Genomic DNA, 72089 nt, shown 5'->3' on the forward strand with positions numbered 1-72089 from the left:
CGTCGTACAATTTCTGCAGCGCGCACTGAATTTCAAATGGCCGCCATTTATTCGTTACTTGGGCAAATCGGGCGTTTTTGGTGGCGTTGGAAAGTTAAGAGGATAAGATTTCACCTGCAGTTGAAATCTATTGATTATCAGTAGTAGAACTCAAGCTATAGATATTTAAAGTACTCACTAGTAATGTGAAGCTCTCATTTTGCTCTAGAAGCTTCCTTACTTCACTACGGACTCAAAGAGAATGATTTCCAAGCTCCATTTACATCAAGACTAGGAACGAGAACTCATCTCACCTTTGTTGATGTATAGGATTTGGCTTACATTTGCACATTTAAGCGAATAACCTGTAAAACCCATAACATGTACCCAACGTAGCAAACAAGGGGAATATAACAATAAATGGGATATAAATTTCACATAAATGCGTGCCCAAATAGAAGATTAATCGCATATAATGAACATGCATCACCCCATTTTATAGTATACGTATCCATTTTATTTCTATTTGTACTAAGGGCCATCAATTTGTAATTGGTCTTTTAATAAATTTAGTGAGAGACCGTCTCTTAGGAGACCTACTAACCAGAGTGTCGATAAATTAAAGGCCAAATGTAGATAATGCAGTACCATATATAACGCCGCCAGTAGAAGTGGTAGCGGTCACCTACTTTGACACATACCTAAATACCCTGCACATCAATTTCAAGGCAAACAATAATGGACAAATTCATTTCGTGACTCATTGTTGAATCGTACACTTATAATTATGATGAATATGCTGATGAATTGTCTAGAATTATTATTCAAATGGAGAAACCATTTGCACTTGCTAAATGCCCTACTTTTAATAAATAAGTTGGAAAAAAACACATCCCCATCATAAAGAAACGAGTAGGAGGATCGTTAGAAATAAGGGCAACGAACAATATGTTACGAAAAAACACAAGCTTATTTCTGAGTTTGTTCGTACTACATGTAAATTTAGTATAACTGCTGATGGATGAGATTCTGGTACTGATTTTTTATATTTATGAATTACGGCTTATTGCTTAGATCAGGATTGGAATTTACAAAAATGAATCATTGAGTTCGCAAAATTAGAATTCTCCATAAAAGTGAAAATGTGCATAACATTCTCATATGATTGACAAGATTGTTTTCAGTAACGTAACTCATGTTTCTTTCCGTCCAAGTGCAACTAGTAGTAGTGATGCTTTTCGAGGAGTGACAAGAAGTCTAGCTTGTTCCTTGGAAAAAGGGATTTACATACAAGCTCGACTTTCCAGGACCCTCAGACGGATGATGATGTGATGCCTGAAAAAACGCGAGCCTCTTCCGCTCCTGCAACTGAGACTTATACGACAACTTCTAACATATTGGCTATAGACCTTCCACTCGTTCCAGCTGTCGTTTCTCTTAACGCTCTTAAAAAGTTTAGTAAGCTCATTACAACCGGTTCGGCAACAATCTACCCCATCATCCGACTTGGCCGAGTATAACAAGTATACTAACTACGTTATATGTAGGCATATAATGTGAGAAGGCCGCCAACCTAAATCTTTTGAATTGGTGGCGACATCAAAGTAGGTCTCTTTCGATGATGTTCGCTATGGCGCAGGACTTCTTAAGCATTCAAGCGTTCTCGGTTACATTTGAAAGTGTTTTTAGTGGCGCAAAAAGGGTATTGAATGAGAAACAAATAAGTCTAAGATATAATACCTTCCAAATGTGTGGGTGCTATTAGGATTGGATGATGTCGCGGATTGAAAATAAAATGAGGTAGTTTATGAAACCGACAATGACTCCGATGAAACAAGCATGGAGAATATTGAGATTGTCGTACTCCTCAATATGCAAACAAATTTGTATAACTCAACTACTATGTAGCTAGTGGTCGAGGTCGATCGCAAAGATGGGGTGGATATGTGCTTAATTCGTTCAAGTATCAATTTAGTCAAGTAAATAAAAGTGAATGTTCTCTAAACTAAGATGTAATGAAGCCTAATATGATGCAAGATTAAGCTAAAACTAGGATGTTGTTGACAATAGAAGGAAAACTAGGGTCTTTGAGTTCACTTGGGTAGGTGGAGGAAGGTTAGAGGGTCAACTAGATATGGGTAGTGAAATTGGTCATGGATTAACACTAATCTCTTAAATTTACCTTAATTAAACCACAAGGCTCTCATCTTGTGTTTAACTCATCATAACATGCCATCAAAGTCCTCCCAAACACTCTCATGCAAGGAAATAACTAAACATTTTGGTGAAAGATTCGAACGTTCATACAAACATTTCCTCAAACACCTTATATTCATGTATATGAAGACACATCAACTACCCAAAATTGAATTGTCAACAACCCAAAACCATTCCTCAAGTCTCCCCCAAAATCCCCCTAAACCCTAGGGGAAACTACTCACACATCATCATGTGAGAAGCACAAGGAAATGAAAGAACAAATATCGATATAGCAACAAACATGTTTACTAACAGATATAACAACTAAACAAGCTATAAATGTAAATAAACAACAAGGAATTGTAATTAGGAAATGAATTATTGATTGGCTATCGCACACCTATGCAAAAATAAATACCCTAGACATAAATGAATGTAGTACGTAGAGGTCGAATCCACAGAGAGATGATAGTTTTTAATTAGTTGTAATAGAGTGAATTTTATCTTGAGTTGATGCGGTTGATTGATTGATTTGATTTACGTTGATGTAAAAACAATAATAAAGAAAGAGTCTAGGGAAGTCGGATCACACATGCAAATATATGTAAATGCCTTATGTCAAATTCGGATTAGATAGTAATGATAATTGTTTAGGCTTAAAGACACCCACCTATCGATATTAACGTCAACCATAGACTACACATGCTTAGTCTAATTCTTTTTTGTGCCTCTCGACTTATAAAAATAGATTAACAAATTTAATCAAAGATTGTGATCAATAATCAAAGATTAACAATAAGCTACAAGCATGTTATAGAAACTATCATGTGATCACTAAGCATCCTAATTTATCATGTTACAAATACTTTTTATGCATGACTCCCTTTATCCCACAGACAAGATATACTACTCTTGCATTATGTAAATTATACTAATGATGAACAAAATGATAAACATATTGATAAAGAAATAATAGTAGAAATAAATTATCTCAACAATGGAAATGGAATTGGAATTGAAGAACAATGCAAAAGGAAATGAAATTGTAATTTGTAATACTTAAAAGAAATGATAACAAACTAATGTAAACTAAACTACACTAAGATAATCTAACTACTGAAGTTTAGAGGAAATTTTATGTGGAAAAATGTGTGTGAGAGAGATGTGTGTGTGAGAGAGATGTATGTGAAGTGTTGAAGTCTACACCCTTTATATAGGAAATGAGGGGTGAAACTTAGAGTAAATACAAGAGGTCAACCCCAAGTATTTTATCTTAATTTCTTGATTAATTACCAAAGGAATCCTAAGTGAGATATTAACTTAACTTTAATCCTCCGGTTAAATGCTTAGTGAGCATCTTAAGAGCATCCAATGAACATCCCAAAGCTTGCTTCAAATCTCTTCACTTCTTGATTAAATGCCAAGGGGATCCAATGTGAGCCACTAATCCCATCTTAATTCACCCGGTTACATATGATATTAGCATCCAAATATTCACTAAGCATCCAAAGTTTCCACCTTAGTTGCACTTCAAATCTTGGGCTTGACTTTGCATAAGACCGTATTTTGCATTTCTCATTTTAATCCATATCTTTATGCATGCAAATCCATGTACTTTAAGCTTGGTCCAATGTTTGCTTCTTTACTTAGCCTTGCTTCTAGTTACTTGCACAAGTGATGGAATAAGCTTCTAAAAGCTCAACTTCCTACAAACTGTGACAAAACATGCAAAAACAACTAGAATACAATATTAGCTCATAAAATCACTAAGGTTAATGCAATAATCATATATATTAGAGCTAAAATAAGGAGATAAAATCTACATAAAATGGACTTATCAATTATACTAAAAGCTTTAAATTTTGGATTATTAAAGAAGAGAATTTCTTCAAGTCTTCAATTACAACCCAAAAACTAAATGTAAACAACCCAACTAAGGTAGAAATAAACTAATTTATAGAGTAATTAATGCTTAATTAGGAAAGGAGTAGTACTTGATTAATGAAAGCTTAACATTCAAAAGAAAATAATTCTATGTAATATCGGATATTTTGGGACTCGTAAAGGAACCTTGGGATACGTGAGAGGACCCTTTGGCTTGACAAGAAGTCACTCAAAATTAGGGGATGACCGTACACTAGACCAAGTAGAACTTGGACTAGACCTAGTGAGCATACAGTGGACCGAGTGGAAGTCATAGTGGACCGAGCAGTGCTACTCGGACGAGTACAAACGGTACTCGATCGAGTGGGCAACACTTGGCCGAGTGGACTCAGCACTCGACCGAGTGCAGCTTCTCAGCGAGCGATAAAACCTATGTCGGGATCTTTTCCGCCTAATCCTTATTTATTACCCCTTCTCTCTCTTCCACTCCAAATCCCCTCCCTTCTCTCTAAGACCCTCCTAAACACCTCCTAGTGGGATTCAAACTTGGATTTGAAGATGTTCTACCCTTCTCCCTCTTGCCTTCACCTTATGAGTAAGTTTACCTTTCCTCTTTCTTTTATTTTTCTAACACTAGAATTTGGGGGTTTTATGGGAATAGTTAATTGATATATGATTTATTTACACCGAATTTCCCTTTTTCTTTTACGCATTCCGACCCATATCGAGTCGGTTTTGTATGCCTTTCCTGGTATTTTGTGCCCAATTCCCGTATCTGTGATTGGGTGTACCCTCTTCCAGGAATCAAGTCGAGTATAGAGGAAGTGGGGGCAAGGAAGGCATTTCAATGCCTTTACATGAAGAAAAGGGAGATAAGGAGCTGAGTGTAGTCCTCTGCCGGCAGGCCGGCAACCGGCTAACCGGCAGGAGGCACTGCTGTGAGGAGAAAAGGAGGAAAAGAAGCCAAAAGATGTTCTCTGCCGGCAGCCGGCCCACCGGCAGGGAACACAAGCCCATACTTAGAAGTTTTTGAAGAAGTCTTTTTGAGCTAAAAAATGAGAGACTCGCTGCCGACATGGCTAGCCGGCAGCCGACCAGCCGACACAGAGCAGCAAGAATGTAGAAGTGAAGAAAAAAAAGTCGAAGTAGAGGTATCCTCTGCCGGCAGGCCGGCAGCCGGCCCACCGGCAGAGAATAACAACAGATCTATTTTGCAATGATAATCCAAGTGACGCTGCCGGTTGGGGTAGCCGGCAGCCGGCGCAGGGTGGCGCTACATGCATATTGGGCTTTTTCTCATTTCCTCCTTTAATCCAATGAAACACTATATATACCCCTTCCCTAATCAATTGTAAACACAACCCTAGATCTGAAAAATTTTCCTAATTATTGTAATCTTTCCTTAATCAAAACATTAATCTTTCCATAATTATTATTAATCACTTAATAAAATTAGTTAGTATTGGTAATTATCAATTATTTACATTTGTTTTTGGGGATTGTATTGGGAGATTTTGGAGGATTTCCTTCATTTATTCAATCAAAGCAATCATCTTTACTCCTGTTGATACATCTCTTCTCTTATTTACTTGGTTAATTAATTGTTTACATTTTATCTTGTCTCTTATAATTGTTGGAACCTTTACTATGTCATCTCTTTTTGTTATTTGTTCTTTTCTATTTATTTGCTTGAACAATTTGAACATGAGTGAGTAGTAACCCTTCTAGAGTTTAGGGGGAGTCTAATTGGGATTATTGGGCATGATAGTTTGATTATTTTGAGTCTTTGGTGAAGTGTTTGTCTTTCTTAGTAATGCACACAAGGTGTTTGATGATTTGTGTGAGTGAGAACTTGTGCTTTTTTGTCATAGTTGCTTAATTCCTCCATTAAATGAGAGTTTGTGGTGCTCTTGTTGCATGCTTTAGAATGGTGTGTTGCTTAATGAGAGTTGGTAATCACCTTTAGGATAATCAAGAGATTGATTTCAATCCTAGGATAAACCCTCATCATAGACTCCTTGAATTGACTTGTTTGCCCATAAACAATTTAGATAAACCCGAAAACCCTAGCCTTTAATCAATCGAATACATCTTTCCTCAATCGTTTGTTTAGTTGCATCAAGCAGTTTAAATCAAACTCCTTTTCTTTCAATTTTGACTAGACTAGACTCCTATTTAGACTAAGTAGAAACCCCTCCATCCTTGTGGTTCGACCCCAATTTACGCACTAAATTGGGTTATATATTGTTGGTGATAAGAGACTTGACCCTATCATTAAATCTTACTCATCATTAATGAGTGATTATTGTTCATATTATGGATAATTGGTGAGTAATAATAAGGGGTTTTACATAATAAAAGTACGTAGAGCGTAGTGTGATGATTATTATGTAATTAATGTAGGATAAGACAGTTTTATGAGACGAAATCTTGCTTGTCTTGAATGGCTTATGGAGTATGCTAAAAGGTAGGGTTTTCCCTACTCGGTTTTCATTATACATGCAATTGTTGTGTCGTGTGTCATGGTAATTGTGTTGTTACATGGTTTGGTATGAGTTGTCATGGTAGTCAATTGGTGATGTGAGTATGGTTGGTTGTATCCTAGTATTCTTGAGATATGGTGTGTGGTGAACTAGTTAGGAGATATGGGAACCGACCTCACGCGTGAGATCGTTCCTTGAAGGATCCCTCATCTTCAAGGAGGGTGTGCACATTAATGGTTCAGGTTACCGGGTTTGTGTTGCGATGCGGACTCAGGTACTCCGTGTTGCGATGCGGGTAGCTTGCGCTGCGGTCCGACATGAGTTGGTGGCGGTGTTGCGATGCTGTCACCGTGGTCATAATGAGATTATTTTGGTTATGGTATTGAGAGATGTGACATTGCGATATTGATACGAGTTATGAGGTCCAAGTTTCTTGTTGGTAGTCATAGTATGTTTAGATATATTGATGAGTTCCCATTTTGTGTAAATTTCACCTTTCTTCTCTATGCATATTTTCCGATCATATGCGGTTTTTGACCCTTTTTAGCCCCATTTTGTAGCTTTAGTCCCGTACTATGAGCTTTATGTTCCTCACTGCAGGTTTTGCATAAGGAAGAGGGCTAAGGAGCTAGCTAAGAAGCTTACAAGGCGTGCAGGGAGAAGAAGAGTGAAGAGAAGAGAAGCAGGACACCCATCCGGTCGGCCGGCAGCCGGTCCACCGGCTGAGAGTCCCTATACACGAGTGTTGAAGTTGATGAAGTAAAGAAGGACTCCAAGACGGCCCGCCGGCAGCCGGTCCACCGACTGGAAGTCCCCCTCTGGAGCCGGTCCAGAGCCGGCGGCCGGTCCACCGGCTCACCATACCTGACGATTTAATTTGCACCAAAAGTTTCAGCGGGTTTTGCGCCGGTGGTCAGCCGGCGGCCGGTTGACCGGCTCAGACTCCTTTTCCCCGCATTTTGATTTCCTTGTAATTTTTGACCTAAATAATTGTAAAATATAAATACCCCCCTTAATTCATTCTCGACACACAACCCTAGATTTGAAAACCTTCCTTAATTTATGCAATCTTTCCCTAATTAAAGCATTAATCTTTCCTTAATCAACATCTATTATTATTAATCATTTAGTGAAATTAGTTTAGTAGTAGTATTTGTCAATTGTTTACCTTTGGTTTCTTGGATTGTATTGGGAGATATTGAAGGATTCTCTTCATTAATTCAATCAAAGCAATCATCTTTACTCTTTGTTGGTATATCTCTTCTCTTATTTACTTAGTTAATCAATTGTTTACATTTTAACTTGTCTTTATAATTGTTGGAATCATTACTATGTCATCTCTTTTTGTTGCTTATTCTTCTCCATTTATTTGCTTGAACAATTTAAACATGAGTGAGTAGTTACCCTTCTAGGGTTTAGGGGGAGTCTAAATCGAATTATTGGGCATGATAGGTTGATAGTTTTGAGTCTTTGGTGTAGAATTTGTCTTTCTTAGTATTGCATACAAGGTGTTTGATGAATTGTGTAAGTGAAAACTTGTGCCTTTTGTCTTAGTTGCTTAATTTCTCCATTAAATGAGAGTTTGTGGTGGTCTTGTTACATGCTTTAGAATGGGTTGTTGCTCAATGAGAGTTGGTAATCACCTTTAGGATAATCAAGAGATTGATTCCCATCCTAGGACAAACCTTCACCATAGACTATTTAAATCGACTTGTTTGCCCATAGTTCATTTAGATAACCCCGAAAACCCTAGCCTTTAATCAATTGAACACATATTTCTTCAATATTTTGTTTAGTTGCATCAAGTAGTTTAAATCAAACCCTTTTTCTTCGTTTTTGACTAGACTAGACTCTTACCTAGACTAAGTAGAAACCCCCTCCATCCTTGTGGTTCGACCCCGATTTACGCTTAAATTGGGTTAATTTTGTTGGTGGTAAGCGACTTGACCCTATCGTTAAACCTTACACATCAAATGGCGCCGTTGCCGGAAATCGAACCCGGGTCACCCGCATGACATGCGGGAATACTTACCACCGTTAGTCTTCTAGTGTTTGGCATGGTTAGTATTGGTGTATGTGTATTTCTTGTGTTAACTATGTTTGAGTAGAATTAGTTTAAGGTTAAAGGGGGAGTTTGGGTAAACATGAGGGATGATAATGAGTTGTTTACATTTGAATATGGGTTAAAAATCGAGTCTTTACATACTTGCATTGAAGGTGTTCGATGAAATGAATGAATGAAAGTTCTTACCTTTCTTTGAATTTTGCTTAACATTTCTTTACATGAGAGTGAATAAGAATGTTTGATAGCATGTATGTGATGAGTTTGACATAATATGAAAGTTTTATGGTGAGCTTAAGGTGACTAGGAAACTAGCTTCGATTCCTTGACCGAAATCGTGACCCAATTCTCGTAGACTTTTGCATCTCCCTCTCCCTACCTAAATGAACCCGAAACCCTAGCATTTACTCTCTTTGTCTTCGTGCTTGTTTGTTTGTTTAATTGATATTCTTAGATTATTTTGTTAGCATAGTATTCATTCACATGTTTTGCATTCGACTAAACTAAAACTAAACAATAGACTTGTAGCCTAACCCCACCATCTTTGTGATCGACCTCGACTTACCAAACTTTACTAGTTAGGTATCGAGCTTTATAAATTTATTTTTGATAAGGGTGTGACGACTTTAACCCTACTATCAAAATGGCGCCATTGCCGGGGATGGTGCTTTGTTAGATATAAGTCTTAGTTTAGTTTTGGGATTAGTCATTTTATAGCTTTTGAAAAAAAAAAAATGAATATTTGAAAAAGAAAAAAAAATATGTTGTTTGTTTACTTGCATCTTTAGTTATAGTTATAAGTCACTTGCATTTAGAGTCTTGCATTTAGTGTCTTGTATTCAATAATGTCTTCATCCATGTCTTTACGTTATCATAGTAGACCCGATCCGAAATTGTTTGCCTCTCCTATTGATATTGGAGAGGATGTGGAGCTTGACTTGCATCCGGATTGGGTTGAAATTTTTCAAAAAGATGTGTTTCTTGGTCTACCAAATGAGAATGTGTTGGACCATTTGGAGAAGTTTAATAGAAAATGCATTTTGGTGAAGAAGAATGGTGTGTCCGAACATGTTGTAAAACTCATGCTCTTTCCCCTTACTCTTGGGTATAGAGCCGAAAGATGGTTATATTCTCACCTTCCTAGCACATTTTCTACTTGGGATAACATTGTCCAAGCCTTTCTTACCAATTATTTTCCACCTTCTAAAACCGCCAAACTAAGAAATGAGATCTTTACTTTTCATCAAGGCGAGTTTGAGAATTTAAATGAGGCTTGGGAAAGGTTAAATGAACTTTTGAGAGCTTGCCCTCATCATGGGATCCCAATTTGGCTAATCACACAAAATTTCTTTAACAATTTGCATCAAGGCGTTAAAGAATTGATAAATGCATCGGTCAGAGGTGCCTTTGATAGTTTGGGTGATGATGAGGCAAGATCTTTGCTTGAGAAAGTGGCTATGACCGATGCTCAATATTGGTTTGGAAGAGTGACACGATTGATTGAACCACAAGTTGAGGTCGATTCTCCCTCTTATGTTCAAAATGTTCAACACAATCGTGTTATCCCTCCCTCCATAATTGAGAATGATGTGCATGCATTTTCATTTTCATATTTTTGTGATACATGTGGTTATTTGGGAAATGATTCTTGTGCTTGTTCTTTATATGCATCCCTACCTCCCATGTTGATGAATGTGATGAATAATGAAGATAATATATACAATGTTCAACCATACCATGCCCTCTTTCACCCAATGAATTTTATGCATGTTTCTTCATCAAATTATGTGTCATGTGGTGGTTTTGGAGATATTTTTGACTTGTGCCCTTCTTATACTCCTCAAGCTCCCATGAATGATTGTTTGATCAGTGATGTTGATAACTTGCATTTCTTTGATTTCTCTTGTGCACCACCTTATTCTCCACCTCACTACGATGCATCAATCTTTTTCCCGAGTCAAATTTCACCTTCTTTAAATGTGAATGTTGTGCACGAGTTAACATCTTCTTATGAATTTTGTGGTGATTTAGGATATGACTCAAATGCTTGTCTTCCTTATTCATACTCACCTCTTGTGAACATGAATGTGATAAATGATGTTAATAATGATATGCATGATGTTCCCTCTTATCATTCTTCCCTTCTTCCGATGAATGTGTGTGACATGCAAGCTTTTTCATTTAATTGCGAACCATGTTGTAGTTTTGGAGATAACATTGACGTGTGTCTCTCTTCTTTTCCCCAAATCCCCATGGATGATTATATGGTGAATGATGTTGATGAATTGCATGTCTTTAACCCTTCTTATGAACCACCTCACCATTTTTCAAGACAACTTTCACGCTCCTTATGGAAACCTACACCTTACCATGTGAATTCCAAATTATTTAGTAATGGGTGTGAGGTAGAGGTTATGATTTTTGAATGTGATTATGGATTGATTGAGGCAAATTGTTTACTTGAAGAGAAAGTTGTGGAGCAATTGTATTTGAATGAGTTGGAGTGTGTATCATTTGAGGTTGATCATGAGTCATTGGGAAGAGAGTATGTCAAGAGAATGATTCTTGAGTTAGAAAGGAAAAATGATGTCAAAGATTGTGAGGAATTTGAGATTGTTGATGAGCCTTATGATGAAGAGTTTATAGGCTTGACTTACAACAATCTTGATGTGGATTTAGATGAGAACCTTATGCTTGAGGAGATTGGAACACCCACCCTTCTTTGTGTTGATGATTTTATCGGCGAGAAAACTCCTTGGGATGAGTATGAAACTATTGATATTTCCTATGAGGAGGAGAGTGTGAATCTTTGGGATAGATGGGATTATGAGGTTGACTTCTTTGAAGAACCCATTTTGGAGAAATTTGAGGCTTGCTTTTGTGTTGATGATGAGTTCTTTTCATCTACCGATCATTTAGACCTCATTTCTCTTACCCCTTTACTTGAATATGTGGTTGTTGAGTATGATTGTGATGATCTTTTCAAAGAGGGTGATTTGTCTCTTGATGATTGCTTGATGGAGAAATTTGAGAATGGAGACATAATCACCACTCTTGGGGAAGATGTGAAAGAGGATTGTGATGATATGCATGACTTGAAGAGTCTACCTCTTGTGCCTTTGGAAGAAAATGATAAGGCTTGGGGTGAGTATGACACATTTGGTGTGCTCACATTTTCTTACAAATTGCTTATGACTCATTTTGTCTCTTATGTATGCCATTTGTCATGCTTGTTGCTCTTCATTGCATATAACCATTTTGTTGAAAATTGGTCATCTTCTTTTGATAAGTTAATGAGATCTTTGATGGGATTTTTAAATAACTCACTTGTTTGTTGTGTTTGATTGTAGGTTTGGCGGTTTTCTCAAAACCGCGCTTCTTGGGAGGCAACCCAAGCTCTTTAATGCATTCTTTTTCTTTTTTGATAATTTTTCCTAAAATCCAAAAAACATGTTCTTTTCTTTGAAACAAACTAAAAAACCAAAAACATGTATTTAATTTCCGAATTTCCTCCACACATTTATTTCCATTGGAAATTATGTAAATAAGTAAGTGTGGGAAGGAAATTTTATTATTTAAAATACAAAAACATGTCTTTTATTTTTCCTTTTTCTTCCCTACACCGCGTTCCATCGAGGACGATGTAAATTTTAAGTGTGGGGAGGAAAATATCCACCTTGTGTATATTTGTTTATATTTGTATATATACTTGTAAATTTGAGAAAATTTCAAAAATTTCAAAAAATATTGCATTGTATATATATGTTTGTCTAACAAGTGGCGCAGGTACATACGGGACATTTGAGGCATTAGGAGACTAGAAGACCGCTCGGTTTAATCTTTCCTATCTCTTTCTCCTTTACTATTCTTTTTCTTTATATTGTTGGATATATGGAGGAGGATGGGCTATGTTGATGAGGATGTTCCATTTTGGAACTTGGTGTGTGTTGCTTACGTGCTGCTAGGTTTAGACAATTGTTGCATGTTTATTTATGTTGCTAGTACTTAGAAATGCATTTCGTATCTTGTGAATATGTGTTTGTTGCTTTATTTACAGTTTGCATCAAGTTTGTACATATTTTAAAACAAAATGTGGTTTAGGAAGGGAGCATGATACCCTCAATGGTGATATTGTCTTGGCCGTGTCTCCCCCCTCCCATTGGCTTGCACCTTGTGACTTCCTCGTTATATACGGGAAATGAGGCTTGAAAGAAAAGTGTTGACCGCCTTGTGAGACCAAGAGGACCGTAGGCTAGGCCTAGACTTCGACCTAACTACATACATGTGAGGTTTAGAGCCTCCTATGGGTCGGTACATTCATACCCGACCCCCGTTTAGGATTGCGAGTAGGTCTCCTCGCGAGACGTGTCATGTTCATACGCATAAACGTGTCATTCGGCCTTTAGACCATGAGGTGTTCATTTTTGTGCACAATTTTGAAACAAACTCGTTGCATATACTTGTTTTAACCTCACATTGCCAAACTAAGCTTTGTTTCTACCCTCTAGATTAGGACAACCTTTTGTTTAACCCCCTTGAGCCTTGCCTTTTCATTTGGAACCTACTATATCAACTACATTCCAAAAACATCCTTCCCCGATCAAGAAGTTGTCATGGTTGTGGTTGCATGAGTTGGAGGTATAAAGTCCTAATTTGGTGAAGTTGAGCTCAATTCACTTGTGTTGAAACATTTGTATTTATTGTTGGCAAGAAATTGAATAAAGAGGTTTTGAAAAAAAAAAGAAAAGAAAAATAGAAAAGAAGAAAAATATGAAAAGAAAAAAAAAATACTTATTATGTATTTGAATTATGTTTGATGAGAAAAAGCCGAGCAACACTCCTTATGCATCATTAAAGGAGTAGAAAAAGGCGTTGCAAAATAAAGGGGAAATGATGTTTTTCCAAATGAGTCGGATTTTCAAATTTTTGTGTGATTTAGGCAACTAATATCATGTTCTTTTTTATTCATTCATTTGTTGTAATAAGTTGGGAGGAAAGGGAATTTTGACAATTTCTTGATATGTAACCTCTCATTATCCATAACGGTGCTTGCACCACTCCCGTTTTGACCCGTTCCCCAAGCCCCGTTATAACCTTTTGTTTCAACTTGTGTGCATTCTTCCTTTTTGCATCTCACATGGTCATAGGATAGAATTGCACGTTAGATTGCGGGCACGTTTCACGAGTCGTAGTAGGTGAGTGTTTTTGGATACTTTTTTTGTCATATGAAAACACCCGTTCTTCAATGAGTGACGAGTGAAAACTGCGAGGAAGTCGGTAGTCTAGGCCCCCTTAGTCATGGGTCTCTTTTGGTTGAATCTTGAGTCGTGTCATGTCAATCTTGGACTTTTAGCCTTGCTTCCCTTTTCCCACCTTTGAATTTGTTTCCTTGGCATTTGGTTGTTGTATTGGGTTGTTTGAGCCATTCTTAGGGGGTTGGCACCTCGTTAAGACTATGAGACGGTATCTCCCGACCTAGACCTTTGTTTTTGAAAACAAAACGGCCGTTTAGATGAGGAAAGCGGCTTGACTTTTTGTAGATGCATCCTATGTGTTTTTCATGTGCTTAAATGTTGGATGTGTCAAAATTTTCCGCAAGCCCCCACTTGCCTTGCAAGGAAGCACATACCTCATTGTGTTTCGTTGTGAGTTGAAGGGACTTTGAGATGGCCCATTAATTGCCTTTCATCGGATATTATTAGTTTAGCTATTTCTTTTATATTACGAGTCTTAGTTTTTTTTAATGAGCTTACTCGAGGACGAGTAAGGTTTAAGTGTGGGGAGATTTGATGAGTAATATTTTGGTCGCTTTTTACCCCGCATTTATTCTTTATTCCGACTCGATTTTGCGTGCTTAACTGATTAAATAGCTCATTTTATTAATTAATTAGAAGTTATTAATTTTATTATATTTATTACAAATAATTGATGTTCTTGTAGAATTAGTTATTGTGGTTGATGTTGGCTTTGTAGATACGAGCTCGTGAATAAGAGAAAGATCGTGTAACAAAATGGATCGAGATGGGATTATAATAATTAAATAATGAAGCAAAGTCAAAAGTCAACCCCAGGCCATAAAAATCAAATTTACCAAAATCGTTTCCCTGCTTTCTTGGATTGCCATCTACCCCTGATTTCCTTCATTCATTCACTAAATAATATCATCATCATCACCATCCATTTATCATTACCATCCATATTTATCATCGCCATCATTTATCAAAGCTTCAACCACCAAAGCTTCAAACATCACCATGGCAGTGACCATCCCCATCTTAAATCATGTACCTGGAATCGAAACCCGGTTCGGCAACCATGAACCCGTGCTCATCCCTGCTCCATTCACGCATTACCAGCTCGTGCTTGCAGCCTCGACAACCACCATGCACCACCGCGCCACATCTGCTTCACCTCGACATCACCACAATCGAGCCTGCCACCGCCGAGCATCGCCTCCGTCGTACAACAACAGCAGCAGCAATGACGACACCGTTCTCCGCTGCAAATCAGCCGCCTTTCATCATTCAACCACCATCCCCGTTCAATAATCGACATCAGACTACGAGCTTCGTATTGCGGGTCTTTAATTGATCGACTCGGGTTGTGATTTGGGCTTGATTGTTACCCAATTAATCGGGTTAATCGTCCGAGTGTTGAAAGAAGAATAACAAGAGATTTTAGACTTGCTAATGACGGTCTTGCCCTTTTCTATTAACTCTTCTTGTTTTACTTAAGTGGGGGTATTTTGGTCTTTATTGGTCTTGTAATGAACTTTAGTATTTAAACACATTCTGAAAAAAGAAAAAGGGGGGAGAACCCTTATTTTTGAGCCGCAGCATTTTTATAGATAGGAAATAGTAGACGGTAGGAGTAGTTTATAGGGAGAAAAAAATTCATCTTATTTTTCCTCTTAATTTCTCCTTATTTTGAATTTGTAATAGTTTAATTCTTATCTAGTTTATCCAAATTTCTCTCCTTTCATTAGTTTACAATTAGTTTTGGGTTGTAATTTTGGAAGACAAGAAGACATTCATCCTCTATTTTCCAATCCAAGTTTGCTCCTTTAATTTAAGTTGGTATATTCCTTATCTTAATTTCACTCTATTTCAATTGTTTACACGTTTTTCAGTTCATCTTATATTGTTTGTTTAATCTTGTTGCTAACCATGTTTGGCATGGTTAGTATTGGTGTATGTGTATTTCTTGTGTTAACTATGTTTGAGTAGAATTAGTCTAGGGTTAAAGGGGGAGTTTGGGTAAACATGAGGGATGATAATGAGTTGTTTAAATTTGAATATGGGTTAAAAATCGAGTCTTTACATACTTGCATTGAAGGTGTTCGATGAAATGGGTGAATGAAAGTTCTTACCTTTCTTTGAATTTTGCTTAACATTTCTTTACATGAGAGTGAATAAGAACGTTTGATAGCATGTATGTGATGAGTTTGACATAATATGAAAGTTTTATGGTGAGCTTAAGGTGACTAGGAAACTAGCTTCGATTCCTTGACCGAAATCGTGACCCAATTCTCGTAGACTTTTGCATCTCCCTCTCCCTACCTAAATGAACCCGAAACCCTAGCATTTACTCTCTTTGTCTTCGTGCTTGTTTGTTTGTTTAATTGATATTCTTAGATTATTTTGTTAGCATAGTATTCATTCACATGTTTTGCATCCGACTAAACTAAAACTAAACAATAGACTTGTAGCCTAACCCCACCATCTTTGTGATCGACCCCGACTTACCAAACTTTACTAGTTAGGTATCGAGCTTTATAAATTTGTTTTTGATAAGGGTCGAACACAAAGATGGCGGGGGTTAGATACTTGGTCGGTTTAAGTCCTATTTTAGTCAAATAAAAATAAGAGGTTGATTAATTATAAACTAAGATGCAAATAAGATATAAAATTAAACTAAATGAAAGTACTTCTAATCAAATGAATGAAAGCTAAGGTCATTGGGTTCACTTGGGTAAGTCAGGGAAGAGGGGGTTGTTAACGAGAAATGGGTAATGATAAAGGCCTATGAATTATACTAATTTCTTAGTCAATTAGAGCTAACCAACAAGCATTTACTTAGTATGAAAAACTCGTCTTGACCATGCGATATAGGCCTTCCATTGTCTTTCAACCTAGGATAGACTAAACATGATAATGAAAGACTCAAACTCTCATTTAAGCAATCCATCAAACATTTCATAGGCATGGGAGTAAGGGTTTGCAAACAAGCTACACTTAGTTGAGACAAACTCATCACAAACATGCAAAAAGACTATCTAATAGCATAGGCACCAAGATGGATCAAATATGTTTAAGAAAGGCTACAACTTTCATTTAAGCGACTCATTAAACATTTCTAAAACCATCTAATAGCATAATGCACCAAGATAAGTTAAACATGCTAATAAAAGACTCAAACTTTCGTTCAAACATTTCATCGAGCACTTCATATGCATAAGAGTGAGACCAATTAATTACCCAATTCAAAAGGTTAACAACCCAAATTCACCCTTTTAATCACTCAATATCCCCCATGACCTTAGATAAGACTACTCATTCATGTTCATGGGTGAGAAATTAACAACAAATTGCAACAAAACACAAGTAAACATTGTAAACATGACAAAGATTACTACTTTAGATGAATAATGATTAAACAACATAATAAATGTAAACAATTGAAGTAAATGTAAATAAAAGATGAGAATTATACCAACTAAGAGGAAAGGAACAAGCTTGGATAATAATGGAAGAATGAATTTCTTTAAATCTTCAAAATACATCCCAAATAACTAAGACTAAGACTAAATATACACTAATTTGATGAGTAATTAAAGTCTAACTAAGGAAATATTACAACTTTAATAAGAGGAAAATTGAGAGAGGAGAAATATTTTTCTAGCGTTCTACAAATATTTGAGAGAGAATAATCTAATCTAATTTCTATTCTAAAATATGGTAGTGGTTTCTGTGTCTAAGGTAGTCTAATTTATATCTTCTTCTAACTACTAACCTAATAATAATAATAATAATAATATATTAATAATATTAATAGTAATATTAATAATAATCCTCTCCTCTCCCTCACCTAACATTCAAACATACGACCCTCAAAAACATACAAAACAAAACAAAACAACGAAAATGGAAAAGGGACAAAAGACGACAACACTCAAATCGCCAAAAAGGGGTTCCAGCCGGTCCACCGACCGACGGTTTGTGACCGGCACAAAACCCGCTGGAAATTTTAGGTGAAATTGATAGGATTTTGAGCCGGTTGGGAGAATCGGCAGACGGTTGACCGGCTCAGGATCATCTTGAGTTTGTTGCGGAATGGGAGCCGGTGAGGCGGTGGCCGGTTGGCTGGCTGAGGGCGCGATGGCGGAATTGAGCACATATCATGGTGCTGCTGGTGGTGTTTCGAACGGTGGTTGATGGGAGTTGATGGTGAGTGTAAGGTGTCGGTTTTGTGGTGGAATTGATGGTTGAAGGTTGAATGGCGGAATTGGTGGCGGTTGTCGAGAAGCAAGGAGGGAGTGAAGGTGGTTTATGGCGAGAAGTGGAGTCGGGTTTGGGTGGATTTGATTAATGGAGGTGAATTGGGTTTGGCAGGGGACGAAAATGATTGCGAAAATGAAATGGCGTAAATGATGATGGGGATGAAAGTGGAGTATGATGGAGATGCAGTATAAATGGCGAGTGAAGGTGGTGGTATTGACTATTGAGGATGGTTGTAGTATACTGGGTTTATTTGGGAGTGTTTGGATTAAAAGTCAATAGTTGACTTGGTTACATTTGATTAATGTATTAACCCGCTTTGATCCGCTTCACTTCATTCGGATTTCCTTTATTCATGATCCAACACCTACAAGACCAATATAACGAGATGCATTAACAAATTCTATAATAATAATAATAATTATTTGTAATAGATATAATAGAACTATAAACTCCTAATTAATTAGTATAAATGAGCTTATTAGACAATTAAGCACGCAAAATCGAGTCGTAATAAGATATAAATATGGGGTAAAAGCTACCAAAATATTACTCATCAAATCTCCCCACACTTAAACCTTACTCGTCCTCGAGTAAGCTCATTAAATTAAACGAAGACCCTTAATATAAAAGGACTAATAATATCCGATGAAAGACAATTAACGGGTTTTGTCCGTCCCTTCAACTTACACCGAAGCACAATAAGGTATGCATTCCCTTGCGAGGCAAGTGGGGGCTTGCGGAAAATTTTGATGCAATCATTCAATTAAGCACAAGTCAACATATAAGATGCATCACAAAAAGTCAAACCGCTTTCCTCATCTAAGCGGCCGTTTTGTTTTCAAAAACCGAACAAAGAGATTCATTAGTGGAGGATGTCGTCTCCGGGTCTTACCAAGGTGTCGACCCCCTAATTCAAGCTCAAGTAACCAATATTGACAACACGGGGTGCCTAAGAAACAAATTCTAGGCGGGAAAGGGGAAGTACGTAGCTATACTCCCAAGAATGACACAACACACGCAAGATTCAACCTATTATCAAACCCTTGACCAAAAGGAGACCCAAGTCCGACTCTCACGGATTTCACTAGTCACTCATTGAAGAACCGGGTGATTTTTGTGACAAAAAGTAACCAAAATCACTCTCCTAACTCGACTTGCGAAACATGCCCGCAATCTAATATGGTACTCCATCCAATATCCGCAAGAGAAATGTCAAATTGATGCACATACAAGAGACAATCGGATTGTAATGGGGCTCGGGTTCGGTGAAAAGGGGTTGGTGCAAGCACCATTTTAGGATATGCGGAGCTAAATATCGAGTAGTCGTCACATCTAACCAATCCACTAAACCATAGCAAATGCAAAACAATTCCTCCACAAAATTTGGCAAAGATTGCCAATTCTATCCATTATGCATTGTTTTTAAAACAAGATCAATTGCAAATCCATCAATAACCCTTTATTTGACACAAAATATACATTCTTTTCTTTTTGTTTTTCATTCATTTTTCTCTTTTTCTATTAGTTTTTCTTCTTCATTTTTTTTCTTTTCTATTTGATTTTCTTTCTTGCATTTTTCATGATTTGTTCACCTCTTATTCTCGCAAAAGTAGCCAAAGTTGCATTTTACTCATGTGGCATTAAGATCATACATCTCAAGGAGAGTCAAAATTTCAACCTAAATATATTCCACAAACCACAATGACGAACTACTCAACCAAGGTGAGTTGTTTATGGGATGTAGTTATTTTGTTGGCAATAGAAACGATAAGGCTTAGGCTCAAAATGGGTTAATAAAAGGAAACAATTGACTCAAGGGCATAACAAAAGCTTATTTGGCTATTGTGAGGTTACTTTATTTGAACAAAATTGTCTCAATATGCACACAGACACTTCTACGGTAAGGAATGAGCACCATACTTATGCGTTTTGACATGACATACCACGTAAGGAGAACTACTCTCATGACCTAAACGAGACCGGTTTGATGGACCGGCCATATGGAGGCTCTATCCTCACATTTTAGTAGCTATGTCAAGCCTAGGTCAAGTCTCGGGCCTAATACGGTCTCACAAGGTAGTCGCAACTTGGTTGTTAAGCTAGACTTCCGGGTTTTTGCAAGCAAAAACCCTAACATGTGTCATTAAGAGGCACGAGCTATCAAGAGGGAAATGACACGAGCAAAACAAATTATCATCATTGGCAACATATGCCCTCCACATTTAGACTCCATGTGCAAATATTTACAAACAAGATGCAACGTGTATGGAATGCAACTAATCATATGAACAAGCTATGTGAATGCAAGAGTGAACATATATATACATGTTTAATCTAAATGCATACAAGTTCTAGTCCTAACAACACACCAACAACACAAACATATTCAAAACGGTTCCCAAAAGGAACACCCACATCAAATATCCCGTCCTCCTCCATGCTTATAAATACAAAAAGAAAAGGAAGGATAAAGGAGAAAGGATTGGAAGAATTTTACCAAACGTCTTCTATGATGCTTGCATGTGTTGTCAATCAAATTGGTTAGAACAAATGCAATATATACAATATAAACAATGCAAAATTTTTGAAATTTTGAAAATTTTCAATTTTTAGGCATTTTTTTATATTTTTTCAAATTAACAAGTAAATATATACAAATATAAACAATATGCACAAAGTGGATATTTCCCTCTCCACACTTGAAATTTACATTGTCCTCAATGGAACAAAGTATAGAGAGAGAATAGGAAATTAAAAGAACATATTTTTTTGATTTTAAATATTTGAAAATAAATAACATGTTTTTGTATTTTTAAAATTTGAGAATGTCCTCCCCACACTTATTTATTGACATATTTCTTGATGGAAATAAATGTGTGGAGGATATTCGAAAAGTAAATACATATTTTTGAAATTTTTGAAATTTTTCCAATTTTTTTGTGATTTTCAAATAGGTATGCAATGCATGATCTATTCTATATGCGGAATTGAAATATGATGCAACTATACTATATGAATGCAAAGAGAGCTAATTTAGATTATCTCCTAATCGGATCATGTCACTAAATGCAAAATGCGGTAAAAACTTAATTAAAGAGAAGGAGAAAATATATACAATGCGGTGGTTCTTAAGTAACTCCATCAAACCTCTTCATTAAAGAGGCTTCAATCAACCGGGATCCCCCTCTTGGAATCCCGCTATCCCTTTAACAACTTCAAACTTTCCCATGGAGCAAGAGCTCCCAAGCTTTGACAAAACTTCATGTACACCATTCATGGCATGGTGCACTTCCGACCATTTCCGGGCAATTTCTTCTTCAAGCTTCTTCTTGTCATGGACAAGAACTTCTTCATTTTCAAGGCTTGGCTCACATTTCCATTTTCTTTTCACCTTCTTTCTCCATGTTTTTGGTTTCTTCTTCTCAACCCTTGGCTTCATTTTTGGAGGGGTATTAGTGCTAGAATCAAATTTGGGAGGGATGACATTGGGGTGACCCTCTCCAATCTTAAGCTTCAACTCCTCTTTTCCTTTTTCATCTTCTATCATCAACACTTCACCTACCCCTTTCTCATCAATCTTCTTTGGGATTTCTTTGCTTGAAGTGACCGAGCTACACTCTTCAAGGCAAGTAAATTGGTAGGAGGTGGGAGGTGGAGGAGTCAACTTCTCAACAATGAGGTTCATAATGTTGTCATTTTTATCCCCATTTTCTTGACCCTCCAAATGAACCGAACTATTTCCAAAGAGGAGAGTTTCAATATCTTCCAAGTTAGTGTCAAAACTACAAATATCATAGTTTTTCTCACGGCTCCTGAACTCCCCAAGTATGGCAAGTTAAAATTCATCAACCTCCATTTCCAAAGTCCTAACCTTTTCCCCACACTTGTCATTGACACACGCTTCATCTTCATGAATTTTAGAAGGAATTGGTGGTGGGAGGTCTTCCTCATCATCATAGATATTCTTTTGCTTTGAGATAACTTCCTCAAGAAAGTTGGTGTAATGGGGTGTCTCTTCCGTGGATGGAAGAGTGACTTCCATCATTTTCATCAAGTTAAAGAACTTATCGACACATGAGTCTTCATTGGTCACTTCCACCCTTTGAGAAAAATGGAAAGGTGGCACATAAGAAGATTTTGGTGTACCCTTGGGCTCCTCCATTACCAACTCACTAACTTCTTGCTTTTCCGGTGAGTTTTCCTCCCACATAACAATTTCTTCTTCTTCATCATCGGTTCCAACTTCTTTTATCTCAACTTCTATCCCCATAATTTCTTCAAGAACAAACTCATCCTCATTTTCACACCTTCTTTGATCAACAATTTCGGGAGTAGTTGATACAATCGGGTCATCATTCTCTTCACTCACTTCAAATGATATTGGCCTTGACTCGTCACCAACATTAAGGGACATGCATGCTTCCTCCATCGCCACTTCCCCTCCCACAATGATTGTATTCACCTCATTTACCTCCATAGGATCTCTATCATTTTGCCCTTGTCCTAAAAATCCATCCGGTGGTGCTTGAGGGTCAACAAGAGCTTTGGAACCCATTAGACAAATAAGGGTACTTTGGGAGGCATGGAGTTCCTTTATGTTTTCAAAGACTTGGGTCTCAAGAAATTTTTGATGGGCGGAGAATCTATTCATGCTTTGTAGGGTTGAAATTGCCAAATTTTCTATCATCTTAAACAATTTGTCATATTGAGCATCTCCCAAGAAATTGCTTGCTTGAGGAGGTGGCTCTTGATTGGAAGATTGGTTGGCAAGTGAGAAATGAGAGTCATGGTTGTACCGGTTTTGAAAATTTGAACCTTGGCCTTGGTGAAAGCCTTGGTTAAATACTTGATAGTTTTGATTGAAATTTTGGTCTTGATAACCTTGGTTGTACCCTTGCTCTTGGTACCGTTGGTTGTACTCTTGGTCAAAACTTTGATAGTTTTCATTGCAATTGTGATCTTGGTATCCTTGATTGAAACCTTGATTGGCTTGGTTCCCTTGATTTCCATGGTAGAAGTCTTGGTAACCTTGGTTGAAGCTTTCTTGATTCATGTTTGGCTTTGTGGTGGGTATTTGTAGGTAGTTAAAAATTGTGGAAAGGGTTTTGTAAGAAGGGATAAATTGTGTTGTTTGGTTGTTCTTTGGTAAAGGTTTCTTGGTGAGATTTGGGTGGATGTGCTAGCTTGGTTTAAAGTTACCAAGTCGGAATTCTAAATCCTTGCTAAGGTCCTTGTTCTTAAAGCTCTATAGAGCCTTTCCGGTTTTGGGTCACTAAGCAAAGGGTTACCGTTTCCTCTAGGCATATACTTCAACAAACCGTTAGTCTCCTAGTGTTTTTAGGCACTAGGGGTTAGCAATAACACACTCACTCTACAAGAAACAAGTAACTACTCAAACAAGCAAACAACAAGTAAAGACTAAAGCTAGGTTATACTTAGTTTTTCTTAGAGTCTTAGCTTTAGTCTTATCTCAATTGTTAATTTGTTTTAGTAGTGGTGTGTTCTTTGTAGAGTGTGTGATTTCTTACCTTCCCCTAGTGTGTAAAGACACTAGGAGACTAACGGTTTGTTGAGTGCATGCCTAGAAGGAACCACCAAGCTCTACTATTCAACTCCGACCCCGAAAGGCTTTTTAGAACCTTGAGGACAAGGACCCTTGAGAGAGTTAGGAATAATTCCCCTCAAGCAAACTTTGACCAACCAAATTCACACATCCCACAAAATATTGATACCAAAACCACACTTCAACCAAACCTCACAATTGAGACCCTACTAGAAAACCCTTTTCAAAACTTCCCTAATTCTAATAGTCCACCTCAAACACCACCACATCAAAAACCAAATCCACCACCACAAATGGCTCTTAGAGATCATAACCGGCCTAACCATAATGATTCATGTAACCCTATCAATTTTGGCACCTTGGCCCCAAACAACTTTGAAATGCATCCCGCCCAAGTCGGGTTGATTGAGAAGGATTTGTTCGGGGGACATATTGAAGAGGATGCCCATGCTCACCTCCGGAAGTTTAAGAGGAAGGTTTCAATGATGAAAAAGAATGGGGTGTCCGAAGACACCTTGAGAATGATGTTGTTTCCGTTTTCATTGACGGGCAAGGCGGACCGATGGTTGAACATTCACCCACCGGATACCTTCACTACATGGGATGCCTTGGCTAAAGTATTCATGGCTAAATATTACCCTTCGTCAAAGACCGCAATGCTCCGTAATGAGATCCATAAATTTCAACAAGAGGACGGGGAGTCTTTGGGTGAAGCTTGGGACCGATATCAAGACTTAATAGCAAGTTGTCCCCATCATGGAATATCGAAATGGTACATCACTCAAACATTCTTTCAAAATTTACTACCGAGGACTAAGGAGATGGTAAATGCCTCAGCGGGGGGAGGATTTGATCACTTGAATGATGAAGAGGGCACGACATTGATCAAGAAAATGGTGGATTCGGAAGCAAACTATGGTTCTAGAGGAAACATGCTAAGAAGGAACGGGAAGTTTCCCAAGGAAAACTCCTCCAACTCCGAGACAAATGCCAAGCTCGACTTACTCACAAAAAAATTTGAGAAGTTTCAAAGAAATCAAGTGCACCAAGCCGCGACCTCACATGGGCCACCCATGGAGGAAGTGGTTCAAGCTTCAAGTTGTGAGCTTTGTGGAGGGAGTGGTCATACATATGACTTGTGTGCCAACAATTACAATGGTGTCTACGAAGAGAATGTTCAAGAGGTTAACGCTTTTCAAAGCTTTAACAACAATTTAAGACCCACAAGACCACCTTTCAACAACCCAAACGTCTACAATCCAAATACCAATTTCTACCACCCCGGTTTAAGGAACCACCCAAACTTTAGCTATAAAAGTGCCAATGTTCAAAACCCACAACATCTTCAACCACAAGCCCCAACCAATCCACCCGGTTTTGCTCAACCAAGGGGAATATTCCCCAACCCAAGAACTAATCCCGGGAATCAAAACCAATGGCCAAACAACAATCAAAACCAAAATTATGGGAACCAACCACAAGGATACCAAGATTTTGGTGAAAATAAAAAAACCAAGGGTTTTACCAAGGGAATCAAGTGAACCAAGCAAACCAAGGATTTGGACAAGGGTATGTTCAAGGGTTTCAAGAACAAGGCCAAGGATCAAACTTCAACAACAATGGTCCTAGAGCTAACTTCCAAGGGGGACAAAACAAAAACCAAGGTTCCAATGCTCGGTATGACTATGGGTTCCCTCTACCCATAGCCAACCAACCTTATCAAGAACCCCAAGGTGAGCTCTTTCAAGTTGAGCTTTTGCAGATGATAAAGAACATGCAACTTCAACATAGTTAAGAGATGGCAAATTTTGCTAAGGCAACCCAACAAGAACAAGCAAACTTGAGGGCTACCTTCCTTAAGGACATGAGAGAGATGGAATCTAGGATGGATTCTCATGCTATGGCTAACCCTCAATGGCCACCCGGTGGTTTATTGGCCCAAGGACAAAGCTCCAAGGATGCCTCAAATAGACACCATGATCATGCGGTGGTGCTAAGGAGCGGTGTAGAGTTTGAGGACCTCTATAAGGACCTTGTGGTGGAAGTTGATGAAGACCCCAAGGGGAATGAGTTGGAAATGAATGGTGAAGAGGAAAGTTCACCCATTGAACCGTTGGGTAAAGCTAGTGAAGACAAGAAAGGGAAGAAAGCTTGTGAAGATTTGTCTAGAAGGGGAAGTCAAGTGGACAAGGATGTTGATGGATATGTGGAAGACCTCCCTTATGAGGAGGAAGCTATTGAAGAAGTACCTTTGCAACACTCTAAAAAGGTAACAAAGAATTCGGCTCCTCCAAAAGTACCTTCCAATTCTCAACTTGTTCCGAAAATTCCTTACCCTTCAAGAGCCATAAAGAGTAGGGAAAACCTTAAGTATGCCAAGTTTTGTGATATGCTTGAGAAACTTGAGGTTACCCTACCCTTTACGGAGGTGATTATGAACATGCCCGCCTACTCAAAATTTTTAAAAGATATTTTGACAAAGAAAAGAGTCTTGGGTGACTAAGAAATAGTGGCTATGGAAGAGGCATGTAGTTCTCATATCCTTAATAAAATGCCCACTAAGCTTGGTGACCAGGGAAGCTTTTCAATCCCATGTGTAGTTGGTGGTGTTCCCATATCTAGAGCTCTTTGTGATTTGGGAGCAAGTATGAGTGTTATTCCTTTAAAGGTTGCAAAGAAAATCGGCATTCAAAACCTTGCTCCCACTTCAATGACTCTCTAATTGGCGGATAGGTCCGTCAAGCACCCTATGGGGGTGCTTGAAGACGTACCCGTCAAGGTTGGAAAGCATTTAATTCCCGCCGATTTTGTTGTCCTTGATATTCCGGAGGATAGCCATACTCCCATCATCCTAGGTAGGCCATTTTTGGCTACCTGAGGAGTACTCATTGATGTGAAGAATGGGCGGCTAACCTTCCAAATTGAGGGCAACAACGTCGAATTTGACCTACCGAATTTGATGAAAGGACCAAAGATGGAAAGGTTGAGCACTATTGAATTGATAGATGAGGTAGTACATGAAGTAGCCCGTGAAGAAGAGGAGATGGAAGAGGTTTTTCAAATCTCCTTGCATGATGAGGCTATGAAGGAGGATCATGAAGTTGATGAGGAACTATTGAAGAAAGTGGAGGGTTTTCTCCCTCCAAAGGTACAACTCAAACCACTACCTCCCTCACTCAAGTATGTTTTCCTTATGAGGGGGAGGCTTACCCGGTGATCATAAATGCTAACCTAAGTGAGTCCCAAGAAAAGAAGCTTTTGCAAATCTTGAAAACTCATAGAGGGGAACTTGGGTATAGCATTGATGACATCAAGGGTTTAAGCCTGAGTTTGTGCATGCATAGAATTGTTTTGGAAGAGGGAAGTCAACCCAAGGTAGATGGTCTTAGGCGGATAAACCCTAAAATGGCCAAGGTGGTAAAAAATGAAGTGTTGAAATTACTAGAGGCCGGGATTATCTACCAAATAACCGATAGCAAATGGGTTAGTCCGGTTCACGTGGTACCAAAGAAAGGGGGGGGGGGGGGGTACAAATGGTTGAACAAGAGGATGGGACCACCTTACCTACTAGACCGGTGATTGGGTGGCGCATGTGTATTGACTATAGGAAGCTTAATGCCGCCACCCTTAAAGACCATTTCCCGATTCCCTTCATTGACCAAATGCTAGAGAGGCTCGCGGGCCATGCATACTATTGCTTTCTAGACGGTTACTCCGGGTTCTTCCAAGTTCCCATCCACCCGGATGACCAAGAGAAGACAACCTTCACTTGTCCAATATGAGTCTATGCTTATCGTAGGATGCCATTCAGGCTTTGCAATGCTCCCGACATATTTCAAAAGTGCATGATGGCAATCTTTTCGGACTTTCTAGAGAAAAGCATGGAAGTTTTCATGGACGACTTTAGTGTCCATGGGGACTCGTTTGATCATGGTCTTGAAAACTTGACTAATGTGTTGAAGCGATGTGAGGAGCACAACCTCGTCCTTAATTGAGAAAAATGCCATTTTATGGTAGAGAAAAGGGTTGTACTCGGTCACGTTGTCTAGTAGGGGTATTGAGGTTGATGGTGCTAAGGTTGCCGTTATAGAGAACTTATCACCCCCTTCCAATGTAAAGGGTATTATATAGGCGTTTCATTAAAGATTTTTCAAAAATAGCAAAACCATTGACCTCATTACTCCTCAAAGATTCCCCCTTTGTGTTTGATGAACCTTGTCTTGAAGCTTTTCATAGGTTGAAGGAAGCATTGGTCACGACCCCGATAATCCGTGCTCCGGATTGGAGCCTCCCTTTCGAGATTATGTGCGATGCTTCGGACTTCGCGGTTGGTGCGGTACTTGGGCAAGTGGTGGATAGGAAGCATCATGTGATTTATTACACAAGCAAGACCCTTGATCAAACACAATGTGGTTACGCTACAACCGAAAAGGAGATGTTAGCGATTGTTCATGCCGTTGAAAAATTTCGACAATACCTTGTTGAGTCTAAGGTGGTGGTTTACTCCGACCACACCACCTTGAGACAATTAATGGTTAAGAAAGATGCAAAGCCCCGACTCTTGAGATGGGTCCTACTTCTCCAAGAATTTGATTTAGAGATCAAGGATAAGGCCGGATCGGAAAATGTTGTAGCCGACCACCTATCAAGATTGACCGTTGAAGATCATGGGATACAAGACAAGAGTGGACCCATCAATGAGTGGTTACGGGATGATGGACTCATGGAATTTACCGTTAAAACACCTTGGTTTGCGGATCTTGCAAACTACATTGTGAGTGGTTTCTTACCGGATGAAATGGAACAAAGGGAAAGGCGGAAGTTGAGGAATGACGCCAAGAGATACTTTTGGAATGACCCACACTTGTTTCGCAAGTGCGGGGATGGAATGTTCCGGAGATGTGTTTCAAGAGAGGAGGGCTTGGAGATTGTCGACCGGGTTCACAATTCCGCCTATGGGGGACACTTGGCCACCTCTAGGACCATTGCCAAGATCCTCCAAGGTGGGTTTTATTGACCCTCCATGTTTAAGGACATTCACTACTTGGTTAAATCTTGTGATGCTTGCCAAAGGGTTGGGAACATTGGAAAGCGGAATGCAATGCCCTTGACTAACATATTGGAAATTGAGCTTTTTGATTGTTGGGGCATAGACTTCATGGGACCCTTCCCCAACTCTTGTGGAAACAAATATATCTTGGTCACGGTGGACTACGTGTCCAAATGGATTGAAGCGGTAGCCGCCCCCACCAATGATAGCAAGGCTGTGACGAAGCTTTTCAAGGGCACGATTTTCCCAAGGTTCGGAACTCCAAGAGTAGTCATAAGTGATGGCGGATCGCATTTCCGCAAAAGCACTTTCAAAGCTCTTATTGAAACACATGGAGTGCGGCATAAAACCGCCCTTGCCTACCACCCTCAAACTAGTGAGCAAGTGGAGGTTTCTAACCGCCAAATTAAAGCCATTTTGGAGAAAATCACAAACAAGAGCCGGAAGGGTTGGTCACAAAAGCTCCCGGATGTCTTATGGGCATTGAGAACCGCCTACAAGACACCCCTTCGCACCACCCCCTATAAGCTTGTGTACGGGAAAGCTTGTCATTTGCCGGTCGAGCTAGAACACAAGGCTTGGTGGGCTCTTAAGAAGATGAACTTTGACTTTGATGCCGCCGGAGAAGTGCGCTTTCTCCAAATGAATGAGCTTGAGGAGTTGAGATTGGAAGCTTATGAAAGCTCCAAAATCTATAAGGACCAAACGAAGAAATGACATGATGGCAAAATCATGAAGAAAGAGATAAGTGTTGGAGACCTTGTTCTCCTTTTCAACTCCAAGATCAAGGTGTTTCCGGGAAAGCTCAAATCAAGATGGTCGGGACCCTTTAAAGTGATGAAAATATTCCCCTATGGTTCTTTCGAGCTTTGGATTGAGGAAGGAGGAACCTTTAGGGTCAATGGTCAACGAATCAAGCGCTACTATGATGGTGACAACAAAGGACCGATTGAAGTGCTCTATCTCGGGGAACCCCTCCCCGAGGAGAGGGCGAATTGAACTCTTGAAAAGTGATTTGGTTTGGTGAAGTCCCTCAAGAACCACCACTTGTACATAGCATGCATTTTAGTTAGAAAATGAGAGAATTGGAAGGATCGTACTTGGCAAGATGGAGTTGGTGTTGAGGTTCGGAGAGAACTTGACCGACTTTGAGAGAGTTGATTCTTGAGATGTGCAACATTGATAAATTTTTTGATGCTTGAAACCATAAGTATTTCTAAGGGGATCTGAGCCTGTAGGCCGGTGGCCTGTCTATGACCGGATCATAACCCGCTGTAACTTTTGGGCAAAAATTCAAGTTAGCAAAGTGGAGAAAATGAGGAAGAGGGATCTCAGCCGGTCAACCGGCGGACGGTCAACTACCGGCTGAAAACCCGCTATAACTTTTGGGGTGCAATTTTGAAGAGGGACTCCCGGCCGGTCGGCCGGCAGCCGGCTCACCGGCTGAGAGTCATGGTGACGTGGCGGATTGGGTAGAATGACGAAGAAGGGACTCCCAGCCGGTAGGCCGGCAGCCGGCCCACCGGCCGAGAGTCACATTATTACTTAGAAAATTTTCGAAAAAAATGAGAAAGGGATCCAGGTCGGTCGACCGGCCGCCGGTCGCTCAACCGGCGCATAAACCGCTGTAAGATTTTGGAACCCCAGCCGGTCCACCGGCTGCTGGTCGCTGACCAGCCCAGACCCCTATCCGTGCTCCTTTATCTCTTCTCACCCACTCATTTCTTCCTCACTTTATAAAAATCACTCTCTCTCTCTTCAAACACTAACACACCTTCTTCATCTTCTCTTCACTTACTCATCCTCTAATCATCAAAAATATCATCTAATCCTCCTTTTTTTGTGATAAAACTTCCTTTTAACCAACACTCCAAACTCCATTTTTCATCATTAAAACACCAAAAAACTCAAAAAATCGTCACTTCCAAGGCTAGGGTTTGAAAAATCCGAAAATCCATAATCCTTTTTTTTGGTAAGTTCTTCACTCTAGCTTTATTTATTTAAGGTGTAATTGTCTTTTTAAGCCTTTTTGGTGGAAAAATTGGAGTTTTTGATTTGGGTTAGTAAGGCTAGTTGGTTTTTGGGGATTAATAATGGCACCAAACAAGAGAGCTAGGACGGATGCTAGCACTAGTGGAGCGGAGATAGCTCGCGACCCGACCTTCCCGGAGGTTCAATTCATTTCCGAGACACAAAAGGTAAGATTTTCCCACCTCAAGTCTAGTGAAATCATTCCCACTAGATTTATTTACCGAAATACTTTGAGACAACTAGGATGGGATACCAATTGTGAAAATTTGTTTAATGGGGTCGGGATGGGAGCCATGTATAAGCTACATCGCCAAACCTTTGCGAGAATCACCCTTGAATTTTTGTCCTCCATTGAGGTAGAAAAAAATAAGAACACAAGCAAAATAACCGGTATCTATTTCCGGTTAATGAACAAGACTAACCATGTAACCCTTGAGCGATTTGGAAGAATCTTTGGGTTACCTAGTACGGGGAGCCACCTTCCCCCGACTAGGTTTGAGCAAAGTGAGTTATGGAAAGCTATCTCCGGTGAGAGTATTGACGATGAGCCTAAGATGAAGGAGCACCACATTCATAACCCCATTATCCGAACTTGGCATTGTTTTATGGGGTGGACAATATTTGGGAGGCATGAGCCTCACAACATACGTTCCGATGAGCTATACATCCTTGGGAGCTACCTTAGACAACAATCCAAGGCTTACCAAATCAATATTGCCCACCTCTTAGTGCTCCACTTGCAAAAACTTGGTAACAATATCCGCAACCATTCACCTAATGTGGTAGGGGGTTTGATAACCCAAATTGCTAAGGAAACCGTAGGATTTGTGGAATCACGGCACGAGCCGGTACAAGGGGTCACCTTAATTGATAGTAACCATTTAAGCTCCCTTTTCTTCACCAAGTATGATTTTGGTGGTAGGAAGACTTATCTCTGGATTAGGAAGAGCTTGACCTCCATTCCTCTTCCCAATGCCGATTTAGTTACCCTTGAACTCGACAAGGAACACTATCTCCTACCAATTGCAAACACCACCGCCCCTACCGCCCGACAAGTTTCCCGTAGCACTCTATCCTACGGAAGAAATGCACAAGGACCTACTCAATCATCCTACACTTATAATGACCCACCCGAGACCGGCACATCTTCCTCCGCCCAACCCTCCCAATACCTACCCATTGGCCCGAAAGTGTGGGAGCTAATGGGGAACATGAATCTTGGGATTGGGAAGGTGCAATCTACTCTTGATGACTTCCGCACCCACGTTGAAAAACGCTTTGAGCAAGTCGACGACTCCTTAGGCCGTGCGCACCAAAATATTGACCGAATATATGTGGATCAAGCCCTAGGGAACTACGCCATCTATGAAGATTACGCTTCCCGGCATATGGTTCCACACCACGGCCCTTTTCCCTCCTATTTCAACCTACCAAATGGAGGGTACACAAAGCCGGGGGTGCATGGAGACCTCAATTTAAACCCCGACTACTATAGTGCCCCTTCCTTCCAAACTAGTGGAGCATATGGTTTCCACCAAGGGGATGGCTACGGTGGTTTTGGGGGAGGGGGGGGGGGTGGGTTTGATAGCCTAGGAGTTTCGGGAGCGGGAGGCTACCACTCCAACGTTAGTATGGATGCTCCATACAACTCTCATGTCAACCTAGGAGGGTTTGATGGTGGTAGTGGTAGCAGAGGTGGGCTCGGGGTGGATAATAGTGGCTTTGAGGGTAGTGGTTTTGATGTGGGTATTGATGAGTATGGCGGGAGCGGATTTGATGCTCCTAGAAGTGATTATGATGCTAGTGGAAGTGGTTTTGGCAACTATGGTGATCAAGACCGCGGTAAAGGAAAATGTGTGGTTAACGTTGATGATGATGAAGATGATAATGACAATGAGGACCCGGATGATGAACTAGTGGACTATGCCTCGGATTTTGATTGAGCCGTTATCTTTGCTCCCACCTTGAAAAATCCAAAGCCAAGTATGATTTCTCCCTAAATCCAAACTTCTCATTCATATTTCAATTTTGTATGCATTTAGTTAGTAGGCATATAGTTGCATTAATCTATATTGCATTAGATTTCAATTTTGTAAAATATTGTCACATTTAGTTATTGCATCCATATACTATAGCTTGCATCGTATTTCAATATTGCATATAGGTTAGATCATGCATTGCATGCTTATTTGAAAACCACTAAAAATTTGAAAAATCAAAAATCACCAAAAACATGTTATTTATTTTCAAATATTTAAAAATCCAAAAACAAGTTCTTTTATTTCTCCAACATGCCCTCCCATGTAAATGAATAAGTGCGGGGAGGGCCTAAAAAAAAAACACAAAAACATGCATTTCTTTTTTTTTTATTTCCTCCACACATTTATTTCCATTCGGAACTCATGTAAATAAATAAGTGTGGGGAGGAAATTCATATGTTAAAAAAAACAAAAAAAAAACATGTCATTTTAATTTTCAAAAACAAAAATATCAAAAATATGTTATTTTTATTTTCAAAAATTGAAAAAAAATGCAAAAATATGTTCCTTTGTTTTCCCTCTTCTCTCCCTAAACTTGTTCCATTGGAGACTTACTCGGGGACGAGTAATGTTCAAGTGTGGGGAGGGAAATATCCACTTTGTGAATATTTGTTTATATTTGTATATATACCTTTAAATTTGATAACAATTCAAAAAATGCCTAAAAATTGAAAAATTTCAAAAAAATTTACAAAAACATTGCATTGTATATATATGTTGTTTGTTGGCTAACCTTTGGCATAGACATCAACTATTTGAGGCAAAAAGAAGACTAGAAGACCGCTTGGTATACACGTTCCCATCTCTTTCTCCTTTTCCATTCTCTCTCTTTTTATATTGTTGTATAATATGGAGGAGGACGGGTTTTTGTGCCTTGGATGTTCCTTTGGGGAACTGTTGGATAATTGGTGATTGATGTGCTGTTAGGTTTAGTTGACTTGTTGCACGTTTCTATCCTTGTTATTTTCAATTCTCGCATGCATATGTTCTTGTATATACATGTTTTTCAATTTGAAGTCTCACATCCGTTTGTATATAAATGTTTTGCATGAATATGGTCTAGGAAGGGAACCAAGTACCCCCATGTTGAGTTATGCGTCCAATTGTGCCTTTCCCCTCCCCGTGACTCGCACCCCTGACCTCTTAGTTAGCCGAGGGAGGCGGGCTTGACCAATGAGTTTGGTCCGACCTTGTGAGACCTAGGGCCGTAGACTAGACCTAAGGCTCGACTTAGCCACTCAAAGGTAAGGGTAGAGCCTCCTAGGGTGGGTACATTCATACCCCGCCCTCATCTAGGTTTGAGAGTAGACCTCCTCGCGAGGCGTGTCACATCAAGACGCATAAGTGTGTCATTTTGTCCTTAGACCGTGAAATTGCATTACATTTTTGTGCACATGATATGAAGGAAAAACAGTTTGTATGAACCTCACATAGCCAAATAGCCTTGTTTTGTCCCTTCCATTATCTCCCTTTTTGTTTCACCCCGTTTGAGCTTTAGCCTTTCCATTTGGCAAACCCACCAAAATAGCTACATTCCATAACCACCCTTCCTTGAGCAAGAATTGGCCGGATTTGTAGTGGTGTCATAGGAGGTGATTTGGGTCGTAGTAGTGGATAGTGTACATATCCACTTGGGTCGGAATTCGGTATATATTTGGCATTGTATATAAATGAGAGGTTTTGAAAAAGAAATGAAAAAAAAAAATAGAAAAGTGAAAAAGTCATGAAAAAAAAAATGAGTTACTTGTGTTGTATATATTTGTTGTCAAGAAAAGAAAAAGGCAAGCAACACCCCTCCTCATCATTAAACGGGGTAGAAAAAGCCGTTGCTAAATAAAAGGGCAAATTGATGTTTTTCCAAAATGAGTCGTGTTTACACATTTTTTGCATGGCTTGGGAAACCGAGCCTTTGTTACGGTGTAGACGTTACCATTTGTTGAAATAAGAGGAGTACTTTGAGTTTTTCCAATTTGAGTTGGGTTTATGCAATTTTTGCATAGTTTTGGGGATCCATGCTATGTTAGGGCATAGACGTGTCTCATGTGTTGCAATAAGAAATGGGTTACGATGTGTCGGCAATTCTTGACTTGAACTCCACATATCCAAACGGTGCTTGCGCCAAACTCGTTTTGACCTACTCCCTAGCCCCGTTACAACCCTTGCTTCATTTCGTGTGCACTTTACTTTTTGTTTGCATTTCATTGGACATAGGACGATCTTACACATTAGATTGCGGGCACGTTTTCGCCAGTCGAGTTAGGAGAGTGATTTTGGTTACTACGTGTCACAAAAATCACCTTGTTCTTTCATTGAGTGACGAGTGAAAACCGCGAGGATGTCGTTGCCTAGGTCCCCTTAGTCATGGGCCCTTTGGTTGAATCTCGTGTTGGTTCGGTAATTCTCGGCGGACTTGCCTACTTCCCCTTTCCCCGCTCTTGAATGTGTTTCTCGAGCATTGGTCACACGAGGGTTGCTTGAGTCATGCTTAGGGGGTTGGCACCTCCGTTGGAACTTCTGAGACGGTGCTCCCGATCTAGACCGTGTTTTGTTGTTTAAAATTCCGGCCACTTAGATGAGGAAGGTGGACCATTTTCTTAGATGCATTCTATTGCTTGGTTACGTGCTTTCATGATGGATGCATCGCAATTTTGTAGCAAGACCCAACTTGCCTTGGAATAGGGCACTTTTCACTCATGGGTGTCAAATTGTGAGTTAAAGGGACGTTGAGTGCGCTAATACTCAATCGGATATTATTAGTAGATTGGTTGAGTGATGCTTATATTGTGCATACACTCTTGATGACCACCATAGGTTTCTCTTTTGCATTGATTTAGGACTTACTCGAGGAAGAGTAAGAGTTAAGTGTGGGGAGGTTGATGAGTTCCCATTTTGTGTCAATTTCACCTTTCTTCTCTATGCATATTTTCCGATCATATGCGGTTTTTGACCCTTTTTAGCCCCATTTTGTAGCTTTAGTCCCGTACTATGAGCTTTGTGTTCCTCACTGCAGGTTTTGCATAAGGAAGAGGGCTAAGGAGCTAGCTAAGCAGTTTACAAGGCGTGCATGGAAAAGAAGAGTGAAGAGAAGAGAAGCAGGACACCCGGCCGGTCGGCCGGCAGGCAGCCGGTCCACCGGCTGAGAGTCCCTATACACGAGTGTTGAAGCTGATGAAGTAAAGAAGGACTCCAAGCCGGCCCGCCGGCAGCCGGTCCACCGGCTGGAAGTCCCCCTCTGGAGCCGGTCCAGAGCCGGCAGCCGGTCCACCGGCTCACCATACCTGACGATTTAATTTGCACCAAAAGTTTCAGCGGGTTTTGCGCCGGTGGTCAGCCGGCGGCCGGTTGACCGGCTCGGACTCCTTTTCCCCGCATTTTGAATTTCCTTGTAATTTTTGACCTAAATAATTGTAAACTATAAATACCCCTCTTAATTCATTGTCGACACACAACCGTAGATCTAAAAACCTTCCTTAATTTATGCAATCTTTCCCTAATTAAAGCATTAATCTTTCCTTAATCAACATCTATTATTATTAATCATTTAGTGAAATTAGTTTAGTAGTAGTATTTGTCAATTGTTTACCTTTGGTTTCTTGGATTGTATTGGGAGATATTGAAGGATTCTCTTCATTAATTCAATCAAAGCAATCATCTTTACTCTTTGTTGGTATATCTCTTCTCTTATTTACTTAGTTAATCAATTGTTTACATTTTAACTTGTCTTTATAATTGTTGGAATCATTACTATGTCATCTCTTTTTGTTGCTTATTCTTCTCCATTTATTTGCTTGAACAATTTAAACATGAGTGAGTAGTTACCCTTCTAGGGTTTAGGGGGAGTCTAAATAGAATTATTGGGCATGATAGGTTGATAGTTTTGAGTCTTTGGTGTAGAATTTGTCTTTCTTAGTATTGCATACAAGGTGTTTGATGAATTGTGTAAGTGAAAACTTGTGCCTTTTGTCTTAGTTGCTTAATTCCTCCATTAAATGAGAGTTTGTGGTGGTCTTGTTGCATGCTTTAGAATGGGTTGTTGCTCTATGAGAGTTGGTAATCACCTTTAGGATAATCAAGAGATTGATTCCCATCCTAGGACAAACCTTCACCATAGACTATTTAAATCGACTTGTTTGCCCATAGTTCATTTAGATAACCCCGAAAACCCTAGCCTTTAATCAATTGAACACATATTTCTTCAATAGTTTATTTAGTTGCATCAAGTAGTTTAAATCAAACCCTTTTTCTTCGTTTTTGACTAGACTAGACTCTTACCTAGACTAAGTAGAAACCCCCTCCATCCTTGTGGTTCGACCCCGATTTACGCTTAAATTGGGTTAATTTTGTTGGTGGTAAGCGACTTGACCCTATCGTTAAACCTTACACATATGCATAATTTGACCCTAGACTCTAGGGTAAATCTGAATCAAATTTGTTGGTGGTAAGCGAGTTCATTTTATTTGTTCGATGGTTTTTGCCAAGAAAATTGCCAAGAAACCTGAATCAAAGGTAAAAAATCTCGTCTTTTTTGTATAACTCTTATAGAATGATGTATAACTTCAACTAAATATATGCATTATTTGAATCCCAATTGTTTGTCATCTACAAATGGATGATGTAGAAAGTATTGACATGAGACTTGATACCAAGGTTAAAAGTTTGACTTTTTATAACTGCAGTCAGTCGTTGTATAACTCTGATTACATTTTGAATAACTTTAGTTTTCAGAATGTATAACTCTTGTTATTAGATGTATAACTCTACTTTTATTCCGTTGTATAACTCTTTTGATTCTCTGACTAACTCTACTTTCAGAATGTATAACTCTTGTTATTATATGTATAACTCTACTTCTATTAGTTTTTGTATAACTAAAGTTATACATTCTGAAAACTAAAGTTATACATTCTATGCTTAGAGTTATACAATATATGCCTAGAGTTATACATTATATACTTGGAGTTATACATTATATGCCTAGAGTTATACAGTATATGCCTAGAGTTATACATTATATACTTGGATTTATACATTATATGCCTAGAGTTATACAGTATATGATTACAGTTTTACATTATGTGCAGTAAGTTATACATTCTATGGTTAGAGTTATACATTCTATGCCTAGAGTTATAGAGTAAATGCTTAGAGTTATACATTATGTGCAGTGAGGTATACATTCTATGCTTGAGTTATATATGCCTAGAGTTATACATTATATAACTTTAGTTTTCAGAATGTCTAACTCTTGTTATTATATGTATAACTCTACTTTTATTCCGTATAACGTTTCTGATTATCTCGTTTTTTTTGTATAACTCTTATAGAATGATGTATAACTTCAACTAAATATATGCATAATTTGAATCCCAATTGTTTGTCATCTACAGATGGATGATGTACAAAGTATTGACAAGGGACCTGATACCAAGGTTAAAAGTTTGAATTTTTATAACTGCAGTCATTTGTTGTATAACTCTGATTACATTTTGAATAACTTTTGTTTTCAGAATGTATAACTCTTGTTATTATATGTATAACTCTACTTTTATTACGTGTAACTCTTGGTATTCTCTGACTAACTCTACTTTCAGAATGTATAACTTATATTTTGTATAACTCTGACTATTTTTTGTATAACTTTAATTCACAGTATGTCTATTTCTTTGTTGCAAATATCTCTAACTGCAACTACAGTATGTCTAATTTTGGTTGTTGTCCTTGTTTTTCCCCAGATGGCTGACGCCAAACCAAGGGTAAAGAGGGTGCACGAAATCATGGTTTCGTGTCGACCTCAAAGGCTTGTCTCTCTGATTGAAAAGCTTAATGAGCATTAGGTGGCCACTGTTAAGAAAATTGGGTTTGGTGGCCTTTTGGAGCTTAAGATTAGCAGCTTCTCACTTGCACACGTTCGCCTATTTTTGGAGTCCTTCTCTGATGGGTCATATGTGTTCAGGGATTCTCGGAAGAAGGAGTTTATGATCAGTAAGCATGACGTGCATGACTGTTTTTTGATACCTTTTAGACCCAACCCTCTTCCGCTGGTACCTACTGGCCCGCAGAAGGGGTCCAATGATCCCGAAAATAAGGCGCTCAAGGACAAATGGCGGCAAGCTTACGGAGTGGAGAAAGCTTCTAGTTCAATAAATTTAGGGAAAGTGTGGAAGGAACTTATGGAGTACGAAGAGGCGGACGATCTTTTTTGCCGGCTATTTGTTTTGTTCTCTATGTCTTTATTCCTCGCACCCACCCCAAACAACGGGATAGATTTAAAGCTTTTAAGGGCTGTTGAAGACCCTAAAGCCATTCCGCATTTTGACTGGTGCTCCTATATTTTGGAAATTATGGTGAAAGCGGGGACAGATTGTAAAAAGGCGGCAACGATGTTGGGTGGCTGTATCCCCTTCCTCATGATAACCTACTTTCAGCGATATGATTACAAGGGGTAGGCCGTGCCTCTACGATCTACCTCTGATTAAGCATTGGGATGAAAAATCGCTTGTAGAAAGGCTAAAATGGGAGGTGTCTCAAGGGGGATTGGGTAGGTTAACTTTATCTAAGACCAAGTATCCGAGGTGCCTTCAAGATCCCTCTTATATTAAGAGTTTGGACAGTATCACCCTCAGCGACTCTCGTGAACCCAAATTACTCTTGCTATCAGCCCCCCCTTCTCCCCCGCTCAACTTTTGAGAAGAAGTTCATTCAGATTGAACTACCAGCAGGTGTCGAGGATGACCAGGAATTGAAAGCTAGGGCTGTCGATGTAAGTTCAATCTATTATATATTTTGCAGATTGATTTTGTTCAACTTATAATCATTCTGGAGTGAAACTTATAATTAGGTATAATACTTATGTAGATCTGTATAACTTCAACGACCATTCTGTATAACTCTGACTTTATTATGTATAACTTTACTGAAAGTGGTACTTTTATAATATGTGTAACTCTAATGCCTCTTTGTATAACTTTATTGTTCATCTGTACAACTGCAACGACCGTTTGGTATAACTCTTACCCATATATGTATAACTCTAACGCCAATATGTATAACTTCTGGTTTATATATTTTGCAGATTGATTTTGTTTCAACTGAACGAACCTATCTATTATAATATAACTAACTTACTGTACTTCTTCAATGTAGCATACTCACGAGCTTTATCTACAGATGTAAAGGAACGCTATTGTGTTCTATTCATGGTACGCAGATGTAACCGCAAGGATCAAAGCTGCAACAAGTGATCCGACTGGCTTAAAGCGTAGTCAGGCCTCCCAAGAATTCTTTGAGGGTGAAAAGATTCAACAGTATGTCGCTGAAGTAGAACATATTGCATAAAGGCTGAAGGTTTCTGTTGGTAACGCACCTGCTTTTCAAGAGGTAGATCGTGATCCCCAAAAAAAGATGACGGAATCGATGCATCTACGCGTCAAATAAGCGAAGTTCTGTCTAGTCTGGCCAATGAGGGGGGTGGCAGGGGTGGTAAGCCTTGCATTGAGTCGCGTGGAGAGTCGAACAAAGCTGATGCGCCAATGAAATCAGTTGCAGTTTCATGGTCATAGATTATGGAGGAAGTGGGAGGTGTTACAGTAGATTCTATCCCCTTGTCAGATGCTAGCCCAGGGTTAGAGGATCAAGTTGTTCATAGCCCGGTCCAAACTGAAAGAGAGTTGTTGTTGGAGGCGAAGTACATAGTGGAGGAAATTGACCTAGCTTACGGACGGTCAGAGGCAGCTGAAACTCGGCTTGGGGTAGGTGATGAGGTGCATGACCAAGTACATGGAGAGGGAATAAAAGAAAATGCTGAAAGATTGCCAGACATCAACCGTCAGATAAGGAGATGGAAAAATCTACGGTCCCATCGTTGCCAATGGATACACAAGAATTGATGGAGTGTATGTTTTCCACTGTTGAAATGAAGGAAGCTTTATGTGGACCTCTAGCGGCCGAGAGTGGTCCTGGTGGCGAGGTAAGTTTGTGAAACTGTGCTAAATATTTGTTATACATTCATTTTTTATACACTATTAGTCCTTTAAATTTCATATAAGGTAACAGTATGCACAACTCCAGTAGTTATGGAGTGAGACTTATAATTAGGTATAATAGTTATGTGGATCTGTATAACTTCAACGACCATTTTGTATACCTCTGACTTTATTATGTATAACTTTACTGAAAGTGGTACTTTTATAATATGTGTAACTCTAATGCCTCTTTGTATAACTTTATTGTTCAATCTGTACAACTGCAACGACCGTTTGGTATAACTCTTACCCATATGTGTATAACTCTAACGCCAATATGTATCTCTTATAGCATATATGTAAAACTTCACACAAGAAAGAGTTATACATTTATTTCTAATATGTATAACTTTTACTCATATAAAACTTCACCAGTACATATGTATAACTCTTGCCCATCTATGTGTAACTGTAATGCATTGTTTCTGTAACTTTGTGACCTATTTGTATCACCTTTATTGTTCAATCTGTAACTTCTTTTTACAAAAGCATGGTGTTTAATTTTACTTATTTTCATTCAGGCCACTGTACTAAAGGCTGCAATTGAAAATGTGGAACAACAATATATCCACGGGGGTGAAAACGTAGTTGTTGTCGATTGTGCGAAGGTCACCCCGAGGGATCAGTCAACGGAATGGAGTGCCTCTTACATCCCTTTGACTTTCATGAGCACGGCAGATGTGAATGAGGCATTTGCGAGGGTTGAAGAGCGCACGAGTAGTGCGGACAAAGAAGTTGGGGTAGTTGATAACGTCGGTGCTAGAGTGGAGCCGGTTGCACCACCCCCCCATTTATGTGCCGCAATGTGACATGATCCACCATCCTTTATTACTTCATTCAACAGTACTCCTTTCGTTTATGGACGTTGTACCCGAGAACCTAGGTGTTCTGAAGATTGTGGGGCACCCAAACCTGACCAGCAGTATGCTCACAGTTGTTGCGATTTAATAAGAAACGTTTCAGGACGGTTTTCAGGGTGAGGAAGGATTTAATGGATTATGTCTTTTATCAATCCCACGAGTATAACCCAGTGTAAGTAAAAAATAAGTTTTACCTAGATTTCAATATGACAGTGAAACAGGTCATGAACAATACTTGCTGCGTGTCTTATTTGCTAATCCTTTGTAGGGAACAATTGGTCACATATAACACCCCAAATTGCATAACGCGTGAGGATCTCCAGACGTTGATGCCCGAGTTGCAGATTATGAAAAATGTCATGGACTGCTGGTCTATACTACTCAATCAGCTTACGCACGAGAACACCACAGCTGTTGCAAGTTCGCACTGTTTCTTTGGCATGGGTCACGCTGTAAGTGTGCTCCGAACTCCGCAAGTAATTTGTGACTATATGTACGTAACTTGTGATATAGGCTGACAACCCCTATCTACCATTTTTATAGGACCTTGCAATTGCAATTTGGGATGGCAGAAAAAAAAACGTGATTGTTGATCAATCTGAATAATTTCGTGGCGTGTGGGAGGCGTGTTCTAGTCCATTCCAACTAGACTCTCATATGGCGAGTTCACTTATCAATATAGAGAAGTTTATCAGCTGAAGCTACACATTTCCATACTGGAGTTATACATTCATTGATTAGGAATTAGGCATATTGGATGAGTGAAGTTAGTCATTCATCAAAAATCTAAGCATATACTGTATAACTCACTGCACATAATGTATAACCCTAGACATATAATGTATAACTCTAAACATATAATGTATAACTCTAAGCATATAATGTATAACTCTAAGCATAGAATGTATAACTCTAGGCATTTACTCTATAACTCTAGGCATATGATGTATAACTCCAAGTATGCACATAATGTATAACTCTAAGCTTTTAATTATGTGTTACCCCTCTGCCTTTTATGTTTAACTTCAAAATAGATGTTTTATAACTCTTAGACTTTTCAGGATAATCAACTAATCTTGTGGTGCATGTTTGTTGGTTTTCGTCCCGCTAAGTACTGGCGATAATGGTCATTACTCTTGCATTTGCATAAATTTCCTCCCTAAGCAGATCGAGTACCTTGATAATCGTTTTTACCTTGACGATCTTCTGACGTTAACATATGGAGGGCTCGCGCGTATTACTGTAAGAGTTATTAAACTGGTCACTAGATTAATTTTCACCCCCGTGGTTTTGTTAATTGGTCTTCCCTTTAAACGCCTTGCCTAAATTCTACCAGGCTGATGAGATGGGAAAGTATATGGTCTCCAAAGGGCTCGACAAAGGGAAGAAAGTTGAAGGGTTTAATTTTGTAAACATTAAATTCAACTGACAGGGAGCAGGGTTTTCTGAGAATGGCTGTGGTAGTTGATAACGTCGGTGCTAGAGTGGAGCTGGTTGATAACGTCGGTGCTAGAGTGGAGCCGGTTGCACCACCCCCCCTCCACATTTATGTGCTGCAATGTGACATGATCCACCATCCTTTCTTACTTCATTCAACTGTCCCCCTTCCGTGTATGGACGTTGTACCCGAGAACCTAGGTTGTTCTGAAGATTATGGGGCACCCGAACCTGACCATCACGTATGCTCACAGTAGTTGCCATTTAATAAGAAACGTTTCAGGACGGTTTTCAGGGTGAGGAAGGATGTAATGGATTATATCTTTGATCAATTCTATGAGTATAACCCAGTGTAAGTAAAAGATAAGTTTTACCTAGATTTCAATATGACAGTGAAACAGGTCATGAACAATACTTGCTGCGTGTCTCATTTGCTAATCCTTTGTAGGGAACAATTAGTCACATATAACACCCCAAATTGCATAACGCGTGAGGATCTCCAGATGTTGATGCCCAGGTTGCAGATTATGAACAATGTCATGGACTGCTGGTCTATACTACTCAATCAGCTTACGCACGAGAACAACGCAGCTGTTGCAAGTTCGCGCTGTTTCTTTGGCCTGGGTCACGCTGTAAGTATGCTCCGAACTACGCAAGTAATTTGTGACTATATGTACATAACTTGTGATACAGGCTGACAACCCCCGTCTGTCATTTTTATAGGACCTTGCAATTGCAATTTGGGATGGCAGGAAAAAAAAACGTGGTTGTTGATCAATCTGAACAATTTCGTGGCGTGTGGGACCTATGGCAAGAGGCGTGTTCTAGTCCATTCCAACTGGACTCTGATATGATGAGTTCACTTATCAATATAGAGAAGTTTATGAGTTGAAGCTACACATTTCCATACTGGAGTTATACATTCATTGATTAGGAATTAGGCATATTGGATGAGTGAAGTTAGTCATTCATCAAAACTCTAAGCATATACTCTATAACTCACTGCACATAATGTATAACCCTAGACATATAATGTATAACTCTAAACATATAATGTATAACTCTAGGCATATAATATATAACTCTAAGCATATAATGTATAACTCTAGGCATTTACTCTATAACTCTAGGCATAGAATGTATAACTCCAAGTATGCACATAATGTATAACTCTAAGCTTCTAATTATGTGTTACCCCTCTGCCTTTTATGTTTAACTTCAAAATAGACATTTTATAACTCTTAGACTTTTCAGGATAATCAACTAATTTTGTGGTGCATGTTTGTAGGTTTTCGTCCCGGTAAGCACTGGCGATAATGGTCACTACTCTTGCATTTGCATAAATTTCCTTTTTGAGCAGATCGAATACCTTGATAATCGTTTTTACAACGGTGATCTTCTGACGTTACCATATGGAGGGCTCGCGCGTATTACTGTAAGACTTATTAAACTGGTGACTAGATTAATTTTCACCCCCGTGGTTTTGTTAATTGGTCTTCCCTTTAAATGCCTTGCCTAACTTCTGCCAGGCTGATGAGATGGGAAAGTATATGGTCTCCAAAGGGCTCGACAAAGGGAATAAAGTTGAAGGGTTTAATTTTGTAAACATTAAATTCAACTGGCAGGGAGCAGGGTTTCTGAGAATGACTGTGGTCTTTACGTTATGGTTCATATGTTGCTATACCGTGGAGAGCCATTCGTGTGTACCTTAGGGATAAAGGACAGCAATAACCTCATGCGCGCGGAAATTGCTGCCACCCTTGTCCTCAGTGACATTAACCAGGAAAGGGAAGTTGTGTTATCTAAGGTATCAAATTTTATGGCGGTTAAAGACCGTGAACTGGCGGCGATGATTGAGGCACAGAGGTTAGCCGGCAACACAAGTGGAAGGAAGAGAGATATCGGAATCGCCAGAGAGAACAGTACTGCTAAACGCTCTTGCTCTAACGTCAGTTCATCCTATCGGACTGCACCTTCCAAAGTATCCCTGGGCCGGACGCCATCTAGTCGGGCCCTTTCAGCTGTTAGTAGCCGCTCCCGGGGTAAGGGCGATGGTGTTGGTTGCACCACGTTTTGCGGGGAACCAGACCCGGATCTTACAGTGGTCACCAAGATGCTCAAGTTAAACAAGACATTAATTAAGGGTATCCTGGTGTATCGCAAACAAGTGGCAGATTACGTTTTCCTTGATGACTACAAATTCGCAAATGGGTAAGCTGTCTAAAATCAACAGAACCACTTGAGTACTGTTTTATGCTTCGTAACTTCAACTATGAAATGTATAACTTTTACCAGCTAAAGTTATACATATCGTTAATGGAGTTACACATCCTTAATTTGCATTTATACGTTTCATCAATGAAGTTATGCAATCATTTTAATAGCAGTTACCTTTCCATTTAGTAGACGTTATAGCCTGATTAACACCTGCTGTCTAAACCACAGTGAACCACTGGTGAACTATGCCCGTCATGCAACGATGAATAGGTTGCAAATATTATCCATGCTACCTGAGATGCCAATGGATGATTCAGTGATTGAGTGTTGGTCCATGTTGCTTAATTGTTTGGAGGCAGAGGAGTGCGCGTTTTCTCGTTCGTCTTTCTTCGGTATCCGTCATATGGTATGGTTGTAATTAGTCCTTTACCTTTTGGTAATATCTTCAAGCGGTATGATATTTATAACTTTCACAGTAGAAAATAAAACTAAAGTTATACATACCCTCTATAGAGTTACACATTATGTAATGAGAAGTTATTAACAGCCAGTATGAAGTTAGTCATACTTCAATATGCTATAAGAGTTACGGTGCAACTCCATTGCACAACCCCTATAACTCCTCTACTATTCTCATACATATACTTCTATCTGAGCAGGAAACAATCTTGGAGTTTGTACGAAACCCTGACCAACAAACACAGAACACCGAAAAGTTGTACAATGTGTGGGACGTCTTTAGACAAGATAGTGGATCTGATTTCAGCTTGAAGGCTGATTTAATCTTCGTACCCATTAAGATTGAAGCCCATTATGCATGTGCGTGTATCAACTTTACTTCACGTACGATTGATCTCCTTGACAATAAGTACTACTCAAATGCGGGCTTGTTGGAGATATGCAAAGCGTGTCACATAATTGTAAGTGGAGGTGACATGTAATTACGTTCAACTCAAAAGTGTTGCTACTGCTTTACAATTTCACTTTTGACGTTTCTTGTTTGTGCCAGGCGAGCCACATGAGCGACTATATGGAATCTAGGGACGAGGACAGAGGGAAATTCATACCGGATTACCAATTTCGTTAGGTTCAGTTTGCTTAGCAGAAGCAAACGATCAACGACACCGAGTCTGGCTTGTTCACAATGATGCATATGTTAATGTACGAGGGTGATACTTTTTGTCATGTTGATCTAGAGAGGAAGGTGAATCGTCGATATTTGGTAATCCAGCTGGCAGCGACCCTTGTGCTAGCTGATATGAACATCATAGGGAAAGGAGTTCTGAATAGGGTCAACAGTTTCATCGGTGAGAAAGACCAGATCCTGAAGCAAGTAGAAGCCAGACAAAAAATTAACAGGAAATTAGAGAAAAAACCTGTGAAAATATAGAATGTATTACTATTCATTCTATAGTCTCTCTTTTGCAACTCTAGTATGTTGTCAAGAAACTCCTTAACAACTTAGGCAACTTTTTCTCGAATAGATTGTTATTATATCATCTTGGTTTGTGATAATTAAAATCAAAGTTATACAAACAAGGGTAAAAGTTACACATAATTAGAAGTGTTATACATAAAAGACTACTAGTTTTACACAAAAAGGAGAGTTATACAGATAACTAGAAGAGTTATACACTCTGTGAAGTAAAGTTATTCAAATTGTGTAAAAGAGTTATACAACAATTGACTGCAGTTATGAAAAGGCAAAGTATAATAGGCTATGAGTTATACAAAAAAGCCTAAGAGTTATACGTTGAAGGCTTTAGTCAAATATATCCACAATGATACATGTTGGGCCTGAAAATCCGCAGATATCCCTGATCAATATCTTGCCTTGAACTAACTGACAGGGTGTTAGGATGTCAAGGTATCAGGACACATGAAGATAGGCGCCAGGCCATGGAGAGGACAACGGTCAAAATATTAGGATGATATCAGACCAGGAGATCATATTATGAGAAGATTACGCGCATAACATTAAATGGGAAGATTCAGCAATTAAAGCAATAATTAAGGACGTAATAATGGATATTATTGCGGGTAATTAATACGTAATATTCAGCATTAAGTACGAAGATTTACCAGCCGTTCAGCATGTGATTATATAAGGAGCATTTGGAAAATCACTCAAGGGCAGAAAACATATACAAGACAAATTCTAGCATACAATATTCTTATACGACTTTTAAGATAATTACATCCCATTGTGCTAAATACTCAATATAATAGTGAAATCCTTCCAGGGCTTGATGCCCGTGGTTTTTTCCCATTTAAGGGTTTTCCACGTACAAAATTCTTTGTCTTATAATTGTTCTTTTTATTGTACTTTCACTTTTGCATTTCACCCTGACGACCTGATTTACAGAGTAACTAGAGCTAGTTAACCCTATCTAAATCTTCCCTGACCTGATTTCGCCCTGCGCAAAATCCACACAAAATAATTGGCGTCCACCGTGGGGCATCTAGCTCTTTAAATCTTTTTTCCCATCTTACAAAAAACCAAATAAACTACAAAAATGGCCCAACCCACCATTGAAGAACAATTGAATACATCCCTCCAACAAATAGCTGAGTTGGAAAGCTTAAAAGTGAAAGTAGCCAAAACCGAGCCTGAAATTCTACAGTTGAGGGAATCCGAGTCAGCTCTGAAGCAAAAATTGGAAAAAAAACCCAAGCAGTAGGCTCTAGATTCCAGCCAGGAACCCCATTTGCATCAATTATCAAAAACATCGATTTTTCCAGTTTTGGGAGCCCAAGTGGTTCCAAATTCATCAATGCTGATGACGATGGTGAGCCAAAAAATGACAATGAAAAACCTGATGAATCTGCAGCAGCCATCATGATGGCAGTAGTCTAGGAAATCAAGAAGCTGAACAAAAAATTCGACAAGATACCTGGAGTACCTGCCAGTTTAGAAGAAGCTGCCCCTGATAGCTATGCTGATTCGCCTTTCATAGACGAAATAGCAAAGGTGGACTTGCCCAAAAAATTTGTGGTCCCGTCTATGAAAATCTATGATGAAACCACGGATCCACAAACATGTGGCCCTTTACAAACAAAAAATGTTAGCAGCATCCATTCCCAGCAAGTTCAGACAAGTTTGCATGTGTAAGGGATTTGGAACAACACTGACAGGTCCTGCTCTACAATGGTACATCAACCTGCCAACTGGGAGCATCCATTCTTTTGCCAACCTGATCAACAACTTCAACCAGCAGTTTTCGAGTAGCAGGGAGTTGGAGAAGCGATCCATTGATCTTTACAGGATTACACAGTAGCCTGACGAAACTCTCAGGACATTCCTTGCAAGATTCAACAAAGAAAAAGTATCTATTCCCAGGTGTGATGTTGGAACAGCAGTGGAGGCATTCAGGCAGGGGTTGTTACCTCATAGTGACTTATACAACGAGCTTACTAAGTATCCCTGCCATACCTTCGAAGATGTCCATGCCAAAACCCTTGCTTTTATCAGGCTGGAAGAAGACAAGAGCTACAAACTCGGATCATCCAGTGGACCAAAAGACTATGAAAAAAGCAATAGGAAAAGCAACAAAGAAAACAATTACAGACCTACTCCATATTCCAGGCCAGACCATTCAGAAGTCAACCTGGCACATGAGTATCAAGGTAAGGCTAAAATTTTTCCACCTATTTCTGAACATAACTTCAGTGTTGATATTGCAGGGTTAATCCAAAGGTTTGACAACATGGGACCAGTAGTCAGATGGCCCAGAAAGGTGGAAAATCCTAACCCTATGAGAGATAATTGTGCCTAACGAGTTGGTAACCATCACCGGATACAGTAAATGTCAGGACCAATCAGGCATGAAATAATTGCCTGACCTGATTAGGTTTACTGCACATGTTTACAAACGGCTGGACGCAGCAAGACGGTGGAAGGGTGTGTCATCCCAACCATTAGTCTAAAATGTCCTCCTGTCAGGCCGAGTACCAAGCCCTCCAGTTAGGCAGGGGACATAAGCCCTCCTCTCAGGCCGGTTTTCCCACCCCTTCAACCACTATGGCCAAAACCATACTTGGTTGAATTACTCACGACAGTTTAAATGACAGGACAAGATCAAAAAAATATTTCACAGGTTAACAAAATAGAAATTTTGACAGGTCCACAGGATTGGAAAAACAAAGTTCACAGGTTCAAAGAAATTCAAAAGCAAACTAAATGTCAAAGAAAGGAAGGCCATTACGATCATATCAATAAAGCCCTTACCCCCTGGGGCAAAGGCACCAAAATATTCATAAGGGCCAGGGATAGTCTCCCTGACCTGAACAGAGACAGAAAAAATAAAATTGTTTGTCCAGGGACATCCCCCCCTGGATGGGCCAAATACCAACAAAGAAAAAATCAAATTACCGTTTCTCCTTAGAAACATCATCAGCACTCCCACTCTTACCCGGATCAGCATCAACATTCTGCTCCCCTGGAGAATCGACCTCTTGTTCATTTCCCATGATATGCAGGTCAGGATACTTTGAAGCAGCAAAAGCCATCTCAGCTTCAGGGTTCCAATTTGCCCTGGCCTCAACAGGCTCCGATATAGCAGCTACCTTCCCCCTAATATAAAAATAAAGGGAGGCATCATCAAGCTTAAACTCCAAATCATACCTCTCCTAGGAGAGCTCTTCATTTCTGTCCAAAGCCTCTTGCAAGAGTTGTCTATTTGAATCTGCCTCAGGCTTAGCAGCATCCTTCTCAGCCTGCGCCCTCGCCAAGTTAGCAACTTTAGCAGCCAGGTCAGCCCGTGCAAAGTCCAGTTCAGACTTCAGCTTATCATAATCTGATCTCATCAGGTCAATCCTAGCTACTAGAGAAGTAGCCTGATAAGCATTGTGGAGATAGGCCGCGACACCCTGACCAAAAGCAAAAAGAATAATATGAATATTATGCCATAATAATAAAAAACATCCAAACAAAATACACATATTACAAAATACATATAATGATAAAAATAGCGTACCTCCCTCACAGCAGCCAAGGCACTTGCCAAAAGACTGACAAAGTGGTCCAATGAAGCAACTGCCTGGGTAGCAGTCTCGACAGGGTCAAGGGTGAGCATGACATCTGACTTGGAAGCAGCATAATCCCTAATCTTCACCTTGGCAGCCTGCACATTATCCACCTTGGCTTTCACCTCCCTGACTGGGGCAGATATATCAACATCTTCAATTTTTCTTTTCTGGGCTGCTGAAATTATTTCAGCAGAGGCAGCAGAAGTAGTAGAAACCTTGGAAGCATCAGGCAATTCAGTTAAATCAATAACAGGCTCAACATCTTCGCTTCCCTGGGAGCCTTTCTCCTTGATCTTAGCCAACCTGGCTGAGAGGTCAGCAATACCAAATCTGGCAAGGCAAGTAGATAACCTGGTGGCTATAACACGAAACACTATATTAGTAATATAAACTAAATATCACCGAATAGCCAGAGTAGGAAGAAAGGAGAAAATAAAATAGACTTACTGCCTGAAGTTGAAGCACTAACGACCTTTGAAGGTTTAGGCACCCGGGTAGTACCATCAGCCTTCAAGCAGCGAGGAAGATGACCAGCCCCGCAACAGAGAGGCCAAGACCTCTCCAAAGGAGAAATAGCAAGGAAAGCAGAAATGTTTGTAGTAGGGTACTCCGTTTCAGTAACCCAATCATCAACTGCGCACACAAGAGGTATGATTCAATATAATTTTATTTTTATACTAACAAATAAAACATGCAGGATAACAGAAAAGTTAAAATACTCACCAGCAACACAAGCTTCATAGTTCAAATATGCCAGATCAGGACCCACAGAATTGGTCCTGATAAACATGTACCCAACAGCCCAATTCTTGTCATGGCCAATGTCCAGATTGCTGAGAAGAGGAGTAGTGGAAGGCTTGACCTTAAAGCTTATACAACCAGGACTGTTTGTTCTGACAGCATAACAGGTCTTCAGGTCATCAAGGGAAAACGAAATATTATGCTTTTTGCAGAGATACTCAATAGAGCAGACCACTTTCCATACCATAGGCATCAACTGATAAGAAGGGACACCGATTTCTTTAATAACCTCCACCATGAGAGGAGAGAAGGGAAGTTTGCAACCTGCCCTGAAGGCCCAGTCATGAATACAGAACCAACCAGGACATGCCCAGTCAGCCCTGATAGGAGAATCTTCAGGGATCCAAACTTCGGAATCAGCTGGAATGATTCCCTTATCTTTCAGCACTTTTTCAAACTCAGGCTTCAGGCGATTTGAGAGAGACTAATCATCTTTCAAAGCTTTTGTGGATTTAAATTGGAAATATCCATGAGAAATTGAAATCATCTCAAGAGGAGAATCATTCGTTTTACCAACCACAGGAGGTTGAACAGCATGAGATGAAGGAATGTTTTCAGAAGTGGTTTCTTCAGGGTTTTGAGAAGATGGAGTTCCAGGAGGCATCGCCCTGGTAGATTTCTTTTTTTGCGGCCATTATTGAGGGATTATTAAAAATTAAATGAAGACTAAAAACTGGGAATTAAGGAAGTTGAAGAAGAAAATTATTAGAAGAAGGCAAAGCAGATTTTTTGGTGAAGATTAACTTAATGAAGTAAGGGGGTATGTATAGTGGGTGAAACTAGGGTTTCTACCGCAATTGGATGGATAATCATTGAGGAAGTTGTAGTAAATACAACACGCGTCACAAACTGAACAAACTAGCCGTTACGGGAACTGACTAGCCACAATTTAACCGTTGAATAGTTTTCCAGAAATTGAAGTTATCTCCTTATTTTTTGTCCTGACACATCGAAAATAAGGAGATAAGGGGCAATTGTTGGGCCTGGAAATCTAGATATCCCTGATCAATATCTTGCCTTGAACTAACTGACAGGGTGTCAGGATGTCAAGGTATCAGGACACATGAAGATAGGCGTCAGGCCATGGAGAGGACAACGGTCAAAATATTAGGATGATATCAGACCAGGAGATCATATTATGAGAAGATTACGCGCATAGCATTAAATCGGAAGATTCAGCAATTAAAGCAGTAATTAAGGACGTAATAATGGATATTATTGTGGGTAATTACTACGGAATATTCAGCATTAAGTACGAAGATTTACCAGCCGTCAGCATATGATTATATAAGGAGCATTTGGAAAATCACACAAGGGCAGAAGACATATACAAGACAAATTCTAGCATGCAATATTCTTATACGACTTTTAAGATAATTACATCCCATTGTGCTAAATACTCAATATAATAGTGAAATCCTCTCCTAGCTTGGTGCCCGTGGTTTTTTCCCATTTAAGGGTTTTCCACGTACAAAATTCTTTCTCTTATAATTGTTCTTTTTATTGTACTTTCACTTTTGCATTTCACCCTGACGACCTGATTTCCAGACTAACTAGAGCTAGTTAACCCTATCTAAATCTTCCCTGACCTGATTTCGCCCTGCGCAAAATCCACACAAAACAATACAAATGGCCATTCCAACATTAGCTTGAAGTTGCACAATCATAATACTGAAGTTATACAATCTGGAAGTTGAAGTTACCAAATTACATCATTTAAGTGCAAACTACATTCAAAATAGACAAAAGCTAGCTACTCAATACCCCTTCCGTCTCACCAGATTTTTTACCTTTTAAAGAAAAAAGATTGTAAATAATTTGTTGAGACGGAGGTATTTTTCTACTGCCAACTAATACAACCTATTAAGTTTCCCTCTTCTTCTTCTTCTTCTTCTTCTTCTTCTTCTTCTTCTTCTTCTTCTTCTTCTTCTTCTTCTTCTTCTTCTTCTTCTTCTTCTTCTTCTACTCCTTCAGATGTTGGTGATGACGGTGGATGCTCTGAAAATGGGTTAAGGCAGTTTCGTTTATCATGGTGTGCCATTTGTTTGCAGTTATTACACATGCGCTTTGGCTTAAAAGCTAAGGCAATGGCTTTAGCCTTAGCTGACACCATTCTTTTACCGCTGCCTTTGTTTTTGGATTTTTTTGGTGGAAGTATTGTTACCCCGTCACTGGCAGGGCAACCAATAATTTGCTCCAATTCCTGGTGCTTAGTCAAAGCTTTCTTGTACGGTAAAAGTTTCTCCTTATATTCTCTAATTAAGGAGCTTAAGTTCACAACTTCAGTCACACTCATGCCACGAAGTAAACCAATGGTCACATGAACTTCTGACCACAACTTCACCATCTCAAATTCTTTTCCATCAGCGATACTATTTGAATCCGTTTGTTCACCATCACAGTCTGATAATCTGAATTGCAATGCATCTTTACTCCATATTGTAGCAACGTAATCATCTGGAATTGTCTTCTTGCCGTTATCCGACAAAATCCATACTATATGTCGGCATAGAATTCCCATCCTTTCAAACATTCTATAGCTGCACCGTGCAACCAGTGTCCGTGTAATCAAATTAAATTATGAAGTTAGTGTCATCTAAATAACGTCTCAATCCATATATAAGTAGATTTGTACATATAATAACAAGAGTTATACATTCTGAAAGTAGAGTTAGTCAGAGAATCATAAGAGTTACATTGAATAAAAGTAGAGTTATACATATAATAACAAGAGTTATACATTATGAAAGTGGAGTTATACATATAACAACAAGAGTTATACATTATGAAAGTAGAGTGAGTCAGAGAATCAGAAGAGTTACACGGAATAAAAGTAGAATTATACATATAATAACAAGAGTTATACATTCTGAAAACTAAAGTTATTCAAAATGTAATCAGAGTTATACAACAAATGACTGCAGTTCAGTGAACTACTACATAGATAAAGATTTACTACATAATTAAATTAGATGACAATTGTATAACTTCTATGTTCAGACAATGTAACTTTGGCACGATATCTAGAAACTTCAGTGAACTACTACATAGATAAAGATTATGCCAAAATGTTGTTACCTAGGTTGTACTCTACGTTGAAACTTTTCTCTCTGCATGAATCCTTAACGACAGTCACCTCAACTCCATCGACTTCAACATAACCCCCGGTCTTACATGTATCGATTGAGCAAATGACCTCTAGTTGGAATTCCTTGAAAACCTCACGGGTATAAACATTTGACGCGTATTTCTCTATGGCTAAATGCGTCCCTCTTGCTGGTGTTGAGTGTCGGTTTTCATGGTCAAGTCTCTTCTGCGTATGCCGTTGATGGTCCATAGCGCTTTCAAAACGCATCAAAAACTCCAGTAACGTACCTGAGTTCTGCTCAAACTTCTTAAAAAAACTATTAATGCTCTCTGATCTCTAGGTTATCCTCATTACACCACCCATGTTCAAGTCCCTGCAATGCGCCATCACCCATTGACTCCTTTTATCGTAGGCTTCTGTAAACCACTCTTCGTTCACTAGACCATGCGCTTCCATTATTTCTGCCCACCTAGCGTCAAAGTCGTCTGCTTCTAGGTTCTCGTCCCATATAATGTTGTTCAATTTCTGAAGGAACTCCTTATAATCCTCCCTTGTCACCCCGAACTTCGTTGGCACCTTGTTCATTATATGCCACATGCAAAATTGGTGGCATGCAATCATGAAGGCAAGGGGTACGACATTTATAATCCCCGCATCCTGATCTGTGATAATGTACTCGGGCTCCTTTCCACCCATAGCATTCAAAAACTTGTTGAAAACCCACTGGAAGGATTCATGGTCTTCATGGGCAATCAACGCCCCACAGAATCTTACTGATCGCTTATGGTGATCTATACCAGTGAATGGCGTGAAAATTATATCATACTTGTTTGTCGAGTATGTTGGGTCGTACGACACTACATCTCCAAAAACAGAGTAGTTCCTTCTAGCCGTTCTGTCAGCCCAGATTGCCCTTCGAAGGCTATTATCCTTGTCAACTTCATAATCAAAATAAAATCCCTGCCTATTTTCTGCCATATTCTTGAACCGGTCTATGAACAATTGACCGCCCCGTTTATAGATGAAGCATTTCAAATCTCTGTGAAAGTTCTTAAAATCAGTTAACGATGCACCAATGTTCTCGAACCTGTTTACGAGTTCCCTACACATGTTGTACGTCCTAGTTGCTCCTATCCTCAACTGCAATGGAAAAGATATCCTGATCAGTGATGACTAATAATAAAAAATTCCTCAACTATAACTCTTACACCTTTTCGTATAACTTCATAAAACATATGCATAACTCCATTCATGGACTGTGCAACTTCTTATTATTTATAACTCTTACATCTGAAAGTATAACCTTGACTGCGATTATGTATAACTCTAACAACTTTGTATATAACTCTAAGGTTGTTATAAATAATTTTAGATTTTTAAAAAATAATTAGAAGTTTCACAATCAATTACTCGAGTTTTACATAAACTTGTCTGCAGTTGTACATACTGTTGTAGAGAAGGGTCTAAGAGTTATACAGAAGTGTCTAAGAGTTATAACTCTAAGATCTCGGTGTATAACTTTAGATTACACTACGTATAACACTTCCACATTTATGTATAACATCAACGAGTCTTGTTTGCCATTCAATTACTGAAGTTTTGATTAATAGTAAACTAACCCTTGAGTTGTACATTATCAAGTACTTGTGAAAATCTTCTATGTTCCGCGACATCTTTTGAAACTGCCGATTCTCACTAGATACAAGCTCGTGATTATGCCCCATGTGGAATCGGTCAATTACTAATACTCCATCCTTCATAAATAGCCTGACATGTGCTTTACACTCTACCCTCTTGACTGTATATTTCCTCTGTTTCGCAGTTGTTAATCCCCATTGTATTTCTTCTTCCCTAATCCCGGTCTCATTTTTTTTAATTACTGCCTCGCCTTTTGGGACATATGTGAATCCCTCTCTGTTGCAAACCAATAACTTTGACTTGATTTCACCGTCGCGCCATTATTTCGTCGTATACTTCCGAACATCAAACCCGGAGGCCAGTGCATAAATTTTATAAATTATGTCACTGCCTCGTCGATTTCAAAAAATTGCTGTCCTACACAAGGTGTAAACTCCGCTGCCAAATTCTTACAATACTCAGTTTCGCTTCCTTACGACCATCTGAGTAGAACCATACATCCATGAGATGATTAAGAAATATATAACTAACTGCCAGTGTAACTTCTAACAGGATAAATATAACTTAAGAGCATAGAATGTATAACTCACTGCACATATGTATAACTCCAAGTATATAATGTATAACTCTAAGCATATAATGTATAGCTCCAAGCATAGAATGTATAACTCCAAGTATATAATGTATAACTCTAAGTATATAATGTATAACTCTAAGCATATACTGTATAATTCTAAGTAAAAAATGTATAACTCTAGGCATATAATGTATAACTCCAAGTATATAATGTATAACTCTAAGCATAGAATGTATAACTCATTGCATATAATGTATAACTCTAAGCATTTACTCCATAACTCTAGGCATATATTGTATAACTCCAAGTATATAATGTATAACTCTAGGCATATATTGTATAACTCTAAGCATAAAATGTATAACTCACTGCAAATAATGTATAACTCTAGGTATATACTGTATAACTCTAAGTATACAATGTATAACTCTAGACATATAATGTATAACTCACTGCACATAATGTATAACTCTAGGTATATACTGTATAACTCTAAGTATATAATGTATAACTCTAAGCATGTAATGTATAACTCTAAGTATACAATGTATAAGGCCAACCCCAACACTGGATTTTCACAATTTTGGCTGAAATTCTACATCCTATAACTTCAATTAATGAATGTATAACTTCAGCTATAACATGAATAACTATATCAAATTAGGTTGTTTAGTAATATTTTTTATGCAAAATTTAGGGTTAGAATTACAAGAGTTATATACTCTGTTACCTGAAGCTGTAGGAAATTGTCTAAGAGATATAAAAAAAACCGCTGGAGTTATAACACGATCTATATAAAATTTTATGATTATTTTTGTGGACACGGGCCACGGGGGCGCTTGGGAAACAAGCGTTTGCATTTGTGGAGTCGCCACCAATTTATTGTGGAAAATTGGAAACCGTTCGAATACCTCGCGTCATGTCAAGACACAAAGTAATGACATAGACACTAAGAACTCGTTACCCTTAGCATTCTATGTCTAGAATGACTCTCGTGGATGCCAATGAACACGGATGTTCACAGAGATCTGGAGTAAGGGGTGAGGGTACGTATTAGGAAGCTCTTTTGATCGAACACCTAATCCCGCCGCCTCGATAGCGGCCTCTACTAATGATTAGGGAAGTTATCTATACTTGATATATTGTCGATTATATGCATGCAATGCAACATCCAAGTTTTGATCCTAACATATGAGAATTAGACTAAGTCGGTGAACAAGTAATTTAACATGCAATTGAGTCGAAGTAGTAATTAAGATTGATTACATGTGAAAGCATACAAACAATGCGATAAAAGAAATACAATAATACAATAAAGAAAATTACAATAATTACAACGGATTAATGATTTATGTCAAAAATACCTTTAAAAACGGATAATTTGGAAAAGAAAGAATAAATAAATTAACGAACAGGAATTAGGCGATAAATAGTAAATAATAGTAGATTAATACGTAATCTAATTAAACTAGGTCAAGGCAGATCGGAAGTTCAGAGACAGAAATCAACCTGGAACAGGCGCAGCAGAGTTGTGCCCTCTGGAACAGGCGCAGCAGTTGCTGCGTCTGTTCCAAGGCTGAGTTCTGGCTGTGAAGCCGGAGCTGCAAATCGTTAGTATTCGTGGGTGAAATTTAATGATTGATTATGATATTCGACTCGGATGAAAGTGATTTAATACATTAATTACATGTGAATGAGTCATAAAAGTGATAAAACATGGATGAGACGAATGTAAACGAATTAATTACATGAATGAAAGATTGATTAGTGACATGAGTGAACTAATTAGGTTAAATATGACGAATGAATGAAGAACTAATGACGAACAAACAGATGGGAATATACCAAAGATCGAATTCCAGAAACTCGATATGAATGAATCGAACTTCTACAACCCAGATTGATTTTAATGACGAAAACCCGCAAATATTGGATTATAAGGGATTTAAGTCGGGATTTTAATGATGAATTATATACTAACAGTGATTAACAATATGTTGAATTATTATGTGAACAAGAGCAAATAATAACGAAAGAAAACAAAGAAACGAAACTAACAGAGGACGAAGGAAGAAGAAAGGAAGCAGGAACTGCGGCAGCCTCACGAAGAGGCGCAGCAGGTGCTGCAGTCTTTCGAAGAGGCGCAGCAGTTGCTGCGTCCTTTTTCGACGTCTGTCTCCTGATAATCCGTAAAAAAGGTTTTAAACATGGTTTTACAAATCGGTTTTTAGAAGTACTTTCGACATAAACCTGACATGATGATTACAAAAAGTAAATAACAATAAATAAAGAAGGATTTACACCCTCAGACTTACATGTTTGATGAAACGAGATGAACTAAGTTTATGTTTTAGTGATGCTCGACTCGAATGTAACGAAAGTGCCATCGTAAGAGGAAAACGAACAGATTAATTAAGTTGATTATGGTGGAGTTGGTCAAATTGGTCGGTCATGTAAAACGAGGCTGGTACTCAGAAGGATCCGAGCTTACGTGGTCGAAAGTTCAAGCACGTAGACGCCAAAAAGTAAGAACGTGGCCTAGAATGCAAAGGGAGAAGAGAAGGGCGGGCACTCGCGTGAGAAATATGAGGAGCGAAGGCTCCTATTTATACTAATCACGTGAAGGAATTAGGGTTTTTGGAGAGACTTTGGAAGTGAATCTCGAAAAGATACGAAAAAAATACGCAGAAAAGGACTTGGGAAGAGGCGCAGCATGCACTGCGTCCCTTGGAAGAGGCGCAACACCTGCTGCGTCTGTTCCCAAGTGGTTTCCTCCTACGGAAGAAAGATTTCCGTGTTTAATTTTTGGAATAACGGATTATTCTTATTTTCCTTAATATTTTGTGTGAATATTACGGGAAATTCTTTACCAAAGATTAAAAGATTGTGAAATATGGAATAGAAATATCTGGAACATTCCAGAACATTCTGACTCGGGATTTAGCGGTTATCAGAAAATGAAGACGGTTTTAGGCCCGGACTCCAAATGTACTCTAATTACTGTCAAAATGACCGTATCGGCGCGTAGATGACAATTAAGAGGTAGACACCAATGTTTGAGCAATCACTTGACAATAAACTTACGAACTGTCACAAATCGTTCCGCGTACCAAACATGCGGCCCAATCATCACCGGGTGGTTTGCGGGAGGTGCAGAAATGAGGTATCTACAGAGCCCCCCCTTTGACTGAGGCTTGGACAAGGCGAAAGTCAAAGTATAGCCATCAGGTCAATCGAAGATTACAACCTAACGACTATGGCGACGCAAGGCGACTCAAGGGGTCTGAGCCAAGGACCTGTCGTCGGGAACATTTTAGAGTCTCTCGACTATCGGGGAGGGTCGTTTAAAGTCCATTAGACTACGTAAGGAAGCTCGCCAGCTATAAGAAGAGACCATACTTGAAATTTCTTTCTGGAGATGCTTTCGAAGGTGCATAGGAGCTAAGGGGTAAGCATAGGAGCTCAGGGTAAGCATAGGAGCTAAGGGTAAGACCTAAAAGATATATAAGGATTGCGTTAGGGTGTGGGACCCTAAAGGAAAGCATCGATGGGGAGGAGGCCAAATATAATTTCAACCTAAGAGGTAACCAAGGTTTGAGTGTAAGAACTCTGCCGGTCTGGGAACTTCTGGAGAACGACACCTTCATCGCACTCCGTGGGGAAACAAGAAATATCGTGAGCAGCAGGACACAAGCGGGAACTGCTGGGAGAAATCTGCTTGGGTCGTCTTCAAACAAACTTTAGAAAAACTTGAGAAGGACAATTGTATGTCGTGAACTCTCGTTGGGGAAAACCTTATCGGGAAGTGATCTCCATGTCTCGAGAGGGACTGTCTATCCGCTTACTCTCGCTGGGGGAATATAACGAAGGTGTGTCGAAACACCTGTCAGAGAATACTTGCTCGTTGTGACAAGCAAGGTCTTGGAATAAATAAATAATGTACGATAATCTGCAGTTGGCTTAGAAATGCGGGTCTGAGCGAATAATAATCGTCAAACGGACCAGAAAAGATAAAATGGCATCGGGGAAGAGGCACACCAACGATGGGCCCACAAATAACGAACTCATAACGAATTTTTGAAAATTCGTATGAAGGGAAGTTGAGGAAGAGGCGCAGCAAGAGCTGCGTCTCTTGGAAGAGGCACAACACCTGCTGCGTCTATTCCTGGGGGTGCCTTTCCTGTGTAAAAGTGCGATGAAACAGGGGTTTCATTTCATTATTTCGAAACACAAATCATCAATTTCTCTCTCAAATCTCAACCATTTCCGCCAAAATTTGATCCAAAGGCTTACAATTGCCATGACCAATCGAGGTATGTATATCATTCTTGCACTAATCTTCTATAATGGACGAATTGGATCGACAAAATTTAGGGTTTTCAACCCTAAAATGTCGAAAATTTGGGACTTTTCCCCCAAATGATCTTGCCTTGCAAAATTGACCTTGTAAATGGCTAATTGGTAGTATAAGGATCATAACCATGTATATTTTTTGAATTTTCGTTGAGTTTTGGGCATTTGAGTGAAATTGTGACGGTTTCACAGCTAAACCGTAAATTGCTTCGAACATAGCCTTAGGAATGCCCGTTTGCGATGAAACTTGATATTTGTAATCCTTGGATGATGGGTAAACTTCCTACCATCTCGGAATTTTGGTTTGTGATGGATTTTTAGGACACTTTTCTAGGGCATAATCGCCATTATAACGAAATGCTGTCGAAATTTGACTCGAACCCATGACTAGGCTTCAACTTAGGCTTGGCTTAACCCAAATTACCACATAAGTGATTGGGTTTGTGGGAATACTGTAGGGAAATATCCGTAAAATTCCCTTAATTTTAAGGATTATAACGTAAATATAACATGCGATTTTATGGTCATAAACGAAATACAATAGAAAACGATAAAGATTAAGAATCAACCTCGGGTCCTTTGATGCGCGGCGTAAAGAACAGAAATCAACAGAGATTTCCTCCTAATCGTTGCACCCAAGACCGTCTGAGACTATGCCATTGTGCTAGAAATGCTCTCTAATTTACTTGCAATATCGAGAGAGCTATTGTGAGGTTATTCGATGTGAGATCTAGGTTTTGCAGAGAAAATACTCCTCAAAACCCTAATTTTCATGTAAAAATGAATCCTTAGGTCAAAAGGAGAGGGAGCCTCTCCTTTTGTTGTCTCGGTCCATGGTCATGAGAGGAGGGAGTGGGCTTTCCACTTTCTCCTCATTTTTAACTTGTGGTCCGATCAATTCCGCTAAAATGTATATGACGGGTTTTATTATAAACTGTCATCGGTTATCGGTTATTAATACATCGACTAATAACACGGATTAGTTGAAATATTAATACATGTCCGACAAAGACAATATTGTATAATTAATTCAATATACATTAATCAAATATAAATCGTTTATATTCAATTTACGAATTAACTGCTTAATTCGTCTTAGCCATTATTATTTAATCCGTATTAAATAATTGTCTCAACATCGCGTTTGACTAATTACTAGTCAATAACTCCGACTAACTGGTTAGTCAAATTTGGCATCAATATGACTGTATTTTCATACTGTCACATCTCTCAAACGTATCCTATAGGTGTGACTTTTAGGGACCAGTTGATCACCGCATCCGTATGACAATAACGTCAAACTTATCTAGCAAGCCAACCGTTATTGATAAACGTGGATCAACTGATAATAATACCAAAAGTATGCCCTTTGATCCTTTTAGAGATTTGTAAGTCCTTGCACTAACTGTAAAGGACACCAGCCCCAACAAGCTCCCACTTGTCCGTACAAGTGTACGTGCAATGACGTTATCCGCACTAACTGGAGGACACCACCTCCAACAAACTCCCACTTGTCCGTACAAGTGTATGTGCGATAACCGATTCTCATATTCAATTAAAATTTCTCCCACTCAATGTAAAACAATTTGCAGATCCGGATCCGCAAAGGTCGTATTTTACAATCGATCTGTATCAAGAGTTGTTTCCCCGACTAGAGAGTAACTTAACTGATAAAACGAATCCGTATCCGAGCATGGCCATGCATTTCGATTCTGACTCCTCGAGTGGCCCCGAGAAATATCGAGTATCTGATAAAGGCTGAATATTTCCTTCAACTCGACTCCTTCCGATCTAAGCACAGCATGAAATGACCCAGAAAAAATCTACTTGGCCCCCTGTTACGGATGACCGTGAGAAAGAAACCAAAGTCACCCAAAATCTGCCTTAGTCTCAAGAGACTGTCGATAGTCAAAAGAATCGACTCTTAGGATCACCATGGAGGTCCTATCCACGACCTGGCACCGAATGTTATAAAACATTTAGGACTCCACGTCGATGTCACAATTGTGTCCTACGAGATATCCGTATAACTCGCCTCTGTGATTGGTCAGTCAACCGTTTGACTTATGGCTTGTTGAACCCACCATCAACCAACGTCACAAAATAATTGCCAGAGTTATCAGCTCATGTGGGCAATTAAGGATCAAAAATATAATGTTTGTTCAGTTCACTTTGTGGTGTTCAAAATTGTCGTACAAATTCCACATGAAAAACAAAATATATATATCAAAACGATGATGTTATATAGAGTACAAAAGAGAATGAATCTAATCCATAAAAGAGTACTACAACTTAGGAACACGTTTAATTCCCATGGAATTAACGTGCCCTTCATGCTTATCTTGTCGTAATGGTTTAGTGAGAGGATCTGCTATGTTATCATCTGTAGCAATCTTTTCTATCACTACTTCCTTTTGCTCCACGTAGTCTCGGATTAGATGAGCTTTCCGTTGTACATGTCTAGACTTGTTGCTAGACTTTGGCTCCTTAGCTTGGAAGATGGCACCACTATTGTCGCAATAGATGGTGATCGGGTCATTCGAACTAGGCACTACAGATAGTCCATGTAAAAATTGACGCATCCATATCGCTTCCTTTGTAGCTTCAGACGCGGCATAGTACTCGGACTCAGTCGTAGAATCTGTTGTAACAGATTTGTTTGGAACTCTTCCAGTTTGATCAGCGCCATTAAGAGTAAAAACGAATCCAGATCGAGATTTCGAGTCATCTCGATCCGTTTGGAAGCTAGCATCTGCAGAATAGGTTGCGCATAGCTTTTGTTCGCCTCCATAAGTCAATGCCCAATCTTTAGTCCTCCGTAGGTACTTAAGAATGTTCTTGACAGCCATCCAATGTGAATCACCCGGATGCTGTTGGAATCGACTTGTCATACTCAATGCATATGCCACGTCAGGACGTGTGCATATCATGGCATACATGATTGATCCTATAGCCGAGGCATAAGGAATCCGTGTCATGCGCTCTTTCTCTTTCGGTGTCTCGGTGCCCGAGACTGCTCAAATGCACCCCGGAGCCATAGGAAGAAACCCCTTTTTGGAGTTAGTCATCTTTGAATCTCTCTAGGACTTTGTCCGTGTAAGACTCTGATCGAGAGATAACATCCGACGTGATCTATCTCGATAGATACGGATGCCCAAAATTCTTTGTGCCTCACCCGGATCTTTCATCTGGAAATGGTTCTTCAACCATACTTTCACCGAAGTTAAGAGAGGTATGTCATTCCCAATCGGGAGTATGTCGTCAACATACAATATTAGGAAGACAATCTTGCTCCCACTCGACTTGATATAGAGACATGGTTCCTCGACGATCGAATGAATCCATTTTCTTTTATCACTTGGTCGAAGCGATGATTCCAACTCCGAGATGCTTGCTTAAGTCCATAAATGGAACGCTTAAGCTTGCACACTTTCTTAGGATGTTCTGGATCGATGAAACCTTCGGGTTGTACCATGTACAACTCTTCCTCCAAAAAGCCGTTTAAGAAGGCGGTTTTCACGTCCATTTGCCAAATTTCATAGTCATGAAAAGCGGCAATCGCTAAGATAATCCGAATGGAACACAGCATGACTACGGGTGCAAAAATCTCATCGTAGTGCAAACCTGGCACTTGGGTGAAACCTTTAGCAACTAGTCGTGCTTTATAGATATCTTGTTGACCTTCTACAGAATGCTTTATCTTGTAAAGCCATTTGCATTGAAGGGGACGAACCTTAGCAGGTAAGTCAACAAGATCCCACACGTTGTTCTCATACATGGAGTCCATCTCGGATTGCATGGCCTCAAGCCATAGCTTTGAGTCAGAACTAGTCATGGCACCTTTATAGGTTGCGGGTTCACTACTTGTTAAGAGTAGAATGTCATCTATGTCATGTTCCTCGACCATACCAATGTATCTGTCTGGAGGAATAGAGACTCTTCCCGACCTCCTAGGTTCCTCAGGAATATTAACCGCAGCCGGGATTGAAGGAATTGGTTCCTCCAATGGTTGCTCGGTATTTGGTTCTGGAACCTCCAATAGCTCGAAGGTTCTATCACTCTTTGCATTCTCGAGAAATTCCTTCTCTAAGAATGTCGCACTAGCCGCAACAAAAACACGTTGTTCGGTTGGCGAATAAAAGTAATGACCAAGTGTTCCTTTAGGATAACCTATAAAGTATGTCTTGACCGATCGCGGGCCGAGCTTATCCTCGTGTCTCCACTTGACATAAGCTTCGCAGCCCTAAACCCGTATAAAGGACAAGTTGGGGACCGTTCCCTTCCATAGTTCATATGGAGTCTTGTCAATGACTTTAGACGGACTTCGGTTAAGTATTAGAGCGGTGAGAAGAGCATAACCCCATAATGAATCAGGTAATACCGTGTGACTCATCATGGATCGAACCATATCAAGAAGTGTTCGATTTCTCCGTTCGGACACACCATTCAACTGAGGTGTTCCACGTGGAGTTAACTGTAAGGCAATCCCACAGTCCTTAAGGTGTTGATCAAACTCGTGAGAAAGATACTTGCCACCACGATCTGAATGCAGTGTTTTAATCTTTCTACCCAAAGAGGTTCGTACCCTGTTCGGTATTCTTTGAATTTCTCAAAGGATTCACTTTTGTGCTTCATTAAGTAGACATAGCCATATCTACTTAAATCGTCCGTGAAAGTGATGAAATACCTATAGCCTTCTCGTGCGGTGATTGACATAGGTCCACATACATCCGTGTGTATGAGTCCTAATAGGTCAGCAGCGCGCATTCCAACACCTTTGAAGGAAATCCGAGTCATCTTACCGATGAGACATGATTCACACGTGCCAAATGATTGAAAATCAAAAGCCGAGATAGCTCCATTCTTTATGAGCTGTTTTACGCGTTTCTCATTAATGTGTCCCATACGGCAGTGCCATAGATACGTTTGATCTTTGTCACCAACCTTTAACCTTTTATTCATTACGTGTAATATTTCGGTGGTCTGATCTAAAACATAAATTCCATTCATGGAGACTGCCTTGCCATAAATCATATTGTGTAATGAGAAAATGCAAGAATTATTCTCTATTACAAATAAAAATCCAAGTTTGTCAAGTGCAGAAACTGAAATAATGTTTTTCGAAAGACTGGGTACATAATAGCAGTTATATAAAAATAACTCAAATCCGCTAGGAAGCTGGATCACATATGTTCCCCTCGAGACGGCAGCCACTCGTGCTCCATTCCCGACACACAGGTCCACCTCACCCTTTACGAGGGGTTCGATGTTTCGGAGCCCCTGCACATGATTACACAGATGAGAACCACAACCAGTATCTAGTACCCAAGTTCCGTAACTTGCGTGGTTAATCTCAATCATATGAATAAAAGTAGAAGAGGAAGAAAACATACCAACAGGTTTAACGCGACCTGCCTTTATGTCCTCATGGTATACGGGACATGTACGCCTCCAATGCCCAGTCTTGTGGCAATGGTGACACTCCATGTTACCATCCTTGCTCTTTGTCGCGCCTGATGAGTTGCTCGACTCACCAGGACCACTCTTACCTGAACCCGACTTCTTGAACTTCGCCTTACCTACTGCTAGGTCTACTTTAGCTTTGCCCTTACCCTTGCCCTTGTTTGACACAACGAGAACATCCTGTTTCATGCTCCCACTGAACTTCATGTCCTTCTCGGTGCATACGAGAAGGGAGTGCGAGTTCATGGGGACTTTTCTTCAAATCATTCATATAGTAATTCGCTCTAAAGAGCGCAAAACCATCGTGGAGTGAATGAAGCATGCGGTCAATAACAATGTTCTCGCTGATCTTACAATCAAGCGTCTCCAGCTTCTCGACATTCTCAATCATGCTGAGAATGTGTGGGCTAACTTGTTGGCCCTTCTGGAGTCTCGCATCAAAGAAGTGAGTGGTATGCTCATAGGTCACGATTCTCGGTGCTTTCGAGAATTCCTTAGTGAGCGTGGTGAAAATCTTGTTTGCACCATGGGCTATGAAGCGTTTATGCAAATTGGGTTCCATTGCAAAAATGAGTACGTTTTTAATCGCACCCGCTTCCATACAGAAATCGTTAAACTTGGCGATCTCATTAGCTCTAGCCGTGGGACCTGGGTTTGGCGGGATGGGCTCTATTAGATATTTGAGCTTCCGTCGGCAGCGGCGGCATTCCGTAATGCCGCCTCCCAGTCCGCGAAGTTTGATCCATCATTCTTCAGTCGAGTAGACTGATTCATCTGATTCATGAAGATCCGAAGCCAGGACTCACGGTCCAATGTGGCACTTGGCATTGGGTCGTTAATGGGACCAGCCATTTTGTTATAGCAGTTTAATTGATCGTGTTCTACACTGAAAAGGAAGAAAAACAAAAACGAAATAAGCAACTCATCGAGGTGATTTAAGTCTATTTAAAATTCATTTTAACGTGTAGACTCATTGCACTTGCATAATTGATCTCCCTCAAGAATGATACAAGTGATCCCAAGACTCAATTTCTGTAAATTGATAAGCCAACTGTTTAGCTAATTCTTCCGTAAGAACTCTTGGTCGATAGATTTCCGTAAATCCTATCTATAGTCCACCATAATCACAGGATCGTACGAGTGACCATAGTGTTGAGATAAAATAGGTCAATCGGTTCCAACTTACCCGACGTAGAAGGGGTCATATTATGCCTACCGACGAAGAAGGGACTCATTGGAGTTTAACCTATAAAGACCATTCTCAATTTTGGTTTATACGAGGAAGATCCCATCAACTTAATTTTAATTCATTTTAAGTGAACGAAAAACTAGCATTACGTGAATGAATTAATTTAGGTGATGGCTTAAAATGATCGTGTGACATGAGAATGTCATAAAAAACTAACGCGTGACCTCTATATGAGTCAGTTTTCATGCAATTATTAGGTGGTTTGGTTTTTAGGCGGAATATGATGCATATTATCGTAACGAAAAATAAATAAAAGAATGCAATACGTAAATAAAATTCCTAGTGTGGCCTATCCTAGTAAAAAGAGCATAATACAACTTTGGAATCCACCGTTGGACCCGAAAAGCTTGTCTTGATGTTCCATCTATGTCCATGCAGCGGGAGTGAGCATCCGGTTCTCCGTCTTTGGTCTTCTCAAAAATTACAATTTAAAATTTACAAATATAAACCTATTTACATTCTAAATACAAAAGCTGTAATTACAAGTGAAAAATCCAAAACGGAGATACGAGATCTCAAAATACAACCAAGACCGTGTTCCATCATTACGGTACCACGTTCTACTAAGGCCACACTAAGTTACAACTGTTTGTAAAAATGAATAAATACGTAAAAAAGGCATTCAAGGCATTCAACAAAAACGATAAATAAAATGCATCAACTAAAACAAATTTATTCGTGACATAATTCCGTAATTATGTTAAATTTATCCAAACCACCTTTTAACGATTAAAATTTATGTGATAAAACCGCTTCTATCAGTTTAATTTTAATCTAATACAATCCATTACTTTAAATACAATTTAAAATAACTATATGGTACGTGAGTGAACCGTTTCACTATCAAGCGAGTGTACAACATCCGTATGATGTACATTTTATGGCCAAAATAGAATTTAAAACAAAAGAGAATGAAATTCAAAGCTGCCAAAACAAAATCCCTCGATCCAGGGACAAAAGTGCTCGATCGAGGAACAACAGGGCTCGATCGACTGAACTGCTAGTCGATCGAGAGGTATGCCAAACAGTAAGTACTCGATCGACAGAACTAGAGGTCGATCGAGGACTTTAATTAGCAAAACTGTTCGATCGAGTACGAGGACCTCTCGATCGAACAATGGGGTTTTAAACAGTGGTCGATCGAGTAAAGCATGTGCTCGATCGAACGAAAACCTGACAGAAAAGCTCTCGATCGACAAGAAAAATGGTTCGATCGAGAGGAAAACATGCTGAAACTTTAAAACCCTCGTGAAAACAGAATTGTCGAAACAAAACCAATGCAAATATGAACTAATTCGTGTAAAAATTAAATCAACAAATGACAAAACTTTAACACATTGTTATAATCTCTGTATAAAATAACAATGTGCAAAAACAAAACGAAAGCGAAAACAAAACAGCCGCAATACACGTTTGGCCGCACGGTTTTCAAGACAGAAAAATCGTTTCAAGATCGTTTTTATGAAAATCAACATGAAAAATTTACGTGGCCTCGCTCTGATACCACTTGTAGGGAAATATCCGTAAAATTCCCTTAATTTTAAGGATTATAACGTAAATATAACATGCGATTTTATGGTCATAAACAAAATACAATAGAAAACGATAAAGATTAAGAATCAACCTCGGGTCCTTTGATGCGCGGCGTAAAGAACAGAAATCAACAGAGATTTCCTCCTAATCGTTGCACCCAAGACCGTCTGAGACTATGCCCTTGTGCTAGAAATGCTCTCTAATTGACTTGCAATATCGAGAGAGCTATTGTGAGGTTATTCGATGTGAGATCTAGGTTTTGCAGAGAAAATACTCCTCAAAACCCTAATTTTCATGTAAAAATGAATCCTTAGGTCAAAAGGAGAGGGAGCCTCTCCTTTTGTTGTCTCGGTCCGCGGGTCATGAGAGGAGGGAGTGGGCTTTCCACTTTCTCCTCATTTTTAACTTGTGGTCCGATCAATTCCGCTAAAATGTATATGACGGGTTTTATTATAAACTGTCATCGGTTATCGGTTATTAATACATCGACTAATAACACGGATTAGTTGAAATATTAATACATGTCCGACAAAGACAATATTGTATAATTAATTCAATATACATTAATCAAATATAAATCGTTTATATTCAATTTACGAATTAACTGCTTAATTCGTCTTAGCCATTATTATTTAATCCGTATTAAATAATTGTCTCAACATCGCGTTTGACTAATTACTAGTCAATAACTCCGACTAACTGGTTAGTCAAATTTGGCATCAATATGACTGTATTTTCATACTGTCACATCTCTCAAACGTATCCTATAGGTGTGACTTTTAGGGACCAGTTGATCACCGCCATCTGTATGACAATAACGTCAAACTTATCTAGCAAGCCAACCGTTATTGATAAACGTGGATCAACTGATAATAATACCAAAAGTATGCCCTTTGATCCTTTTAGAGATTTGTAAGTCCTTGCACTAACTGTAAAGGACACCAGCCCCAACAAATACGGCCAAAGATGGCGAGAAAAGAGTGACTTCGGGGCTTCTAAAACTCGAAAATCCCCTAATCAAGGTTCGTCGTCACTTGACGCGGCCTAAAATTACTTTATCGTTGCAGGTGACGAGGCTTCTACTTCTGGGAGAGCTCTCATGGACATAGACGCAGCCGTCGACACTTCTCGTGCTCTCGAGGAGGCAGTTGCTGAGGACGAGGTCCTAGAGGAGGAGGAGGAAGCCCCGAGGCGGGCCAACGTTGGGCGAGGTGGTCGTCAGCTGAGAGGAGCACCTGCGTGGGCTAAGACCTGGGACAACAGGCACTTGCTTTGGGCTATGAAGGGTCATCTGTCCTATAGGACGGTGAAGAGCTTGGTTATAACAACCCGACCCACCACGGTCGTAACACAACCCCAATAAGATGGGATGTGTACCTTTGGGCCCATTACTTGTCCTCACTTAAGCCCAAAAGCACAAGGCCTTGTTACTAAGTAGTGGGTGGAATCCCTTATAAACATATCACAACCTCCTCAATTCCCCGATGTGGGACAATAACTTGGGGTGTTACAATCTCCCCCACTTAAAGAACACAACGTCCTCGTTGTGCCTCCAACTTGACCGCAGCCAAGCCCAGAATCCTCCCCCGCTAGGTGTGTGACCCGGGTACTCCCGACCACGGGCTCACCACACGGTCGCAGGGTCGCTCTGATACCATTTATAACAACCCGACCCACCACGGTCGTAAAACAACCCCAATAAGATGGGATGTGTACCTTTGGGCCCATTACTTGTCCTCACTTAAGCCCAAAAGCACAAGGCCTTGTTACTAAGTAGTGGGTGGAATCCCTTATAAACATATCACAACCTCCTCAATTCCCCGATGTGGGACAATAACTTGGGGTGTTACATTGGTAATCTTGAATTCATCACTCACCACTCATCTTTTTTTGTTTCATTTATTCATATCTTTTCCAATTTCATTCAAACTAAAGATAGCTTTTGTTTCAAATCACAATAGGAGGTCGGGAACATCAGATCATTCTCGGGCTACACGACGGCGATGGCGTGCTACGAGAGGCTGTCGGCGGAGGAGCGAGCCATGATCGACCGGGGAGCATTTGGCGCCCTGGTGCAGGCTTGGAGGGATATCGCGAAGAGGAAGCTGCGAGCTAACCTTAGCCTGGTCCGCGCTTTCTTGGACCGATTCTGGGACGCGACTTCCACTTTTCACATGCCTTTTAGTGAGGTGGGAGTCACGTTGGAGGACTACGACATGATCTCTGGTCTGCCGTGTGGGATCGAGGCGGTGGAGTGGTCGAAGACTGCCATGAGGGTGGACTCGGCCGAGGCTAGGAGGTTGATCGGCTGGAACTTGGCGCAGAAGGCTGCTGCAGTGCCTGGTTTGGTGCCTAATTCTTACGTCCGAGACTACTTTGCGGGAAAGACCCCGACGCTGGTGGTGATTAACGGGAGGGAGACGGCTCCTCCTCCCTGTACAGCTGAGTAGAGGGCCCGCTTGTGGCTCTGGTGGATCTTATCTTCGATCTACCTCGGAGACAAGGGAGAAAGGCTGTCGACGAAGCTTCTTCCCTTTCTTTCTGACCTGAGCTCCCTAGGACGTTGGGACTGGGTCACTGCTGGTTTTGCGGTCCTCATCCGCTTCATGAGGGCCATGGTTCATCCGGAGTTGATGGAGAAGCGCACTTCTCCTAGTGCTGTCGACCCTGGACTACTGTTGGAGGTATGAACCTTCATTCAGACTAAAATCACTTCTTTTCCTTATCGAATTTACGAAAGATCGTTATTGACTATCTTGCTTCACAGGCGTGGGTGTACTCCTACTTTCCGAGCCTCTCACCCAAGAGGACGGAGCCGCTGGAGAAGGCCTATCCCGTTGTGAGGGATTGGGTGATGTGTCGCACGAGGAGCAAGCGTTCCTCTCATGGTGTCTACCGGCGGGATATGAACGCTCTTCAGCTGGACAACGTGAGCATCTCACTTATATTCGTTTTGCTTCTTTATTACTTTTTACCGATCATAAGAATGATTTCTTGCTTGTCTTTTCCCAGTGGTTGCCCAGGCCTTGGGCGG

General features: G+C 39.7%; 2 non-coding genes across 2 annotated transcripts; both read right to left on the reverse strand.

Annotated features, from left to right (window-relative positions):
* Positions 1-9821: 9821 nt before the first annotated feature.
* LOC141603373 (small nucleolar RNA R71) lies at positions 9822-9928 on the reverse strand. Its single transcript, XR_012525253.1, has one exon. It is a non-coding gene; the product is annotated as a small nucleolar RNA R71 (small nucleolar RNA).
* Positions 9929-24326: 14398 nt separating this feature from the next.
* LOC141603469 (small nucleolar RNA R71) lies at positions 24327-24433 on the reverse strand. The gene has a single exon (XR_012525343.1). It is a non-coding gene; the product is annotated as a small nucleolar RNA R71 (small nucleolar RNA).
* Between the last annotated feature and the right edge of the window lie 47656 nt (positions 24434-72089).

This window comes from Silene latifolia, chromosome 9 (genome assembly GCF_048544455.1).
Source record: "Silene latifolia isolate original U9 population chromosome 9, ASM4854445v1, whole genome shotgun sequence".
Taxonomy (NCBI): domain Eukaryota; kingdom Viridiplantae; phylum Streptophyta; class Magnoliopsida; order Caryophyllales; family Caryophyllaceae; genus Silene; species Silene latifolia.